The sequence below is a fragment of the Colius striatus genome, chromosome W, assembly GCF_028858725.1.
Source record: "Colius striatus isolate bColStr4 chromosome W, bColStr4.1.hap1, whole genome shotgun sequence".
Lineage (NCBI taxonomy): Eukaryota > Metazoa > Chordata > Aves > Coliiformes > Coliidae > Colius > Colius striatus.
In genome coordinates, this window is record NC_084789.1 from 14,998,323 (window position 1) to 15,059,270 (window position 60,948).

Here is a 60,948-nt window from a genome sequence, read left to right on the forward strand (position 1 = left end):
CAGCCACTGTATGTATGTGGTTTTTAAAGAGCTGTGGAAAAGCATCAATGAGAAGAGGGATTAGGCTGTCTTAACAATAGGAAATGCTATGCCACTTACTGCTATGGTGTTAATTGCTCCAATTAAGGAGTGTGTCTGGAGTACTGATATGTTGTCAGGACACAGCATTGAAACTTTAAATGGTCACTTTTTTTTTTTCTTTTTTCTTTGGGACTTCCCAAGCAGCATTTGCCATTTGATCTATAACTGTCCTGTGTGGATTCCCAAAGTGTGATCCGATTGTGCTGCCTGTGCCTACCAAGGTGGTAACTCTAAATCAATATCGCATTCCAGGGGCAGAGGAGGAAATTTCCCAAACCATTCAGGTACCTCAAGAATCAGGAATTGTTAGGGAAACTGTGACTGCATTTTACCACCCCATTTGGCCTGTCCAAAAAAAACAGATGGCACTTGGAGAATGACTGTAGGTTACACAAAATTGAATAAAGTTACGTCCTCCTCCCCCTTGCAGTTATGGTACCGGACACAGTAACTCTTAGAGAAAAAAAAAAATAGCAAAAAGTATACAGCCTTGGAAGGTGGTGATAGATCTTGCTAATCCTGTCTTTTCTATAACTGCTTCAGAAAGCCAAGACCAGTTTGCCTTTACCTAACAACAAAAGCAATATACGTTCCAGGTATTACCTAAGGGATATAAACACAGTCCCTCCATTTGCCACCAAATGATAGCAGCTGATGTAGCACTATGGTCTGGTACTGTCACTGTTTACCATTATATTGATGATCTATTGGTTATGTCAGACTCAATATCAAAAATTGAAACAGCTGCTGAAACAGTGACAGCCCGTTTACAAGACCAAGGCTGGACAATTAATCCAAAAAACATACAATTAATCCAAAGAAAATACAGAGCTCTAATACTGCTGTACAATTTTGGGGATTATTTTGGCATAGACAAATTAGATAAATACTAAATAAGGTACAGCAAACAGTCCAGAGATTTCCTGTACAAACTGCATTGAAACAGTTGCAAACCTTTTTGGAGATGTTTAGGGTATTGTAAAATTTTTATGCCTATACTAAGGGAGACTCACCCCCTTGGAGATATCCCTGTCTCTCCTGTGGAGGAGTCATTCCCTTATGACAAGTTAAAAGAAGAGCACAAAGAAGATGCCTGGTTTATTAATGGAAGCTGTAATGGGTCTGGGATGGTAGTGATTTTCCACAGCAGCTCTTGCAGTGCTGTGCTTACTGTTGGTATCAATATTATGACTACTGCTTGCACAGCATCAGGGCTGTCCCTCCAGCATTCCTTCCCCCACCTTCACCAATAGCTGTGGGTGGGCATGATCTTGGGAGGGACCACGGCCAGAACAGCTGACCCAGGCTGACCAAGGAGATATTCCATACCATATGACGTCAACTCGGTAATATAAACTGGGGGAGGGGAGCAGGAAGGGGGGACAAGATTAATTTTTGGCCTTCCAAAAGCAACAGTTACACGTACCGAAGCCCTGCTTCTCGGGAGGTCGCCGGACATCGCTGCTGATGGGAAGTAGAGAGTAACAACTTTATCTGCTTTTGCTTCACTTCCCGCGCGCGGCTTTTCTGTTTCTTTGTTAAACTGCTTTTATCTCAACCCACGAGACTCCCATCTTATTTTCTCCCCTTCCCTGGCTTGTTCAGGAGATGGATGATAGAGTGATGTGGTGGGCACCTGACATCCAGCCAGACTCAAACTACCACACTGCTGTTTATGTTGATTCTTATGATGATACATGCCACTGCAGCCTCTGGGGAAAAGGTTGTGTGTATAACAAGTCACCGTTTGAGCTGTTTTGCGAACATGAGGGTGCTGAAAGAAATTAAAACTGATAATGGCCCGGATTACACAGCTCAATACAACTGTTTTTTACAGCAATGGAGGATTGGACATAAGATGGGTATTCCATATAATCCCATAGCACAGGCAATAGTCAAACATGCACACGCTACATTTAAAGCCCTGATTTTAAAACAAAGAAGGAGGAATTCCTTGGACACACCACATAATCAACTAGCAATGGTGTAGTGGTTTTGCTTGGGCCAGTTTTTTTGGTAGCAGGGTGTGGAGGAATTTCTAACTGAAAGAGGCCACGGCCTGGTAACAGTGAACAATGTTTTGAGAACTAATGTGCAGATTGTCCTTGAGCAGTTCTCGACTGTGAGAAAAGAAGAAGAAAGAATGCCTACCTGATAACAACCTTGAGCAAGGAGGAGGCTGAAGCAGTATGTGAAACTGAAAGACTTATTGCAGAAAGCGCAGCTGACTTTTAGAGAATGGACCAATTAGAACTAGTGTAAGCATGCTAGCTTTGCTGCTGATTATAAAAGTCTGATGCTTGTTAGTAAAATTTGAGTTATGATCTAACCATATTGGTGTCTGTCATTTCTCCGGTGGTGCTCTCTCCAACAGCAGGGGGGCTACAGGGGTGACTTCTTTAGAATCATAGAATCATAGAATGGTAGGCATTGGAAGGGACCTTTAGAGATCATCTAGTCCAACCCCCCTGCAGAAGCAGAGTCACCTAGATCAGGTCGCATAGGAACATGTCCAAGCAGGTCCTGAAGACCTCCAAGGAGACTCCATAATCCCTCTGGGCAGCTTGTTCCACTGCTCCGTCACCCTCAGAGTGAAATAGTTTTTGTGTTCCAGCTTCATCCCATTACCCCTTGTCCTGTTACAAGCTACTATAGAAAAAAGGGATGTCCCAATCTTCTGACACCCACCCTTTAGATATTTAGAAATGTTAATAAGATCACCCGTCAATCTCCTCTTCTCCAGACTAAACAGTCCCAGTTCCCACAGTCTTTCCTCATATGAAAGATGTTCCATTCCCCTGATCATCTTGGTGGCCCTGCACTGGACTCTCTCCAGCACTTCCCTGTCCCTCTTGAGCTGAGGAGCCCAGAATTGGACACAGTACTCCAGATGAGGTCTCACCAGGGCAGAGTAAGTGGGAGGAGAACCTCCAATGACCTGCTGACCACACTCTTCTTGATGCATCCCAGGATGCCATTGGCCTTCTTGGAAATGAGGGCACATTGCTGGCTCATATTTAGCTTATTATCAATCAGGATTCCCAGGTCTCTCTCTGCAGAGCTGCTCTTCAGCACTTCGACCCCCAGTCTGTACTCGTGCATGGGATTGTTCCTTCCCAGATGCAGGACTCTGCACTTGTCCTTATTGAACCTCATGAGGTTCCTGTCTGCCCAACTCTCAAGCCAGTCAAGATCCCGCTGAATGGCAGCACAGCCTTCTGGGGAATCAGCCAGTCCTTCCAGTTTGGTGTCATCAGCGAACTTACTGAGGGTACACTCTGTGCCCTCATCCAGGTCGTTGATGAAGATATTGAACAAGATATTGAACATCGGCCCCAGAACCCATCCCTGTGGAACTCCACTGGCCACAGGCCTCCAACTCGACTCTGTGCCATTGATCACCACCCTCTGGACTCTGTCATTCAGCCAGCTCTCGATCCACCTCACTGTCCACTCATCCTAGCCACACTGCCTGAGCTTTCTGATGAGGATGTTATGGGAGACAGTGTCAAAAGCCTTGCTGAAGTCAAGGTAGATGACACCCGCTGCTCTCCCCTCATCTAGCCAGCCGGTTATGCACTCATAGAAGGATATCAGGTTAGTCAAACAGGATTTCCCCTTGGTGAAGCCATGTTGACTCCCCCTGATAACCATCTTATCCTTCATATGTTCAGTGATAACATTCAGGATGAGTTGTTCCATCACTTTTCCAGGGATGGAGATGAGACTGACCGGCCTGTAGTTTCCTGGGTTGTTCTTCTTGCCGTTTTTGAAGACTGGAGTGACATTGCCCTTTCTCCAGTCCTCAGGCACTTCACCTGTCCTCCATGATTGTTCAAAAATGATAGAGAGCGGCTTAGCAATGATGTCCGATGATGCCAGCTCTCTCAGCACTCTAGGATGCATCCCATCAGGACCCATTGACTTATGAGCCTTAAGCTTGGCCAAGTCTTTAACCTCTTCCACCCAGGGCAAGTCCTCTGCTGTCCTGGCCATCCTGTTATCCTTGCCTGACTGTGCTTCCCGAGGACCAACCTTGGCCGTAAAGACTGAAGCAAAGAAGGCATTCAGTACTTCAGCCTTCTCTGTATCCTCAGACACCAGGGCACCCACAGCGTTTAACAGCAGGCCCACATTCCCCCGGCCATTCTTCTGCTGCTGATGTACTTGAAAAATGCCTTATTACTGTCCTTAACATCCCTGGATAAATTTAATTCTAGAAGGGCTCTAGCCTTCCTAGTTGCACCCCTGCATGCCCTGGCAATTATTCCTGTACTCTTCCCAAGAAACCAACCCCTGTTTCCACCTCTCATAGGTGGCTGCTTTCTGTCTGAGTTGTCCCAGCAGATCCTTGCTCATCCATGGAGGCCTCCTACCTCCTTTTCCTCCTTTCTTGCACATTGGGACACACTGATCCTGGGCTTGGAAGAAGTGGTGCTTGAAGACTGACCAGCTCTCATTGGCACTTCTGTCTTCTAGAATGATATCCCATGAGATCCGTCCAAGTAGATCTTTGAAGAGGCCTAAGTCGGCTCGTCTGAAATCCAGGGTCACAGTCCTGCTTTGTTTTCTGCCTCATCCACACAGGATCTTGAAGTCTACCATCTCATGGTCACTGCAGTTGGATTTGCCTCCAACCTTCACATTCCCAATCAGACCCTCCTTATTCGTCAGTACCAGGTCCAGCAGCACACCCCTCTTTTTTGGTTCCTCGATCATCTGCAACAATCTGTAGGAACCTCCTGGACTGCGTGTGCTTTAAACAAAAAGAGTTACCAGAAGCTTCCCTTGTAGCTCACAGGGTTAGGGCCAGTTAATTCTAAGCTGGACCCTGCACTTGACCCAGGCCAAGCCAATTAATTATGGAGGTAACACCTCTGTGAATAACATATTTGAGAAGGAGAAGAAGTTGTTGCGCAGTTGCAAAACTGCAGCAGCAACAGGGAGGGAGAATGTGAAAACATCTCCACAGACACCAAGGTCAGTGGAGAAGTGAGGGGAGGAGGGTGCTTAGGCACTGAAAAGCCTCCCCTGTGATATGTGGTGAAGCAGGTTGTCCTCCTGCAGTCCATGGAGCTCCACTGGGAAGCAAAGACCCACTCGCAGCCAATGGAGGAGTCCATGTAAGATCAGGTGGATGCCTGAAGGAGGCAGTGACTCCATAAGAAGCTCACCCTGGATCAAGTTCCTGATAGGACCTAGGAGTTCGTGGGGGAGGTGCCCATGCCAGAGCTGGTTTGCTGTCAGGACTTGTGATCCTGTGAGGTATCCAGGCTGGAGCAGTCTGTCCCTGAAGGACTGTTCTCCAGGTGGATGATCCATGCTGGGGCAGTATGTAAGGAGCTGCCTCCGTGGGAGGCCCCATGACAGAGCAGTTTGTGAGGAGCTGCAGCCCATGGGAAGAACCCACTGTGGTAGTTTGAGTCTGGCTGGATGCCAGGTGCTCATCACACCGCTGTACCCCCCACCTCCTCAGCAAGCCAGGGAAGGGGAGAAAATAAGATGGGAGTCTCGTGGGCTGAGATAAAAGCAGTTTAATAAAGAAACAGCAAAGCTGCGTGCGGGAAGTGAAGCAAAAGCAGATAAAGTTGTTACTCTCTACTTCCCATCAGCAGCGATGTCCGGCGACCTCCCGAGAAGCAGGGCTTCGGTACGTGTAACTGTTGCTTTTGGAAGGCCAAAAATTAATCTTGTCCCCCCTTCCTGCTCCCCTCCCCCAGTTTATATTACCGAGTTGACGTCATATGGTATGGAATATCTCCTTGGTCAGCCTGGGTCAGCTGTTCTGGCCGTGGTCCCTCCCAAGATCATGCCCACCCACAGCTATTGGTGAAGGTGGGGGAAGGAATGCTGGAGGGACAGCCCTGATGCTGTGCAAGCAGTAGTCATAATATTGATACCAACAGTAAGCACAGCACTGCAAGAGCTGCTGTGGAAAATCACTACCATCCCAGACCCATTACAGCTTCCATTAATAAACCAGGCATCTTCTTTGTGCTCTACTTCCCATCAACAGCGATGTCCGGCGACCTCCCGAGAAGTAGGGTTTCGGTACACATAGTGGTTGCTTTTGGAAGGCCAGAAATGAATTTTGCCTTCTCTTCCTGCTCCTCTCCTTGGCCACACAAAAAGAGTCAGAGTTCATTTCGTGGTGTACCCCTACATCTGGGACTTCCTTTTCCCCTGATCGGGGCAGTTCTGACAGTCAGGCCATTATCCCACACTGGTGAGGAGGTGCAAAGGCTCTCTTCATAGTTTTGCAACCAAGAAGATATTCTCTCCACTGTTGATATATCCATGTCTGGGTGATACATCATTGCCAAGGTATTAGAATACGTAGCTGGGGCACTCTGAATCACTTTTCTCAACATGACCCGTGTACACTGGACATGATCTGGATCTGTGGAGACCTCAGCATTATCTAGATCACCATAGATTACTTCCAACACAGTTAATTCCCTTAGGTGATGGATGTCTTCATCTGCTCTAGTCCATTTTCCTCGGGCATTTACAAGGTCTTCCTTGAATGGGTATCTTGCCATTACACTTGAGAGGAGCTGTTTCCAGAGACTGCAAATTGAGGTCTCCTTTCAATGCCTCTATCAATTCCCCGGTCCCTAGCAAGATATCCCAGCTGTTGGGCTTCTCTACCTTCCAATTGCTGACTGTCAGCACCGTTATCCCAACATCGGAGCAGTCAGGCTCCAATCTGCTCAACTGGCTGGCGACTGTAATCTTTTTGCATATCTCGAAGTTCTGATGAGATCAGGGGCCGAGTAGTTTCCATTTCCTTTTCGATTTCTTTCACTTCTTCTCCTGATCTCCTTACTGAAGGACCAGCTTCTTCTTCTAACCTTTCCTCTTCCTGCTTCTTCTTAAAAAGTGATCGTGGAGGCGTCTAATTTACTCAGCCCCAGAAGTGGGTCTGGCTCAGAGCTGAGGAGAGTTGTGAGCAACTTCTTCCAGGAGCCATCTTTACAGTCCCTTCCCCCTTACCAGAAAAGGCTGTCATGTCAAATCACAACACCCACGCTGGAGAAGTTCATGGACTGTCTCCCGTGGGAAGGACCCCACACTGTAGCAGTAGGAAGTGTGAGGAGGCCTCCTCCTGAGAAGAAGCAGCAGCAAAGTCCATCTGTAACGAACTGACCTCAACCCCCATTCCCCATCCCCTGTGCCACTGGGGGGGAAGGAAAGGGAGTCCCTGGAAGAGGAGGGGTGGAAGGAGGTTTTTTTAAGATGATTTTATTTCTCATCTCCCTGCTCTTATTGTTTCTTTAATAAATCAAACCTTTTTCTCCCTAAATTGAGTCTGTTTTGCCTGTGATGCTAAATGTCGAGTGATCTCTCCGTCCTTATCTCAACTCACAAGCCGTTTGTTATATTTCTCTCTCTCTCCTGTCCAGTTTAGGAGGGAGAGTGATTTTATGACTTGATAGACATCGGACTAAACCACCACAAATGGCTTTATATATTCTTAATTTTTTAAACAGAAATCGGTTTACCCTGACAACTGTGGAGCACCATTTCAGTATAACAGACCTTACAGCTAAACCAGGGTTTCTGTACAAGGATCCTGAAGGAGACCCAGCCTGGAAAGGGATGATATCTCCTGGAAAGGGATGGTAGATCTGTTGGTGTGGAGGAAGAGTATGCTTGTGTTTTATCACCCACAGGTCCTCGATGGATATCAGCAAGAAAAGTTAAGCCATATCATCAGCTGGAAGAATCAACCTTTCAACCCAATATCCTAGACCTCCCCACTGACGATGCGGGAATCGACACAAAGGCAATGGATTCCTAGGAACTCAGCAACTGCAACTGTCTTATGAGGAAGTCTGAAACAACTACAACAGAAAGCAGAGAATATGATGGCATGAGTAGGAGCAATGTCAACACCAGAAAATACCTTTTTTTACCTATCTGGCCTTTATTTCAATCAACGCAGCAGTAAGTATAAGTTTGCTATTTTTATTTTGACCGGAAGCAAGTGGTCATGTATGTTGGGCACACGTCATCTACCCACCATTTTTGCCTTGGTAAGTTGGTGGTATCCTAAGATACCAGTAGTCAGTAATAACACACAGTAGACTGGCGGAACTTGGCTTCCTCCTCAGGATTTAATCAATCATATCATAATATAACATTGTATGTGGAACCACACAATTTATAGTCTTTGCTATGATAGCAGCATTGATCACAAGGTCACCATCTGTGCAATTCATCCTTACATTTTGTTGGCACAGTTAAACAATAGTGTCAGTCATTCTCAGATTACCATCACAAAAAGAAGTGCTGAGGCCTGAGCAACAGGCCCTGAACCAAAGTTGGCCTATAGATGAACCTCCTAATCAAACATTATATAAGTAGCTCATCATTAGTGAAATATGAATTATTGATGAGGATAAAGTTTCCAATTATTAGTGAAGGATGTAGCTAAAATGTTTATAAAAATGTATTATCTGATGTGTCTTTTTCTGTATGTACCAGAGTGTAGTAGGTCTGTGGTGGTGGTGATTTTCCACAGCAACTCTTGCAGTGTTGTGCTTACTGTTGGTATTGATAGCACATCAATGTTATGACTACTGCTCGCACAGCATCAGGGCTGTCCCTCCAGCATTCCTTCCCCCACCTTCACCAATAGCTGTGGGTGGGCATGATCTTGGGAGGGACCATGGCCAGGACAGTTGACCCAGGCTGACCAAGGAGATATTCCATACCATATGACGTCAGCTCAGCAATATGAACTGGGGGAGAGGAGCAGGAAGGAGGGGGACAAGATTCATTTTTGGCCTTCCAAAAAAACGACTGTTACTTGCTTCACTTCTCGCACATGCGACTTTGCTTTCCGCTTATTAAACTACTTTTATCTCAACTCACAAGACTCCCATCTTATTTTCTCCCCTCCCTGGCTTGCTGAGGAGTGGCGTGGTGGGCACCTAGCATCCAACCAGGATCAAACCACCACAAGAGATTGGTGTTTGAGGCAGAGAAATCACATGTTTAGCTTTGGTCGACAGCACATGAAAAAGAATCAAATAGATAAGGAAACTCCCTTGGTTCTTCCTGGGACCCTGGCCAAGCTTCAGGTGGCATCTCAACAGAGAATAAAACCAGTTGTTCCACCTGTAAAATTATGTGGGATTATTAAACAATATAAAAGGCTGAACCCTCTTACTGTGACTTTGGAGACCTCACCTATGAGTGGATACACTGTGTAGGGCCTCCCAATTTCCGGGACAGGTTCCCCGAATCCTCACTGTAACAGGGACTCCCCAGCGCCTGAGGCTCTGGATGATGGTAAAGTATTAGGACAATGGGTTATGTATCTTTCTTAACCACTATCACTCTCATGTAGTAATGATTAGGTGCACCGCCTTGCTTATGCTTTTCGCTGCTTAGAAATAAGAGATTGTTTTAACTAAATGCATTTTATTTATTCATTTGTTGTTACATTGTGAAAAAGAACACGCAGATATATATGGGAAAGCAATACTTTAAGAACTCAAGACATTTGCTTAGACACTGAACAGAGCATTTGTCATTTTGAAATATATTCTGATAATGATCCAGAGTCTGTCCTAGAGTGTGTTGAAAAAAGGTTGTGCATGTCTGAGAACCCTTTATGATAATTTGTTAATAGACAACCTGGAGGCATCACTTCAGAATTACTCAAATCTCGGCATTTGTAATTTTACTTGTATTTCAGGGTGTGACTAACTACTCAATACTGAGGACTGTGTACCAGAATATACAGTGATAATGCCTTGTCACCAACACCTATAAGAATGAACATCATATTGGTCAGGAAGCTACTAGAGCAACCTGGTCTATACAACTTAGTAGAAAGACTGAAGGAGAAAACACATAGACTCCCGATTACAGTTCATCATGACACACAGGACATATATATTGTGCTGAAACGAGTGAAAAAGGATGGAGAATATCACTGGTGGGATGTTTTGTTTGGATAACTGACTGCTACTGGAATCTTTAACGGAATACTACATCTTGAAATAGTGTTGTTGGTACTAAACATGTTATGCCTAGTCTTGATAATCATCATATATCTCAGAGTGTGTTACATGATTGAAAACTTAACACAATTAACACCATCTAGGCCTGTCACATGGAGAATGATGTTTCTTAACACGTTTGATGGTAATGTATAAAATGTGGGACACTTTTGTAGCATGGAGGCAAGAGGTACCTGCATTATCACTTCATGAGGTAAAGATGATTGACTGTAGTCTCGGGGTTGAGTGTAGCAGGACACTCTCCCTGATGAAAAGATACAAGCTGTTTTCTAGTGGCAAAGACCATTAAAGATCAGCCTGAATTAATCATCTCCAAGGGTAACTTGGGAGGATGAGAAGGTTCTTGAGCCAACGGGCAGTGAAACAAACATCTGTGATCATACTGCTGCAGGAAACTAGATGTTCCTGCTAGCCCTACAGAGATGTAAGTCCAATGATAATAATGTGGAGCTTTATACTGACATGTATTAATAAGTCTTATACTAATTTATTGCAGTAATATAAAGTTTAACTGTTAAAGCTTCTATCGCATACAGACAAAACTATCTGCACATACAGCTGTAAAAAGATCATGCTTATCTGCTTATACAATATCTCCAGGGTCCTCCAACTTCCTTGGAGGCAGAAAAGTGAGTGAAACCGGTTCTGCAAGGGGCCAAGTGATATCTGAAGTTGTGCAAAGATCAGGGGTGAGAAAGACTCAAGAATAATCAGCCTTCATCCCTCACTCCCATCACCACTATCACTGGGAGACATCATGCAAATGAAAGGAAGAGAAGATCTAATTTACAGGTGAAAGCAGGGACAGGTTGTGTCTTTGTATAGGCGGATAATGTAATCATATGATTTTGTAACTTTTTAACAAATATAAGTCAAGCAAGTTGTTGAGTCAGGTGTGCACGTTTGTGGTGGAGCGATCCCCCATGCGCCCGGCAGCGAATGAACATACCTTCTTTATAAGTCTTCGAGTTATAGAGTCTGTTTCCGCAAGTCATTTTGGCACTCCAGATGGGACACACTCTGTTGGACTGCAGGAACGACCGAGGAATGGACGTCCTAGCTGCGGCCCGAGTCTCTTTTTCTTGGAGGAACTCCGCTCCCAGCTGCTCACTGTGGAAGCAGACAGCGACAATCTATTCTGCGGACAAGGTATATAAAAGAGGGAAACGGGACCACAATTGGGGCAATCGGTAAGTCGTGCAGAGACGTCTGGTGCACTACAAATTCCCTGTATAGATATAAGTTGAGAAGAATCTCGTCATTGGAGGGGGGTTACTTGGTTTTCATAACTCAGAGGCCCCAGTCGAGATCTGGATGGTTAGAGGGTGAATTTGCATGACATCTTGGTTTTAGTTTGCAGCTGCGGAAGGGATAATAACTGGTATAATAATAATAATAGCATTGTGGTGTTGGAAGTACCTGGGCTTATTTTTGTTTGTAAGATTAACAGATATTGTTGATATTGTGGTTAAAGTTGTTATGTGTGTGTGAATTGAGTGTTTGAATGAATGAGACGCAGTCTGACTGCGAAGTGAGTGCGGAGTCCTTATCCGCGGTTCCGCATCTCTGCACGGAGACTGGCCGGAGATGGACGAAGCGTGTTAAGTAATTGTAGTGTTTGCTAACTTGTCTACATATGTTTTATGTGAACCAAGGGAGTCAAGAAATATATTTTAATAGCACTATTTTACACTATCAAGGTAGAGATAAGGAACGAGAATGGGAAGTTCAGCTTCCTGGTGTTAAAGCATTACCGAGAACTTTAAATTCCCCTTGGGGAGAGAATCCCACTCCAAACAGGAGGATTGGGACTATATAAATATCAGGGAATATACTTAACTTTTGTGTGTGAGCTATACAGTGAAGAAAAAAGAACTCCATCCATTGCCCCTTTAGAAATTCCCTGTTTAAAACACCTCATTTGGAATGCGCTGGGTAGGTAAAACTGAAGTGTATTTCTTGCCAATACATGTGCAGTTGTGGTAGCAGAGTGAGGAGTGGTGATTACTCTGAACATCTATATTGGTGTCTCCAGTGTGAGGAGAGCAAGGCAGAAATAAAAACTCTATTCTGCAGTTAGGAATTAGGATTATCAATTTTGTGGAGCATCTCAGAGAAAGAATTACAGAAGGAAATTCAGAAGCGCAGAAAAACATGTAGACAAAAGATTACCCAAAGAACCGGGCAAATGGTTAAAATAATGAGGCAAAATATTTGGTCCTAAACAAAGAACTAGTACCATTAAGCAATGATTATGTTATGGTGATGGGAGCCACTGGCCAATGTGAAAAGTCATACTTTTTTGAACCCTTAAAGTATAAATTGGGAAAGCAAGTAGGAATTCACAGGTTTTTGTATATGCCTAACTCCACAAAAGCCCTTTTGGGAAGAGATTTGCTGGAACAGTTACAAGCTACGATTAAATTTGAAAAAGGTCACATTAGCTTGGAGATGAATGATCAAAATTGTATACAAATTATGAGCCTGTTATTAACTAATATCGATACAGAAGGAAACATTAACGAGGACATCATGAACCAAGTATATCTGGGAGTATGGGCTATGGATGTACCCGGTAGGGCAAAAAATTTACCAGTGGAGGTAAAACTTAAAGAAGGACAACAGTCGGTAAGGATTAAACAGAATCCCTTGAGGAGGGAGGACAGGCATGGGATTAAACCGATAATAGAAAATTCTTGCAATTAGGATTGTTAAGGGAGTGTGAGCCTAGCTTTAACACTCCCATATTACCAGTCCGCAAGCCGAATGAGTCCTATTGGATAGTCCAAGATTTGCGGGCAGTCAATAGAATAACTGAGGACCTCTACCCCATGGTAGCAAGTCCTTATACCTTGTTAACTGTGCAACATCTGCAAAGGAATAAAGAAGCTGCACAGACCTTTGATCAGCTAAAGAAGGCTCTGTCTGCCCCAGTCCTAGGACTTCCAGATGTAAACCATTTTTCCTGTTCTCACATGAAAAACAGGGGATTGCCTCGGGAATATTGGCTCAGGATTTGAGTCCATATCGTCAGGCAGTTGCTTATTTTTCCAAATAGCTGGATGCAATGGCAAAAGTCTGGCCTGGACGTTTACGGGCAGTTGCAGTTGTTGTGATAAACATTCAAGAAGCCCAAAAATTTACTCTAGGTCAGAAGATGACAGTGCTGGTGTCTCAGTATCGTCAGTTTTAGAAGCAAAAGGGGGACATTGGCTTTCTCCCCAAAGATTCCTAAAATATCAAGCCATAATAGTGGAATAGGATGATGTGAAAATTATGGTCACTAACATTGTCAATCCAGCTTAATTTCTTAGCAGAAACTCAGGGGAACCAGTGCAGCATGATTGCTTAGAGACCATCGAAGCAGTATATTCAAGTCGCCTGGATCTGAAGGAGATCCCGCTGGACAATGTGGAAAACTGGTTTACAGATGAGAGCAGCTATGTTCTGCAAGGGAGAAGATATGCTGGGTATGCAGTTACAACCAGTCAAGAAGTAGTAGAATCAGGATCACTACCTACAGGAACCTCTGAACAAAAGGCAGAAATAATTGCCCTTACTCGTGCTTTGGAGTTAGCACGAGGCAGAGCTATTAACATTTATACAGACTCAAGGTATGCCTTTGGAGTTGTCCATGCTCACAGAGCAATTTGGAAAGAAAGAGGACTTTTGATCTCTCAAGGGAAGCACATTAAACACGCTGAAGAAATTTTAAAACTATTTCATGCCATTCAACTTCCTGAGAAGGTGGCTATTATGCATATCAGGGCACACCAAAAAGTAAGCTCAGAGTTGTAAAGAGGAAATGAGCTGGCCGACAGAGAGGCAAAACAAGCTGCAAAAGGAGAGGTAAGGTTTGAGGGAACCTTGTTTCTAGGTGGACAAATCTCCCTGGAAAGTAAGTCAAATTATAATAAAGAGAACAAGAAATTGATCACAGATCTAGAAGGAACATATAATGAGGAAGGATGGGCCGTTACCCCACAAGGAAAATTAGTCATTCCCACTTACTTACTATGGCCTTTAGCGAAGGAAGAACACAAAAAGGGACATTGCGGGCCAGGGGCAAAGCTGTGCACAGACATCTGATCAGGCAAATTATAGCCAGGAATTTATACAGTACTGTAAAACAAGTATAAAATAAGTATAAAACAAATAAATATAAAATAAGATGACTGACAATCAGTCACTTTATTCTATAAAAGCCTAGTCCTAGTTCTGTGGGGTGAGAGGATTTCTGCATATCCTCTTTTGGAGTGTGTCTGAAAACTTTCTCCCTTTTCAGCAGAGATACCTCTTAAGGGTACCCTCTGGATCTGAGAGATTCTCTTGTTCTCTTTTACATGGGTGAATAACATCATTCTCTATGAAATACAGGCCAAATCACAGCTCATTGTGATGATCTCCATGAAAATGAAGCTACAAAACAAAGAAAGGGGAAATGTGGGAATAAAGAACTGGTAATTGGATGGTTTAGGCCCATCAGGGAACAAAAGACCACGATTAGTCTCAAGTACCAAAGACCTGAGAATTGCCAAAGGGCAGGGAGAGCTTAATTGCCACTTATGGTCCAGGACAAAACAGACAAGGCTACTCGGCTTGGGGAAGAAAACAGAAAATAATTTATTCCAACACCAACTAAAACATAACCATAAAACCCCAAAATATAATCAACACAAAACAACACATAATGGTACAACAATGAAGAGTATAAACCAACCCTTTAAGACCACCTTCTCCTCTACCTCTTCCCGGGCTCAGAGCCCTAATCCCAGTGTCTTTATCTCCCCTCCCCCCCGAATGGCTCAGGGGGGCAGAGAATGGGGGTTTCAGTCAGTCTATTCCTGATAGCTTCTGCCGTTTGCCTTTCCTCAGGGCAGGCGTCCCCACACCAGTCCTCCCTGCACCTCCGCGTGGTACCTCACACACCCAGCACCCCTGCACGGGCAATTCCAATGTCTGTTCAACCCAAAGGCTGCAGCTCTTCTAAAACTGCCAGCACTGTCATCTTCTGACTCTCTTGTGTGGGTCTGCTCTGCGGCCCGCAGGCTCTCCTGCGCCACGGCCGCCTCCTCACACAGTCTCTCGCCCGTCCGGGCGCACTCACACGGAGCTGCTGGTGGCTCTCAGTCCTTACATTGCCCTCCATGGGTTGCAGGGGTACAGTCTGCGTTCTCACCATGGGTTGCAGAGGGGTCTCTGGTCTGGTGCTCCTCCTTCCTTCCACCTTCTCTGACTGTGGGGTCCGTGTGGTCGCCTCCATCTTGTACCACACTTACACCTCCTCCCAAGGAGGTGTTACCATCCCCAAAATTACCATCCCCAAAATAGTCATCACAGAGGCGCCAGATTGACTCAGTCAAGCCGGAGATGGATCTGAACCCAAGAGCTGGGGGAGTGTTCAAAAACTCTTTACCGGGTCTTCACTGCAACCCACTCCCCGTTACCAAGAAAAAGCAGCTCCTCAATAAACTATGACACTGGCAAAAAAAAATGTAAGGTGGTTTTGCCAGTAGGAAAGCTGAAAAGGCTGCAGAAACTGGGGTTGTTTGGTCTGGAGAAGAAGAGACTGAGAGGAGATCTTATTAATATTTATCAATATCTAAATAGTGGGTGTCGGAAGCTTGGGACATTCTTTTTTCTGTTGTAGCTGGCAGAAGTACAGGGGGTGGTGGGATGAAGCTGGAACACAGAGGGTTCCACTTAAATATAAAAAAAAAGCAAAAAACAAAACCAAACAAAAAAACTGTGAGGGTGACGGAGCAGAGGAGCAGGCTGCCCAGAGGGATTGTGGGGCCTCCTCCCTTGGATCAGCCTGGGCATGTTCCTATGTGACATGGTCTGGGTGAACCTGCTTCTGCGGGGTAGGGGGTTGGACTGGGTGATCTCTGGGGGTCCCTTCCGATCCCTAACATTCTAACATTCTATGATTCCATGATTCTATGATTCAATGATCGATGGGGGCAGATATGAATGGGCTCCCCTAGAAACAAAGGTTGTGAAGGAGCTACATGGGACTGTAAAGACACACGTTTACAGATGCCTCATCAAAGACCAACATAGCGGCAGTGGTATGGAAACAGGGAGACAGATGAGAGAAAATCTTGCATACTGACGCCACAAAATTGGTGCAATATCTGGAGGCCAAAGCTGTCGCCTTTGCCCTGGAGGCATGGCATTCAACACCACTCAATATCGTCACCGGCACAAGATTTGTTGCTGAACTAGTCTGACAATGTGCACGAGCCATTTGTGCCTCCACTGGTATAGCAGACCTCATATTGAATGCCTTACAAACTCATCCTGCCCCCTGCTCTATTGTACACATCAGCAGTCACACCAATATTCCGGGGGCTTTTACCAAAGGTAACAAAAAGGTGGATGAAGCAGCGACGCATGTATGGCCTATCTCTGCTCAAGAGGATTTCCCAGTGGCCAGACAGCTACACACCTTTTGCGTTGTGGAGTGCGGGCTCTACATCATCAGACCAAGATCCCTCTCCAAGTGGCAAAGCAGATAGTTGCTGCTTGCCCTCAATGTGCTTCAGCGCTAGCATGGGAAGCTGGAGTTAATCCCCAAGGGTTGCTCCCGAATCAGATCTGGCAAACGGATGTCACAATTTATGAGCCTTTTCATCCCAACCATCACTTCCACGTCACCATTGACACCTGCAGTGGCTACATACTAGCTACCCCCATACGCGGAGCCACAGCGTGCCACAGGATCAGGCACTGGCTACAGTGTATAGCCGTCCTAGGATGTCCTGAACAAATCAAAACTGACAATGGGCCTTGTTACACCTCCCATGTAACACGGGAATTCTGTCAAACCTGGCAGATTAAATTGGTGCACGGTATCCCTCACAATAGCTCAACCATCTTAGGGAGGGGGAGAGCATGGGACATAGAATTACCCCCGATAGGCAACACAATATTTTAGTGCGCTGTCTGTACGTCCTTAACCACTTTGTTCGAGGGTCAGGACCCATACCGGCGCAAGCACACTTTAGGGAACAAGAACCGGTAGCAGTAGATAAATTGCCAGCAGTCAAATTATGGCAAATCGACACCGGGGAGTGGGAATCAGGGTGGAAACTTAGATGCCTGGGCCGAGGGTATGCTTGTATAGAAAAAGAGGGAATCCAGCAGCAGCTCCCGGCAAAACAAATATGACCAGGGATATGAGTCTAATGGTCGAGTGAGTCTCTTTTGCAGGTTGACGTGTTCTTCGGAGTGCTCGTCATGAAGCAGATCCAGCTGGGGTCACTCAACTATTGGCGAGTTTGTGCAGTGAAGTGGAACACGACCAGCACCTGTTTATATCTTCCCACAATTGGCTCAGCTAGCACGTGTGCTGGGCAGACATGTCAAATATCAGCCCGTGCCACAGGATGCTGGAGCTTCGAGCTTTGGGAGGGGGAGATGTTGTAGGCATCCAGAAGATCTCGGGTTGTAACATGAGAGGTGGAGGGTACAGAAGAAGTGGGCACAGGGTGGAGTGAAAGGAGGTGCTTGTGTTAGCAGATAAAAGCACATGGTGTAAACAATTAGTGGGAATAAAGCATCATCCATACTGTGTATGTAGTGATCTTGTCCCCTCAGCGGGGTTGGGCTGAGTGATCCGTGTGGGCAGCCTGGTGATGTTGCTGGTAGCGGCAACATATTTCCCTGCTGCCTGGGGATCCAGCAGGTGGGTATTTCCTGAAGGAACTTTTTCATCCTCTTTTTGGTTTTTTTGTTGTTTCCCCCTGTCCTGTTGAGGAGGAGCAGTGAGAGAGCAGCTGGGTGGGCCCCGACAGCCGGCCAAGATCAATCTGTCCCAAAGCGTAAAAGGCACGTTCCTCCGTGTAGAAGTTGAAGGCAATCGGTGGTTTACAGAATGATAGTGACTGGGGTAGGAACGGGACATTTTGGAGATAGGAAAGTTGGGAAATATCTAGGGATTGAGTCACTTTAGGGGGTGGGGGAGAATGTCAAGAGAAAAAAGCCTTCTTTCTGAGCAAGGAGAGGTTTTTGTGAGAAAAAGGACCTAGACTCCATTCTTTTTCTCACTTGCTAATAAAAATGACACCTGGAACTCCTGTGTGCAGAGGAATGAAAATGTGCGGAGCCTGTTGGATGCTTTGTGTGTGCGCGTTGGAAACCCAGGAATGAATGGCTGTAAAGAGGTCACGGAGTAGATGTGAGCTTGGTTAACTGAGTCTTGGTAAAGTTGATTAAAACAGCCTTAGAGAAGGTAATGCCTTGAGATGTGAAGGGTAAAAGGACAATAAGTAAGGCTGGAGATGTAGTTCCCACCCCTTTTGTGAGGAAGGATGAGGACTGAATGTTGATTTGACTGAAGCACAGGTACCACTCCATCTTCTGTAACTGAAATTTCAGTAGCAAAGGAGCCCCAAAGCTGAGGATTGGGCCCCAGTGAGGCTTTTGATACTGTCCAGGTTTCCCCTAGCAATGACCCCAGAGCTCTGAGGGCGATAGTGAAGGGCATGGGGACCCAGCTGGTGTTCCTGCCAGGATGAGGGGAAAGGGTGGGAAGAGGGCATTAATAATGTGGGTCAATATTTGGCTGTGGAGCTGGTGCTGGCGACAGGCTTTTGGGTTCTGTGACCCTGTTTGTGGATCAGCATATGCTTGGGAGAGAGGGGATCCACCTCCCTAAGCGGGACAAAGGTGTTTTTGCCAGTAGGAAAGCTGACCTCATTAGGAGGGCTTTAAAGTAAGAAGAAGGATGGGGATGGAGGGAGTAACCAGCAGCCCTGAGAGGCAGTGACAAACAGGGTCACTGAGCAAAGGGCTGAAGGTCATGTGACAGGAAGTGATGGCAAAATCAACAAAACAGGACTTAAGCAGGCTCACCTCCAGCATTCACATGTAAGCAAAGGCAGGGCCTACGAGGCACCGTCGTCGTGGCAAAATCCCCCCAAAGCCTTTTCTGGGGTTCATCTCTGACGTGCCTGTACACTAATGATGTAGAGCTTTATACTAACATGTACTAATAAACCTTATACTAACTTATCACAATAGTATAAAGCTTGTTTTTCAGACAGGAAAAAATTCACACAAGCTGTAAAAAGGTCACGCTTATCTCCTCACACAATACCTCCAGGGTCCTCCAACTTCCTTGAGGGCAGAAACCGGTTCTTCGAGGGGCCAAGTGATATCTGAAGATCAGGGGTGAGAAAGGCTCAGGACTTATCAGCCTTCATCTCCCAAGGCCCCAGAGAGCATCACCTGCCATCACCGGAGACATCATGCAAATGAAAGGGAGAAAAGACCTAATTTACATGCGAAATCGGGGACAGGTTGTGTCTTTGTCTAGGCAGATAATGTCATCATATGATTTTGTAACTTTGTAACAAATATAAGTCAAGCAAGTTGCCGAGTCGGGTGCGCACTTTTGTGGTGGAACGATCCCCCGTGCGCCCGGCGCCGAATAAACATACCCTCTTTATAACTCTTTGAGTTATAGAGTTTGATTCCGCAAGTCATTTTGGCACCCCAGATGGGACGCGCTCTGCTCGGCTGCAGGAGCGACCGAGGAACGGACGTCCTAGCTGCGGCCCGAGTCTTTTTCTTGGGAGGAACTCCGCTCCCAGCCGCTCACTGCGGGAGCAGACAACGACCATCTATCCTGCGGACAAGGTATGTGAAAGAGGGAAAGGGACCGCGGTCGGGGCGATCGGTAAGTCGCGCAGAGACGTCTGGCGCACGACAGAGTCCCTGTGTAGGTGTAAGTTGGGAAGAATCTCGGCATTGGGGGGGGGGGTTACCTGGTTTTTCGTAACTCAGAGGCCCCAGTCGGCATTGGGGGAGGGTTACCTGGTTTTTCGTAACTCAGAGGCCCCAACTGGCATTGGGGAGGGGGTTACTTGGTATTCGTAACTCAGAGGCCCCAACTGACATTGGGGGGGGGGGTGTTACTTGGTATTCGTAACTCAGAGGCCCCAACTGGCATTCGGGGGGGGTTACTTGGTATTCGTAACTCAGAGGCCCCAGTCGAGATTCATATGGTTACAGGGCGAATTCACATGACATCTTGGTTTTAGTTTGCAGCTGCGGAAGGGATAACAACTGGTATAATAATAATAATAGTATTGTGGCGTTGGAAGTACCCGGGCTTATTTGTATTTAAGATAAACGGATATTGTAAAGTTGTGATGTTGTGAGAAACAAAACAAGCTTTCTCACGAAAGACTCAGGTCAGACTCTGCAGTGAAGCACTTTTATTAAGCGTTCTTGCAAGAGCGGGTGTCCTAGCTAGTAGGCACACCCGATGGATACAACATTTGGCCTTTTATTCCCTATCCCGGCCGCAAGGTCCCTCCCTTGTTTCCCCACTGATTAGGTACTCCAAGATTTACAACTTCTCGAGGCGCCTAAAATCCTCCTCAGAGGATGTCTGGTTTTTGTATCTTATCGTGGATTCCCCCACAATCCTAAGATTTAAACTCTAATTACAAACAAACTCATAACAGTCTATACAAACTATAACAGTCTCATGGTTAGTCCACTGATTTACACTACACAGAGGCAGATAACATTCATGGTTAATCCACTGATTTACACTACACAGAGGTAGATAACAGTCATGGTTAGACCACTGATTTCCATTATACAGAGGCAGACAGCCGTCAAAATTCCTTGTCTTAATTTCTTTTGGATTCTGCAAAAGCAACATCAATATTTCTCACAATGTGTGTGTGTGTATTGAGTGTTAAATGAATGAGACGCAGTCTGACTGCGAAGCGAGTGCGGAGTCCTTATCTGCGGTTCCGTATCTCCGCGAGGAGACTGGCCGGAGACGGACAAAGCGTGTCAAGTAATTGTAGTGTTTGTTAACTTGTCTACATATGTTTTATGTGAATTAAGGGAGCCAAGAAATATTTTAATAGTACTGTTTTACACTATCAAGGTAGAAGATAAGGAACGGGAATGAGTTTGCCGGTGGTTTCAGCTTCCCGGTGTTAATGCATTAATGAAAACTTTATAGTGCCCTGGGGGGGTGGGGAGAGGATCCCGCCCCAAACGGGAGGATCCGGAGTATATAAATATCAGGGAATATACTTAACTTTTGTGTGTAAGTTATACAGCGGAGAAGAAAGAACTCCATCCACTGCCCCCATTAGAAATTCCCTGTTTGAAACGTCCCGTTTGGAACATGCTGGGTCGGTAAAACTGAAGCGTACTTTTTGCTAGAATATATAACTGTAATAGCATTGGAAGGGGTGGTAACTACGATAAGCATTGGTGCTGGTGTCCTGAGTGTGAAGAACACATAGCTGAGATTACAGCCGTGTTTTGTGGTTGGGAGTTGGGATTACCTACTTTGAAAAACATTTCAGAGAAAGGGTTACAAAGAGTAATTCGAGAATATAGGAAAATAATGGGAAGCGCTCAGAGTGTGAGAGCCAAGAAAAGTCCATTAGGATGCATATTGGCACATTAGAAAGATCTTGTGGGGACTAGGGGTACAGAAAGTAAAAAAAACCCCACTTATAAAATACTGCAACCAATGGTGGCCGCTCTATAAATTAGACGATGGGAAGAAGTGGCCTCAAAATAGAACTCTGAATTATAATTTTCTCATACAGTTAATGTTGTTTTTAAGGAGGGAAGGAAAATGGGATGAGGCTTCTTATGTGGATATGTTTTTCACTCTGAGAAATTACCCAGAGTGGCAGCAGGCTTGTGGGTTAACTCCTCCCCAAAATCCCCTGGTACCGGCCCTAGAACAAGAAAACGGGAAAACTAAAAAGGTGCTGTTTGTCCTGTAGTGTTGGACAACGCTGCACCAATAGAGATAAGGTGTATCAGGCAAATGATTTAGAAAGCCTAGAAGGCTATATACCTCCTTCCATGCCCCCTCCTAATGAAAGAGGGGGAGCAAAGAGAAAATGAGAATGGAATATATGGGTCCTCAGGGGACAGTGAATATGGGCGTGCCTACAGGCAACCAGGGTCCTCCTCCAACAATGAGTATAAATATGAATGACAGAGGAACTTTACCTACCCTGTAATGGGTCCTGGTCCTTCTGTGGGACCAGACAGGACTGTAAATATGGGAACACCACCGATACCAGATAAAGGAACAGTGAAAAATGAGCCACAAGGCCCTGGATTCAGCCCCATTACATCAAGGACTCGGAGTAAAGTGGGTCCAATAATTCAAGCCCCACTGAGACAGGAGATGAGCCCAATGGGGCCCACAAAAATAAAGGTTCCTTTTACCATTAATGACTTAGATTCCTGGAAGGAAACAGTAAGAGATTACCGAGAGGACCCTATAGGCATCACTAAAAGGTTTGATATGATTCTTAAAACTTTAGATCCAGACTGGCGAGACATAGATGCTATGTTGGATGCACTGACCGAAACAGAAAGGCTGTTCGTATTGAAAACATAAGTACAGGCCCAAATTACGGAAGGGACATTAGTGGGATGGACAGTTGATCAGTGTATACCTTTGACAGACCCAGGGTGGGATCCAAATGATCGTGACAATTATCAGCAGTTGCAACAATAACAGTGGATAAAATATGGGTTGGAAAATTGGTCAATGTTATATGCCGTAAGACAAGGCCCTTTTGAAACCCCTTCAGAATTTTTAGACAGAATAAGTCTTGCTATGTGCAAATACACTCCTCTGGACCCATCGGCCGAAGTAGGCCAGCAACAGCTAATATCCTTGTTCATAGGGCAGTCATGTGACGATATCCAAAGAAAACTGCAAAAATTAAGAGGGGCAGACGTGCGGGATATAGAAAGGTTAATCGAAGAAGCATGGAAGGTCTTTGGGAATAGGGAAAGTGACAAGGACAGAAGAATGGAACAAAGAATAATAGCAACTGTGGCAGCTCTGGAACAGAGACCACAAAGAAGAGAGCCACTGAGACTGGATAGGGATCAGTGTGCGTACTAAAAAAAAAAAGGACACTGGAAAAAAGTGCCCTAAGGGGTCCAAGGGGAGCTACGATGGATGAAGAGGGAGATCTGCGATAGTCCACTTAAAGGAGGACGATTGACAGGGACCTGGGGAGTCTACCCTAGCAGATCCACTGGTTACACTAAAGCTAGGGGAAAATGAAAAACAAGTAGAATTTCTAATAGATACAGGGGCGACATTTTCGGTCTTAAATCAAGAACTGTTACCGCTAAGTAATGATTATGTTATGATGATGGGAGCCACTGGACAATGTGAAAAGTCATACTTTTTTGAGCCCTTAAAATACAAATTGGGAAAGCAAGTAAAATTCACAGGTTTTTGTATATGTCCAATGCCCCAAAAGCTCTTTTGGGAAGAGATTTGCTGGAGCAGTTACAAGCCACGATTAAATTTGAAAATGGTCACATTAGCTTGGAGGTGAATGATCAAAATGATATACAAATTATGAGCCTGTTACTAACTAATATCGATACAGAAGGAAACATTAACGAAGACATCATGAACCAAGTATATCCAGGAGTATGGGCCACAGATTTACCCAGAAGGGCAAAGAATGCCCTACCAGTGGAGGTAAAACTTAAAGGAAACAGCCGGTAAGGATTAAACAGTATCCCTTGAGGAGGGAGGACAGGGAGGGGATTAAACCGATAATAGAAAAATTCTTACAGTTAGGACTGTAAGAGAGTGTGAGTCCAGCTTTAACACTCCCATATTACCAGTCCGCAAGCTGCATGGGTCTTATCAGATAGTCCAAGGTTTGCGGACAGTCAATAGAATAACTGAGGACCTCTACCCCGTGGTAGCAAATCCTTACACCCTGTTAACTGTGCTAACACCTGACTTAACTTGGTTTACTGTTTTAGATTTAAAGGATGCCTTCTTTTGCCTCCCTCTCCATGAAGCCAGACAGAAAGTATTTGCATTTGAATGGGAAAGTCCTAAAAGTGGACGTAAAACTCAGCTTACTTGGATGGTGCTGCCTCAAGGATTCAAAAACAGCCCCACCATATTTGGCAACCAGCTAGCCAAAGATCCCGAATCATGGGAAGCCCCATCTGAAGAAGGAAAACTCCTGCAGTATGTGGACGATATATTGATCTCTACCAAAACAAAGGATGCCTGTCTAACCTGGACACCTTTTATGCGATGGTGAATCTACAATGGAATAAAGAAGCTGCATGGACCTTTGATCAGATAAAGAAGGCTCTGATGCCTGCCCCAGCCTTAGGACTTCCAGATGTGAGTAAACCATTTTTTTCTTCTCACACGAAAACCCAGGATCCTGAATGTTTGGGGGCAGTTGCAGCCGTTGTAATAAACATTCAAGAAGCCTGGAAATTTACTCTGGGCCGGAAGACGACAGTGCTGGTGTCTCACACAGTATCAGCAGTTTCAGAAGAGAAAAGGGGGACATTTGCTCTCTCTCCCCAAAGGTTCCTAAAATATCAAGCCATAATAGTGGAACAGGATGATGTGGAAATTGTGGTCACTAACATTATCAGTCCAGCTTCATTTCTTAGCAGAAACTCAGAAGAACCAGTGCAGCATGATTGCTTAGAGACCATTGAAGCAGTATATTCAAGTCGTCTGGACCTGAAGGAGACCCCTCTGGACAATATGGAAAGCTGGTTTACAGATGGAAGCAGCTATGAAGAAATTTTAAAACTACTTGATGCCATGCAACTCCCTGAGAAAGTGGCTATTATGCATATGAGGGCGCACCAAAAAGTAAGCTCAGAGTTGGAAAGAGAAAATGAGCTGGCGGACAGAGAGGCAAAACAGGCTGCAAAAGGAGAGGTAAGGTTTGAGGGAGCCTTGATTCCAGATGGACAAATCTCCCTGGAAGGTAAGCCTAATTATACTAAAAAGGATAAGAAATTGATCACAGATCTAGAGGGCACATATAATGACGAAGGATTGTGGGCTGTTACCCCACAAGGAAAATTCCCACTTACTTACTATGGTCTTTAGTGAGTGAAGAACAAAAAGGAACACTGGGTGGGGAGGGCAGAGGCTCTGCACAGACATCTAATCAGGCAAATTATAGCCAGGAATTTATATAGTACTGTAAAACAAGTAACTTGCCAATGTGATCTTTGCCTCCAAACTAATCCAAAGGACACTCCTAAACCAGAGATGGGTCAAATTGGCAGAGAAAAGGGACCTGTTAGTGCTAACTGACACCTTTTCAGGTTGGCCAAAGGCATTTCCCACAAGAACAGCAAAAGCGTGAGAAGTGACAAGAGTTATGGAGTAAATTAACTTCATGGTTACCTAACTTTGCTGGGTTGAAAGAACTTTTGTGGTAATAATTCTGATAATTGTTATCATTGTGCTATTTGTCATCTGTATCAGATGTTTCTTTTGTTGTCAGAGCACTGGAGAGGCATGCTCTTAAGTGGAAAGAACACCAGCTAAGACAAGCTTGATTCAAATAAGTACTTTAGTAAAATCCTTAATAAGGAATCACTGTATCAATAGTAAAAGAATGTACTAATTTTATAGAAAAAGGGGGGACTGATGTAGAGCTTTATACTAACATGTACTAATAAACCTTATACTAACTTATTGCAATAGTATAAAGCTTATTTTTCAGACAGGACAAAATTCACATAAGGTCACATTTATCTCCTCACACAATACCTCCAGGGTCCTCCAACTTCCTTGAGGGCAGAAACCCGGTTCTGCCAGGGGCCAAGTGATATCTGAAGATCAGGGGTGAGAAAGCCTCAGGACTTATCAGCCTTCATCTGATACATCACGCAAATGAAAGGAAGAAAAGACCTAATTTACATGCGAAATCGGGGACAGGTTGTGTCTTTGTCTAGGCGGATAATGTCATATGATTTTGTAACTTTGTAACAAATACAAATCAAGCAAGTTGCCGAGTCGGGTGCGCACTTTTGTGGTGGAGCGATCCACCGTGCGCCCGGCGCCGAATAAACATACCTTCTTTATAACTTCTTTATAACTCTGAGTTATAGAGTTTGATTCCGCAAGTCACTAACACGCGCAGTATACGGTATAAGCATGAGGAGTCAGAGATGTGTGTGCAGTTGCAGGGCTACGATCTTGTTGGGATCACGGAGACGTGGTGGGGTGGCTCTTGTGGCTCGTTAGGAAGGAGAGGCCGGGAAGATGAGGATTAAAGGGAAGACGGGTAAGGGTGGCCTTGTAGTGGGTGGCCGCCCGACCAGGAAGAACAAGCCGATGAGGCCCTCTACAGACAGACAGGAGCAGCCTCGCCTTTGCAGGCCCCGGTCCTTACCAGGGACTTCAACCACCCCAATCAATATCTGCTGGAAGGACAGCGCTGCAGGGCATAATGCAATCTAGGAGGTTCCTGGAGTGCATCTATGACAGCTTCCTCCCCCAAGTGATGGAGGAGCCAAGCAGGAGAGGTGTTCCTACTGACAATCAAGGAGGGGCTCGTTGGGGATGTGAAGGTCAAAGGCAGCCTTGGCTGCAGTGACCATGAGACAGCGGAGCTCAGGATCCCGAGAGGTGGGTAAAAAGTAAGCTCACAACTTTGGACGTTCAGGAGAGACGACTGTGGCCTCTTCAGGCATCTGCTCTGAAGCGTCCCAAGGGATCAGGCCCTGGAGGGAAGAGAGGCCCCAGAAAGCTGGTGAATATTGGAGGGGTCACCTCCTCCGAGCTCAAGAGCAGCCCGTCCCAACAAGCAGGATAACACACAACATTGGTGTGTTATCAAGCCCCTTCTAGCTACACCTACAAAGCACAGCACTTGTGGAAGCATATTTAAGAAAGTGCAAAAGGCTGTCGGGCAGGTATTTCCCTGCTGCCTGCACAGCCAGCAGGTGAGCTTTTTTTTTTTTTTTCTTTTGTTGTTTCCCCCTTTCCTGTTGAGAAGCATTGAGAGAGAAGCTGGGTTGACCCTGGCAGCCGGCCAAGATCAACCAGTCCCAAAAAAACCGGTCCCAAAGTGTAAAAGGCACATTCCTCTGTGTAGAAATTGAAGGGTCTCGGTGGTTTAAAGAATGATAGTGACTGGGGTAGGCACGTGTGGTAGTTTGAGCCTGGCTGTATGTCAGATGCCCACCACACTGCTCTATCCCCCACCTCCTCAGCAAGCCAGGGAAGGGGAGAAAAATGAGATGGGAGTCTCGTGGATTGAGATAAAAGCAATTTAATTACGAAGCAGCAAAGCCGCGCTCGCGGGAAGTGAAGCAAAAGCAGATAAAGCTGTTACTCTCTACTTAACCATCAGCAGTGATGTCCGGTCACCTCCCGAGAAGCAGGGCTTCAGTACGCGTAGCGATTGCTTTTAGAAGGCCAGAAATGAATCTTGTCTCCCCTTCCTGCTCCTCTCCCCCAGTTTATATTACTGAGCTGACGTCATATGGTATGGAATATCTCCTTGGTCAGCCTGGGTCAGCTGTCCTGGCCATGGTGCCTCCCAAGATCATGCCCACCCACAGCTATTGGTGAAGGTGGGGGAAGGAATGCTGGAGGGACAGCCCTGATGCTGTGCGAGCAGTAGTCATAATATTGATATCAACAGTGAGCAAAGGGCTGAAGGTCATGTGACAGGAAAGGATGGCAAAATCAACAAAACAGGACTTAAGCAGGCTCACCTCCAGCATTCACATGTAAGCAAAGGCAGTGCCTACAAGGCACCGTCGTCGTGGCAAAATCCCCCCAAAGCCTTTTCTAGGGAGTCAACACACTGGGGTGCCTCTCTGAAGTGCCTGTACACTAACACGCGCAGTATGGGGAATAAGCATGAGGAGTCAGAGATGTGTGTGCAGTTGCAGAGCTACGATCTTGATCTTGTTGGGATTACAGAGACGTGGTGGGGTGGCTCTTGTGACTTGTTAGGAAGGAGAGGCCGGGAAGATGAGGATTAAAGGGAAGACGGGTAAGGGTGGCCGCCCGACCAGGAAGAACAAGCTGATGAGGCCCTCTACAGACAGACAGGAGCAGTCTCACCTTCGCAGGCCCTGGTTCTTACAGGGGACTTCAACCATCCCAATCAATATCTGCTGGAAGGATAGTGTTGCAGGGCATAATGCAATCTAGGAGGTTCCTGGAGTGCATCAATGACAGCTTCCTCCCCCAAGTGATGGAGGAGCCAAGGAGGAGAGGTGTTCTGCTGAGCCTCCTACTGACCATCAAGGAGGGGCTCGTTGGGGATGTGAAGGTCAAAGGTAGCCTTGGCTGCAGTGACCATGAGACAGCGGAGCTCAGGATCCCAAGAGGTGGGTAAAAAGTAAGCTCACAACCGTGGACGTTCAGGAGAGACGACTGTGGCCTCTTCAGGCATCTGCTCTGAAGCGTCCCGAGGGATCAGGCCCTGGAGGGAAGAGAGGCCCCAGAAAGCTGGTGAATATTGGAGGGGTCACCTCCTCCAAGCTCAAGAGCAGCCCGTCCCAACGAGCAGGAAGTCGGGCAAAAATGCCAGGAGGTCTGCGTGGATGAGCAAGGAGCTCCTGGTCAGACTTGAGCATAAAAAAAGGAAGCCTGCCGAGGGTGGAAGCAAGGACGGGTCACCTGGGGAGAATACGGAGACATTGGTCCGAGCATGCAGGGCTGAGGTTAGGAGAGCTGGAATTCCCAACTGGATTTGAATCTGGCAAGGGATGTCAAAGACAACAAGAAGGGCTTCTATAAGTACATAGGTGACAAAAGGAAGGCAGAAGAAAATGTGGACCCTCTGCTGAATGAGGCAGGGGGACCTGGTGACACAGGACATGGAAAAGGCTGTGGGACTGCAGCGGCCGCTTCTCTCCCTTCCCCCCCTGTTGGTACGTGCCACCCTTTCTCATCTGTCCTGGGATTTCGAGGCGACCCGCTGAAGGAAAATGGTGTCCGCCTGCCCCAACTGCACGGCTGTGGCTGCAAATGAAATGGAAGCACCACGGCCTACCTAGGCAGACATCTTACTCCTAAACAGACCTCCAAAGGACTTATACAGCTGTCTAGACCTCGCGTTGCATGGAGCATCGGTACCTGGAAGCCCCCCTAGTGCCCAAAGGCAGCGGTGGATGTCATAGCTCCAAGCATACCCAACTGGAAGATCTCCTTGGAGAAGTAGCTACGTTACAAGAGGAGCTTGACAAGCATCACGGTATCCAGGAATGCAAGCAGGAGATCGCTGCGTCGTATTGTACGCTGTCCCAGGCTGAGCGGCAGCCTGCCTTAAGGCTGCGCAAGAGCCCGAAGCCAACCTCGAGGTGACTTAACACAAGTAACTCGGGAGATGAAGGAGGCTGGACGCTTGTTGTTGCTCTGGATGGAAGGAAGAACCCTCCCCCATGTCCTGAAGTGTCCATACACAAGAGACAGGATGCTCTGGGGTTGGAGACTGAAGAGCATGTGAGTAAGGGACAGGAGCCAGGACAAGTCGACCATGCAAAGCTGTCCCAGCCACCCACCCACATGAGAACCAGGGCCACCAGAGAAGCACGTAAGGATTTTAGCAATTGGCGATTCCCTACTGAGAGGCACCAAAGCGCCCATTTGCCATCCATATGACTTTCTGTAGAGAAGTCTGCTGCCTAGCAGCAGCTCGCATTCATGGTGTCACCGAGAGGCAGCCAAGTCTGGTGAATCCGACAGATTTTCTATCATCCTCTATTTTTCTGAAAGCCTCCTACCCAGCTTAGCACAAATCCTATCTTGACCTGCCCTCCAGCACTCAGGCTGTCAGTGCTGAACACAGGCTAAGTATTTTATTTTCTCCCAGGAAGCGTGGAGCTTAGAAATGTCTGCGTTCCCTGAAGCGGGGCTTTTGGGGACCAATTTAGAGCAACTTCTGTTGCTTCTGCGAAATGTTCTGAAAAGTTAAGGCCTGCCCTGCCCTGCACTGCGCTGCCCTGCCCTGGCAGAAGCGGTCGTTTGACTGGAGGGAGCAGCACCAAACAGCTACAAGCACGTTTGGTGTGGATTTGATGCGGTAATAAAGAACAAGAAACACAATTGCTGCAGCTTAAATTTTTTTATTTTTTCCTCTAATGTTTATAGTATACAACCTGAACTGAAGCCTTTTTGGCTACAATCTTGTCAGAGACCAGCTCTTTCCAGGACGATGAAGGACAGGCGGACCACTGCTCTTTGAGCAAGTGACAGTTTATTGCTTCTTCTTATGCTCTTTTTATAGTCAGTACATATCGCAAAGGTCATCAGTATAGGTTAACAAACAATATGAGTACGTATATTTTCTATATGCTACAAATCAATCAAATGTTATCTACAAAATTTATGGTACTGTTTACTACATTTTTGTGATATATGTTCCGTGGCTACAAGACATCTGGTGTCGTTATCATTGTTGTGTATACAGGATGTTTTTGCTTAAGTTAGGGGCTTTGTTTAAGGAGCCAACCCTTTCAGGCAGGCTTCCTTAGAAAAGATTAACCCTTACCAGGCAAATCCTTTCGAGGGCCATTCTACCCTTTCAGGCAGATTGGTCTCATCATTTCACCCTTTTTTCTTTTTATTCAGTATGTATTGTAGCGGGAACGTGTTGTGTAGCCATTAATTGTAATTTTTTTGTTTTTATACTCGTTTGTTTTATCATATCATACATTAAACGAAATATGCAAGGTAATACTACAACTAGGACAATTATGCATAAAGTTGCTCCTATAAGGCAATAGATTCCTTTATAAAATGAAGATAAGGATGGAAAAGAAGCTTTTAAAACACTAACAAAATCATGAGCACGTTGGGCGAGAGGCAACTGCAATTTTTCTGTATTTTGTAGAGAGAGAATTTCTCCATGCAATTGTTTTAAGTTAATTGAAGAGTTGGCATTATTCCATATTATGCTAAGCCAATAAGCAAAGATCTGTAATGATGACCAATAGTTAAAATCATGTTGTTGTGGTCGAGGTTGTTGTGGTATCAGCATCAGGCGTTGAAACCTCTTTCGGAGCTTGCCTATTTTCGTTTTTGGCATGTCGAACACAGCGTTCTGGAATCCAACGAGGTACAGGCTCATCTGTTGGGAAAATACAAACATACCCTCTACCCCATAATAGAACCGGGTCAGGGCCTCTCGTGGATCCATCAATAGGATCTTTCCATAATACTGCAGGTTTCTGCTGAGCTGGGGATTGCCAATGACGATCAGCAGCCGAAAGGCCAGCTGCATCGAGAGTAAAAAAGTTTAAAACAAAAAGAGCATGATTTAACAAAGACAAAGGAGTGTCCTTAATCCCCCATGTCCCCGTTTTTAATTTCTTTAATTGTGTCTTCAGAGTAAGGTTAAAGCGTTCAATCATGCCTTGACCCTGTGGATTATAAGGAATCCCTGTTTTATGTGTTATAGAAAAATGAGCACAAAATTTTGAAAATTTAGCACTAGTATATGCGGGGCCATTATCTGTCTTGATAGTCTTTGGTATACCTAAGACTGAAAAACAGTGTAACAAATGTGAAATTACTTGTGCGGTTGATTCTCCAGACAAAGGAGTGGCTACTGCAAAATGAGAAAAGGTATCAAGGGTTACATGGATATAAGAGAGGCGGCCAAAAGAAGGATAATGAGTAACATCCATCTGCCAGAGATCATTAGGTAAAAGACCTCGAGGATTAACTCCATAATGAGGAATTGGTAAAAAAGAAACACACGAAGAACATGTTCGAACAATTTCTCTAGCTTGTTCTCGAGAGATATGGCACATACGTTGTAGAGTAGCTGCAGGTAAGTGATGCAGAGAGTGCAAACGCTGGGCTTCTGCAACAGTAGCAACAGTAAAACGAGTTAACAAATCAGCCTGATTGTTGCCGTGACTCAAAGGTCCAGGTAATTTAGAGTGACTACGAATGTGTCCTACAAAAAGAGGTGCATCTCTTATTATTAAGAGAGATTGAATCAGACCAAAATATCGTTGTATAAAAGAAACTTTAGAAGCTATGACAGGAACTGTTTCTAAAAATTGTAATGAAGTGACAATGTAACGACTGTCAGAATAGATATTCAAAGGCTCAGAAAATTTCAACAGTGCTTGATAAATTGCATATAATTCAGTCATTTGTGCAGAAACATTCTCTAATTTCCAAACATATTGGTCTGTAGGAGTATACAAAACTGCTTGTCCATTAGATGATCCATCTGTAAAAACAGTCAATGCTCCTGTTATAGGAGCTCCTTTAACGACCCTAGGAAAAGCTAAAGAATGATAGGTAGCAAAACTAAGAATTTTATCAGAAGGGAACTTTTGTGTTATTTCTCCAGGAAAAGCAGCTAAGGCTACAGCAAAATCGTCTACAGTGGCCATCAGCCAAGTAATTTGAGCAGGTGTGTATGGAATTCCAATTACTGCCGGTTCTCTCCCAAGATGAGTAATACATAACTTTCGTCCTTGTTTAATTCGTTCTGCTATCTTTTGAGGATATGAAACAAGAACTCCTTTTGCAGAGTGAGATCCATGTATCCAACACAGAACACCGTCTTGATACAAGACTCCTGTAGGAGTCATTACTGTAGGCAAGATATATAAAAAGAAAGACTTTGTTATGTCTGCATATTGTAATTGAGCATTTTCTATGGCCTTTTCAACCAATCGAAGAGCTTGTTTTCCCTCTTCTGTTAACTTGCGAGGAGAGGTAGGATCAGGGTTTCCCTCAAGTATTTTAAAAAGAGGATGCAAATCGGCTGTTGTTAACTTAAGAAAAGATCTGAGCCAATTAATGTCTCCCAAAAGTTTTTGAAAATCATTCAAGGTTGTTAAAGAATTTGTTCGTGTGGCAGTTTTTTGTGGTATAAAAGATTTAGGATATAGTTGAAACCCCAAATATTGAAAAGGATATGATTTTTGTACCTTTTCTTGTGCTATTTTCAAACCACGTTTAGTTAACATCTGTTCAATATGAGCATAAGCATGTTGCAACTTATCGATAGATGAGGCTGCTAAAAGGATATCATCCATATAATGGATACAAAGAACATCAGGAAATTGTTGTCTAGTCGCTTTTATACTTTCATGAACAAATTTTTGACAAAGAGTAGGACTATTAGCCATTCCTTGAGGCAATACTTTCCATTGATAGCGTTCCATAGGTTCACTAAAATTTATGGATGGAATGCTAAAAGCAAATCGACATTTGTCATCTGGATGTAAGGGGATAGCGTAAAAACAATCTTTTAAGTCAATAATTATTTTTTCAAAATTTTGAGGAATGGCAATAGGACTGGGTAGACCAGGTTGTAACGCTCCCATGGTACACATTGTTTTATTGACTTCTCTCAAGTCTTGGAGAAGTCGCCATTTCCCCGATTTCTTTTTTATAACAAAAATAGGTGAGTTCCATGGTGATGTGGAAGGTTCTATATGACCTAATTGTAATTGTTCCACTACTAATTGACGAGCAGCTTGCAATTTTTCTTTAGTTAGAGGCCATTGATCAACCCAAACAGGTTGATCTGATTTCCAACAGATTTTATCTGCATACATAGTTACTGATAAATTTATCAGATTAACTGCTAGGCGTATAAAGGTATGCACCCATTTGTGTCAAGATATCTCGGCCCCAGAGGTTAAGAGGCAAACTTTCTAGTACATATGGTTGAATGGAACCAGAGTGTCCCTCTTTGTCTGTCCAACTTAACAACTTACAGCTTTGAAGAGGCAAATTTGCAACTCCAATTCCTTTTAGATCAGCTGAAGCATGCTGTAAAGGCCATTCTTTTGGCCATTGTTTTAAAGTCATTACCGATACATCTGCTCCGGTGTCCAAGAGTCCTGTAAAATTTTTACCATCAATTGTTAACTGAAGTTCAGGTCTCTGATGATTGATGGGCTGTAAAAGATAAACGTCAGTAGATCCAAAACCGCCTGTTCCCCGAATGGGGGAATCAGCTTTTCCTATAGATGAAACATAAGGAATTAAAAGCAACTGTGCAATCTTTGTTCCTGCAGGTAGATTAAAGACAGAAGTTTCAGATTGTAACATAACTTTTAACTCTCCTTCATAATCACAATCAATTAGTCCTGGTATAACTCGCAATCCTTTCATGCTCAGACTACTTCGTCCCAATACCAAACCGCATGTTCCCGCAGGTAATGGGCCATATATCCCTGTTGGGATAGCTTGTGCCCCCATTTCAGGTGTTAATACGAAGTGGGAGGAGGAACACAGGTCCAGTCCGGCACTATGACTGGTGGCTCGGTGGAGTTGTGAAATGGATTGTTTAGCTGGTGCTCTGAGGTTTGCACCTGCACAGGATACATCCCCTGTTTGTTTGGGTGGGCCCGGGGCAAGCCCATTGAGAAGTTTCCCGACTGTAAGGAATTGCCGTTCTTATCATATTTAGATCGGCATTCATTAGCCCAATGATTACCCTTTTTGCATTTTGGGCATAAACCTGGATTTTTTCCATTATTACTTGGAATCTTTTTATTAGGACATTGACGTACTTGATGCCCCATTTGTCCGCAATGAAAACAGCTACCAGGAGGGCCTGCAACCCTTCTGTTTTGCTTAAATTGCATTGCAGCTAAAACTTGCTCAACAGGTTTGCCCTGTTGTGCTGCGGCAGTGACTATGCCTTGAATATATCCAGAGCTAACATCAGAACATAATCTGATATAGTCATTTAATGTTGATTTATTTTTCCAAGGTCTTAATATGGATTGACAGATATTATTAGCATTTTCAAAAGCTAATTCCTTAACTAAAATCATAGCTGAATCGGTGTCTTGTATGAGCCTAGATGAAGTTTGTAACAAACGAGATACAAAATCATGATAAGGTTCATCTGGTCCCTGTCGGACTTTAGTTAATTCTTCCCTAGACGTTCCATGTCTAGGTAGCCCTTTCCAGGCTTTCAAACCAATTTCTCGAATGGCATCATATGTCGCAGCAGGGTAAGTTAATTGTTGTGCCAGATCAACATGCGGTCCTGTGCCAGCTAACATTTCATGAGTAATTCCTTGTTGGCGAAAGTGTGGTTTTTGAGAATAATCATAACAGGAATCCATAAAATCTGTAAGCCATAACAAATATTCTCCTCCCGTTAAGGTAGCTTTAGCTAAGCCTTTCCAGTCCCATGGGGGAAGAACTTCAGCTGCAATGGTCTCTAAAATAGCAATAGTATATGGTGCAGTTGCACCATATTGAGCAGCAGCTGTTTTCAATTCTTTAAGATTCTTAAATGTAATGGATGTATATGTAGCAATTCTAACATTGGCTTGAGTAGGGTGAGGAGCATATGTTATAGGATAAGCATGAAATATTTTTGAAAACCCACTCACATCTTCACCTTGTTGTTTAGCTTGTAGCAATGATAACTGTAAGGGTGAGTGAGGTGATATTTGATGGTATATGTCAGGAGGGGGCGGACGTCTACCAGCTTCTATTGCTGGTAAAATAACAGGTTCCTTTTTTAAAAGTGTTTGCTGTTTCTTCAATTTAAAAGGCGTATTAACAAACACTTGATCATCTTCATTATGATACTGAGCAGCTTCTTTTTCTAATTCAGCTTCCTCATCGGAGGATAATTCTTCAGATAATTCTATAGGTCTCAAGGCGCTCTTGCTTTGTTTTAACGGTCGGCATTTTTTACCTCCCGTATTTGAGTACATAAGAAAGGGATTTTTAAATTTAGATTCCTGAATATCTTTTTGTTCATTATTGATTATTGATGGATATTCAGGTGGAGCAGAGGGTTGTGAATCGGGATTAGTAAGAGCAGAAGGTTTTAAACCTGAATCCGCTGAACGAGATCGAGGACGTGTTTGTCGTTGCCATTTATCATATTCAGTATCACCTTGTAAACATTCTTTAATTAAAATCCATAAAGGAAAAGCATCTATAGGGATCTTATCAGGGCCGTTAGCAGCATAATAGCCTTTAATGTTTTCACCAACCTTATTCCAGGTTTCCAAGTTAATAGTGCCTTTATTCGGAAACCAAGGACACACAGTGTCTATAAATTCTAAAAATCCACCCACTTGCTTGGTGGTTACAAATATATTTCGACTTTTTAACAACGTCTTAACCATAGCTACAAACAGCTGTCTTTCCGTACTATGTACATGTCCCATATTTTAAATTGTAAATGCTGAATATGAGGGAGCCCTACCGTTGAGTCACGAGGTTCAGTTTGGACCCCCTTGCTTTCTAAGACACCTTATAGAAAGGGCTTAGGTGCGGCTGGATCCAGACTTAGTCTCAGACTTGGTCAACGGAAAATCTAAGACAAAAAAGGGATTTTTGTTTTTATTTTACTGAGATAAATTTCTACTTTCTTATATTTTACACCTTCCTAGTAGTTCTGCCCCCCTTTATTTCCCCTTTTCCTTACCGCGGTTCTGTTGATTCGGAGGCAGCTCACCCTGGTCAAAGGCAACCGAGTTTCCCGGGTTTCGGCACCATTTGTCAGAGACCAGCTCTTTCCAGGACGATGAAGGACAGGCGGACCACTGCTCTTTGAGCAAGTGACAGTTTATTGCTTCTTCTTATGCTCTTTTTATAGTCAGTACATATCGCAAAGGTCATCAGTATAGGTTAACAAACAATATGAGTACGTATATTTTCTATATGCTACAAATCAATCAAATGTTATCTACAAAATTTATGGTACTGTTTACTACATTTTTGTGATATATGTTCCGTGGTGTCGTTATCATTGTTGTGTATACAGGATGTTTTTGCTTAAGTTAGGGGCTTTGTTTAAGGAGCCAACCCTTTCAGGCAGGCTTCCTTAGAAAAGATTAACCCTTACCAGGCAAATCCTTTCGAGGGCCATTCTACCCTTTCAGGCAGATTGGTCTCATCACAATCTGATAAGTGTTGAACAATTAATGATATTTCTGCTACTACCACCTCATCAGTTAGTAATATTGAGTGTCCTTGTTTCCTTTGGATTCTTATTGCTTCTTTAGTTTAAGACACAAGGGGTTTGTAGTCTGAGATATATGCCACTGTCCATCCTCGAGTGGAGAGTCCAGTAGTCCTCTGAGTCTGATGTAATGAGTCCAGTCTTTTTTAGCTGTTCTTACTGCTGTCTCAGTGATCAGTAACACCTGGAACAGGTCTTCTCATTCGGGTGACAGTTTGGCTTCTTTTTAGGACTTGATCCAGATCTGCCCTTTAGGCTCGATGATGTGGGCTGCAAACTCGAGAGGTGGTGTTTGGGCCATAAGTCCTTTTTCCTGAGGAAAGACAAAATGACAACCCCAGTATCTAATTCTTTTAATAAATATCTTTGGTTTAAAGGGCCTTAGGCCAGGTTCTCTTCTTCCTGGGGGTTATTTCCTCAGGATCCTTTGTTTGTTTGTTTTTTTACAAATCACACATCATTCACAAATCTGTTTGGCCACTGTGTACATTCCTACACATACATATTTTCTTAAAGCTAAATCGCATATTGCTTGCATTCCCCAGCGACTTCCTTGATATAAAATAGCCATTATTTGCCTCATAGCTTGTTCATTTAACATTTCTTTTCCATCTGGGAGGATCCACCTCCCCTCTGTCTCAATGTCTTTCAACTCTCTTTTTCTGTAAACAAAGGAGTTGCCTTTGGTGCAGGTACCTGGGGGTGAGATTATACATACTCACAATCTCATGGCTTAATGTCGCCTCTTTGGCTGCTTCATTGGCCAATCTGTTTCCTCTGGCCCTAAAAGAATTCCGTTTTTAATGCCCATTCACATGGACCACGGCAATCTCATTTGGAAGTGATAAATTCCCTAATACCTGTTTAATTACTTCTCCATGTACTAATACTTTTCCCTTGCTATTGAGTAAACCTCTTCTCATGCTTTTCCAAAAGTTTATACCACTTCAGAGACATACCTTGAATCAGCATAAAATGTTCATCTTTTCCTTCTCACAGTTGTAAGGTTCTGTTTAAAGCATATAATTCGTATGTCTGGGCTGACCAGGTATTTGGTAATCGCCCTGCTTCTTTTGGCTCTTGACTCATTCCTTCAATAATTGCATAGCCATTATGCCTTTTGCCTTGAATTACTCTCAAGGCCTGTATGTAAAGGTATTTCTTTCAATTCAGGTCACACTGATACTCTATTATATCTTAACAATTGTGTTCAAAGTTTTCACATGTCATGACTCCCTTCCATAGAGAAGTGGATTGATTAAGGCATGGGCTGGTAGTCAAGATTAAAGTTGAGAACATTGTCTTTTATATCAATATTCTAGAATGGGTTAGCCACCTTTCAGCTTTTCGAGTTAAAATAGTTTTCACTTATTGGGAGGTATTTATTACTAATATCACTCCAAACTTTAGTTTTCTGCTTTCCTCTACTAAGAGGGCAGTGGCAGCTTTTGCCTGTACACATTCTGGTCATCCCCTCAATATGGGATCCAGAAGTTTGGATATATATGTGCTATTGGTTGTCATTCACCCCCCCATTCTTGAGTTAACACTCCCTTATCTACTGTGACAAACAAAACAAGCGGTTTAGCTAAGGATGACAGTGTTAATACAAGAGTGGTGATTACACTTTGTTTTGATTCCTGGATTAGCTTTTCTAATCCTTCTGTACAAGTTAAAACATTTGGCTCTTCATTTAGCAATTTTGAATCTAACTCATTTGTTTTCTGTGCATAAAAGTTTACCCACAGAGGGCCATAGTCAGTTAATCACAAACATTTTCTTAATTCCTTTTTGTTTGTTTGCAAGAAGGGCAATTTCACAATTCCCTTTATTCTCTCTGGATTCATTCTGTGTTTCCCTTCACAAATAAAATGTTCAAAATATCTAACTTCCTTTTTGACAGATTGCAATTTGGATTTTGATACTTCTTGCTCTCCTAAAAAGTTTAATAATCAACAAAAAAAATCTGTGGCTTCTTTTACCACACTGTTTTCTTTGCCTGAAATTAAAAAGTCATCAATATACTGAAGTAAAATAACATCAGAAGAAGGACTATCAGATTTATTTGTTCTTATATTCTTTCTTAATCTTAATAACATCAGTTTAAACATAAGGAAAGAAAATCTCTCTCCTTTAACTCCCGAGAGTTTTATTTGTTGATAACTTTGCCCCTCGGGGTATAAAGTTTAATGACATTCTGGCAGCTCCCGTGCCAACCAAGAGGACCACCTCTTCTTCCTGGGATCCCACCTTTAGATTTATCAAGGGCTCCCAATGGGACTTCTAATTACGAAACTCCAGACCTCTCCATTCAGTATTGTCAAAAGCCAGTAATGACACCACCTTTTCTTTTTCCTTCGACTTGGAGCATTCTCTCTCAAACTGCCCCACTTCCCCACACTTAAAACATCCCGCTGGGGAGGAAACAATCTACATTGCCTGCCCAAGCTGTTCTTTACCTTCCCCCAACACTCCTTCCCCTGGCTCCTTTCATGCCTCTTTCTTTGTTCCATGCAATACACTCCTATCTTCCTTCACATTCCAATCACACACATCAAATTTCCAATCATTATCCAACAAACTCTATCCATTTGCTCAACTTCCATAATCCCAGTCTAAAGTCATTCTGAGGCTAAATTAAAATTTCATCTCACATTCCTGTGAATTATCTTTTCTTTCACTTCAAACAAAATAAGTTTCACATACATTTTAACATCAACTTTAGATTATATCCTGAACATCCAAAAAAAATAACACACACTGACTTCCTCACACATACATAGCATATCAAGGAGTTAAAACCTTCCACAAAAACTCACTCACTGATTGCAAAACATTTTACACAAACACACTCCTCATACATATAGTGCAGAGACTGGCTCTGCAGGTGTCTTTAGTTAAGAGCACACACAATTGCTGCAGCTTATTTTTTTTTATTTTTTCCTCTAATATTTATAGTATACAACCTGAACTGCAGCCTTTTTGGCTACAGTCTGATAAGTGTTGAACTTATCAGCAAATGATTTGTTTTGATATTGCAATATTACAATTTGACTTTACAAATCTCATTGTCATTCTATATGAGTGTTTTAATAACACCTTCTCCTTTTGTTGGAGCTGGTTTCACTATGCTGTTAACAAAATCAATTCCTGTCTTCCCCAGCCCACAAGTTCCTTTTCTTTTTCAATAGACAATTTTAATTTTTCTCTTTTTTCCTTATTCAAGAATGTTAATTTGAACTGATACGTTTAGTTTATAAAACAATCCTCTCTGTGACACTACATTTATTTTGTCAAATGACAGGGACAATGAGAAAGACACAGACATTAACAAAAAGACCAGTCCCACTTTACTCTCTACATCAAAATGTCACAGAAAACAAGACAATGCATTCAGTCACCACAAAAAGCCCACTACACTCTGGACGACAACAACAACAACAAAAACCAAAACAAAATGACACACATAATCATTTATATATTATGCAGGTTTTCAGGTGAGCTCACTCGATGTCAATAAATGGATGCTTGGAGGCATCAAAATCTAAGGTCCACAAACACACATGCTGCCAAAACTTGTTTCCTCATCTCTTTAGACCACATAAAACAACAGTACTGTATCCTGAGTACCTGACATGTCTTCTCAGCTTCCAACATCCTCCCAACGGACTATCTGGAGGAATGCTCCCGGGACCCTTTTCCTCATCCCTTTTATTTTCCTCAGGCCTGACACTTCTATTTCCCATTCTGACTTCCCAAGACTTTTACTGTCACTCTGTGCTTTCACTTTGTCCTTCTCCAGCTGTTTTCCTCGCGGAACAACAGAACCACGGATCCGGACTCCACACTCACTTCGTACCTGTTGTACGTCTCAAAAACACACACGCACAAAGAAAGTCTCTCAGAATGCCTTAACCATCCAGGTAATACTTAATAGTCAATTTTCTTACCTTGGTCCGTACACAGAGTTTCCTGGTCGATATGATCGTGCCTACTATTCCTATAATTCCCCCCTGTGGTTCACTGGGTCTGCCTTCAAAACTTGGTCTGAGGATCCGACAGTCTCCTCTGGAATCCCTGTCAATGATCCACGAGACCGTTGAAATCATCGGGACGCGTCTTCCCGTCCTTCAGTGACAGAGGTCCCCCAGGAAGACGACTTCATATCCCGGACGAACCCCCATCTGTGAGAAACAAAACAAGCTTTCTCGCGAAAGACTCAGGACTGACTCTGCAGTGAAGCACTTTTATTAAGCGTTCTTGCAAGAGCGAGTGTCCTAGCTAGTAGGCACACCTGATAGATACAATATTCGGCTTTTTATTCCCTATCCCGGTTGCAAGGTCCCTTCCTTGTTTCCCCATTGATTAGGTACTCAAAGATTTAAAACTTCTCGAGGCGCCTAAAAATCTTCCCCAGAGGATGTCTGCTTTTGTATCCTATCATAGAATCCCCCCACAGTCCTAAGATTTAAACTCTAATTAACACTTCAAACAAACAGATGTTAGTTGCTACACAGAAACAGATAACAGTCCCAGGGTCAATTCACTGATTTACACTACACAGAAAGAGACAAGGCCAGTTCGCTGATTAATACTATATAGAAATGGATAATAGAATAAAAAATGCAATTGTTTGTCTTCATTTCTTTTCTAATTCTGCAAAAACAACATCAGCATTTCTCACAACCACCCCAAACAAAATCTGCTGGAAGGACAACGCTGCAAGGCATAATGCAATCTATGAAACCGAAGCACCACGGCCTACCTAGGCCAACGTCTTACCCCTAAACAGACTTGAATTGATATAGCTGTCTAGACCTACGCCCAAAGGCAGCGGTGGATGCCATAGCTGGAAGCATGCCTAGCTGGAAGATCTCCTTGGACAAGTAGTTATGTTACAAGAGGAGCTCTCTATCCAGGAACGTATTGTATGCTGTCCCAGGCTGAGCGGAAGCCTACTTTAAGGCTGTGCAAGAGTCCAAAGCCAACCTCGAGGTGACTTGACACAAGTAACTTTGGAGATGAAGGAGACTGGACGCTTGTCTGTGTGGAAGGAAGAACCCTCCCCCATGTCCTGAAGTGTCTGTACATAACAGACAGGAGGCAGCCGAGCCTGGTGAACCCGACAGATTATCTATCATCCTCTATTTTTCTGAAAGCCTCCTACCCAGCTTAGCGCAAATCCTATCTTGACCTGCCCTCCAGCACTCAGGCCACCAGTGGTGAACGCAGGCTAAGTATTTTATTTTCTCCCAGGAAGCGTGGAGCTTAGAAATGTCTGCGTTCCCTGAAGCGGGACATTTGGAGAACAATTTTGAGCAACTTCTGTTGCTTCTGGGAAATGTTCTGAAAAGTTAAGGCCTGCGCTGCGCTGCCCTGGCAAAAGCGGTCGATTGACTAGAGGGAGCAGCACCAAACAGTTACAAGCACGTTTGGGATGGACTTGATGCGGTAATAAAGAACAAGAAACGGTACTTCTAGCTACGGTGGCCTCTTCTGAGACCTCGTGTCCTGGCCAGGGGTTCGCGGCACTACACAGCGCAGATCCTTCCGCGGACTCGCCGAATGTGTTCTCTCCCCGCCTCCAGGTTGGATCCCTCCGCGCGCCGGGGACACGCAAACTCCCTGCGCGCCGGTAGGCACCGGGCCGACGAGGGGCGGGGACAAGCGAAAACGACAGGCGAGACAGCCAATGGAGACGCAAAATCGGCCGGCGGCCATCTGGCAGCCCAATGGACGCCGCGGAGGGCCTGGCCGAGTGGAGGAAGCGCAGGGGCGACAAAAGGACTTGGGGTTGACGAGATCATCGGGGTGCGAGCCGCGCGGCCCGGTGGCGCCGGTACCGTCTTCGGAACGATCATCGTCCAGGCGCTTCCCCGCCAACGTCATCTACGAGGACGAGGAGGTAGCCGCGACTTTGCTCTGCGCGCCCCATTGCCCCCGCGCTCGCAGGCACTCTGAGCCGAGGACCCGTTGCGCGGTGCCCAGCAGCGCGGCGTTTCTGCGGGTGACCTTGTGGAGGGACGGACGGACGGGGCCTCTCTGGGTTGCGGCGCTCTCTGCTGCACCATCCCTAAACATCGCGCTTTTTCCGTGTGCCCCGCCCCACTCCCGCCACATTTTCCACGGCTGCCGCGGCGCGTACTGGGTTGCTGGTGCTGCCCGGCTCGCCTCGGTTCCCAGCTCCACCGTGCCGTGTGTGCGCGCGCGCGGGCGTAGAGGAGGGCCTCTGAAGGTAAGGCACTTGGCAGCAGCCGCAGACGTTTTCCGCGTGATATCCCTTTGGCACTGCAAGTCGCGCCAAGTTTGCTGCCGAGGGACGGGAGCGGTCTTAAGTCGTGTAGGATGAAAGTCCTGAAACGTTAGATTAAGCACTCGCAGGCGATCTCCTAGGGGATTCCAAGTGTGTGGATGGATGGATTGGAAACAGTGAACGTCCGATTAGTGACCGTCATGAGTTAGTTCTGCATAGGAGAAATGCAAGTCTTGGTGCACCTCGTAATAACATTATAGAGTTTTCACCGCTCTGCTGTGCTAGGCTTTTGTTCTGAACCCCTAAACTGGATTATCAAGGCAAAGAATTACAGCTTTTCTTTGTTTTCTCGAGGGGCAGAAGTAGAAACCGATCATCCTGCAGGCTGCAAAAACTTCCCAGATGCTGTTTCTGTGGTGAAGTGGGACTGTGATAACATGCATGCTTGCAAGGTTCACGGATGCTGGTGCACCAGAACTGGAGCAAGCTGCTTAGACGGTTGGGGAAAAAAATGCAGCTGTTTCCCAACTGGTGTTAACTTTAAGTTCGTATCCTGTATAATTTTGTTATTAAAACGCTGAAGGTTAACAGTTAGGGCTATCTTCTGCTTTTGAAGGTGGGGTTTGTGTGCAGTATAGAAGATGGCCTCGTACTATGCACTTGCAGGCTTGCTGTGACTATGCTATTGTTCAATACTTGATCTCCCTCCGTACCATGGAAAATGAGTGGCTGCTGATCTTCCGCTTCACTAAGCTGTTGGCTGATTCAGTTAAGCTATTTGTTTCCTGCCTCTGTGTGGACCACGTCAAATAGAAAAACTGCTTAGGAAATGATCACCCCAAATTCAAACGTACTGGAGGTCACTAATCTGAAAGCACTGGCCTGTCTCCTTGCCCCCATCATCTTGCACGCTGAGTCTCACTTCCAAAGGGGGCTCTGTGAATATGTTGTACTTTGTGTACAGAAAGTATTCTTATTGCGTAAGAAAAAGCAACGTTTTGGCTTGCGTTTGGGATCTCTGGTAACCTGCTTCCATACGAGTTCAGTGGGACATGTTGAATTGCTGAAGCTATTACCTTTCTCTGAAGCCAATTGCGTTTTAACGGTTTACTCTCCCTCCAGTGCCTTGTGTTCCTCGATCTTTCACCCCAAGCTCCGACACGTTTCCTAGTCATGCCGAAGGAGCCAATTATTAGGTGGCCTGAAGCAGAAGATTGTGGTGAATCTGTAAGTACTGCCGAAGCTGTCTGTACGCTAAACCGTATCTGTAACTAGTCCCTAATTTCCCAGACTCTTTCCCATCCCCCCTTTCCCTCTTCATAGGGCACAGTAGGCTATTTTGGGGGATGGATAGTTGGGTGTGTGGTTGCCTCTAGCTTGTAATGGAGTAGAGCTTTTTCACTAAAAGTAGTGATATAAAGCAATGCTCATCCCTGGGTATGTACTTCTGGTGCAAAACACGGTGGTTTTTTGCAGCGCAGTCTGATGCCCATTTTCATGGTTTGGAGGAAAAGTAGTAGTACTTCTCCTGACATGGAGAAGAGGGCTTGGGGTTTTCGGCAGGTCAGGGGTAAGGAAGGGCAAAGCTGGTTGAGAGGTGCCGGACGCTTCACTGTTAGCCGTGAAAGCGGAGTTCAGAGACTCTGTATAACCAACGCAAAAGGCAGCCTAAAGGTTCTTTTCCACTAGAATTGCCTATGTTGCCTGAAGATATAATGGGGGCTTTAACCTGGAGACAAACTTAGCTTCTGTGGCTGTTTTATAGTTCCTTACTGTCTGTCTTTAAAACAATTGCGTAGCTCCCTTCGCCCCCATTTCACCTCCCCCCTTCCCCGACATAGTGTGCCCAGTCGCACTTTGCAGCCTTGCTTGGAAAAGGACATTTGCAGGCAGCAGCACAGACAGTAATTTGAAGCACAATGTTTGAATTGCTAGGAACTGGCTACTCGGTTTTTCTAGGTGGTTCTCTGCTCTCGTTCCATCCCTTCCTGCCTTCTCCCCTCTTTGTGCGTGGCTTTTTGTTTTATTTTATTTATGGTTTTGTACTTCTTTCTCCAGCTTCTTGGGCATTTAATGATTGTTGGCAAGGAGTGTGCTGCTCACCTGGGCCTGACCAATGGATTACGAAGGGTTATGGATGAAGGACCCAAGGATGGGCAGTCTATATATCGCATACGTCTACATATTCTGGGTGGCCGTCAGTTGGACTGGCCGCCTGGCTAAGAGTTTTTCACCGCAGGAGTTGCTACACGTGTACACGTCGCCACTGCATGGATTTCGACTGTTGCCCGTCAATCTAGCCTCTGTCGATGTCTGATTTTCTGTGACGTGTGTCTGTGGAAGGTAATAAAAGCTTTGAGCAGCAGTTGCACAATAAAGATCGAGCATGGGGATATCATCTCTGTCTCGTGTGTCTTACTGAGGGAAATAGTTCTGCAAGTTACAGTGGAGTCTCCTGGGAGCGTAAGTATGCTGAATGTTTCGTTCTGTTAACAGCATTCTATAGATAGATAATGATTTGCCCAGTCATCTGAAGCGTGACACTGGAACCGCTTAGCAGTCTCCCGCGTCTTGTAGGGAGCAAACCCTTAGCTTTTTGGAAGTGGCACGCAAATGTACATAAATCCAGTGGTGGGTGTTGCTAAAACTTGAGGAAATTCCGTACGTGACGCTACAGGCACGCCATGCAAGGATGGTTTCGGCAAAGTGCAACATGTTGGAAGTGTCCAAGACCTGTTGGAGCATTTTATCGATGTCTGTGTGATCAGGCCCCATTGATGTCCCTTTTCTGGTGAGGAGGGATATGGTGGGAGAAAAGGATGGGTCTGAAGTGCAGCTGGGGTGCTTCTGTAATAGAGCGGACCCTCTCTTTCGTCCATTTGAGTCGACTGTCCTGGCTCTGTCCCCTCCCACCTCTTGCACACCACCAGCTTACTTTGGAGGTGGGGATGGTTGGAGAGACAGCCTCCACACTGGGGGAGCACTGCTCAACAGTAGCCAAAATATTGGTGTGTTATCAAGCCCCTTCTGTCTATAACTACAAAGCACAGCACCTGTGCAAGCATATTTAAGAAAGGGCAAAAAGCTGTCGGGCAGGTATTTCCCATTTTGGAGATAGGAAAGTTGGGAAATATCTAGGAATCGAGTCACTTTAGGGGTTGGGGGGGAATATCAAGAGAAAATAGTCTTCTTTGTGAGCAAGGAGAGGTTCTTGTGAGAAAAAGGACCTAGACTCCATTCTTTTTCGCACTTGGTAATAAAAATGACACCTGGAACTCCTTTGTGCAGAGGGATGAAAATGTGCAGAACCTGTTGGATGCTCTGTGTGTGCGTGTTGGAAATCCAGGAAGGAATGGCTGTAAAGACATGGACAGGTTGTGTCTTTGTATAGGCGGATAATGTAATCATATGATTTTGTAACTTTTTAACAAATATAAGTCAAGCAAGTTGTTGAGTCAGGTGTGCACGTTTGTGGTGGAGCGATCCCCCATGCGCCCGGCAGCGAATGAACATACCTTCTTTATAAGTCTTCGAGTTATAGAGTCTGTTTCCGCAAGTCATTTTGGCACTCCAGATGGGACACACTCTGTTGGACTGCAGGAACGACCGAGGAATGGACGTCCTAGCTGCGGCCCGAGTCTCTTTTTCTTGGAGGAACTCCGCTCCCAGCTGCTCACTGTGGAAGCAGACAGCGACAATCTATTCTGCGGACAAGGTATATAAAAGAGGGAAACGGGACCACAATTGGGGCAATCGGTAAGTCGTGCAGAGACGTCTGGTGCACTACAAATTCCCTGTATAGATATAAGTTGAGAAGAATCTCGTCATTGGAGGGGGGTTACTTGGTTTTCATAACTCAGAGGCCCCAGTCGAGATCTGGATGGTTAGAGGGTGAATTTGCATGACATCTTGGTTTTAGTTTGCAGCTGCGGAAGGGATAATAACTGGTATAATAATAATAATAGCATTGTGGTGTTGGAAGTACCTGGGCTTATTTTTGTTTGTAAGATTAACAGATATTGTTGATATTGTGGTTAAAGTTGTTATGTGTGTGTGAATTGAGTGTTTGAATGAATGAGACGCAGTCTGACTGCGAAGTGAGTGCGGAGTCCTTATCCGCGGTTCCGCATCTCTGCACGGAGACTGGCCGGAGATGGACGAAGCGTGTTAAGTAATTGTAGTGTTTGCTAACTTGTCTACATATGTTTTATGTGAACCAAGGGAGTCAAGAAATATATTTTAATAGCACTATTTTACACTATCAAGGTAGAGATAAGGAACGAGAATGGGAAGTTCAGCTTCCTGGTGTTAAAGCATTACCGAGAACTTTAAATTCCCCTTGGGGAGAGAATCCCACTCCAAACAGGAGGATTGGGACTATATAAATATCAGGGAATATACTTAACTTTTGTGTGTGAGCTATACAGTGAAGAAAAAAGAACTCCATCCATTGCCCCTTTAGAAATTCCCTGTTTAAAACACCTCATTTGGAATGCGCTGGGTAGGTAAAACTGAAGTGTATTTCTTGCCAATACATGTGCAGTTGTGGTAGCAGAGTGAGGAGTGGTGATTACTCTGAACATCTATATTGGTGTCTCCAGTGTGAGGAGAGCAAGGCAGAAATAAAAACTCTATTCTGCAGTTAGGAATTAGGATTATCAATTTTGTGGAGCATCTCAGAGAAAGAATTACAGAAGGAAATTCAGAAGCGCAGAAAAACATGTAGACAAAAGATTACCCAAAGAACCGGGCAAATGGTTAAAATAATGAGGCAAAATATTTGGTCCTAAACAAAGAACTAGTACCATTAAGCAATGATTATGTTATGGTGATGGGAGCCACTGGCCAATGTGAAAAGTCATACTTTTTTGAACCCTTAAAGTATAAATTGGGAAAGCAAGTAGGAATTCACAGGTTTTTGTATATGCCTAACTCCACAAAAGCCCTTTTGGGAAGAGATTTGCTGGAACAGTTACAAGCTACGATTAAATTTGAAAAAGGTCACATTAGCTTGGAGATGAATGATCAAAATTGTATACAAATTATGAGCCTGTTATTAACTAATATCGATACAGAAGGAAACATTAACGAGGACATCATGAACCAAGTATATCTGGGAGTATGGGCTATGGATGTACCCGGTAGGGCAAAAAATTTACCAGTGGAGGTAAAACTTAAAGAAGGACAACAGTCGGTAAGGATTAAACAGAATCCCTTGAGGAGGGAGGACAGGCATGGGATTAAACCGATAATAGAAAATTCTTGCAATTAGGATTGTTAAGGGAGTGTGAGCCTAGCTTTAACACTCCCATATTACCAGTCCGCAAGCCGAATGAGTCCTATTGGATAGTCCAAGATTTGCGGGCAGTCAATAGAATAACTGAGGACCTCTACCCCATGGTAGCAAGTCCTTATACCTTGTTAACTGTGCAACATCTGCAAAGGAATAAAGAAGCTGCACAGACCTTTGATCAGCTAAAGAAGGCTCTGTCTGCCCCAGTCCTAGGACTTCCAGATGTAAACCATTTTTCCTGTTCTCACATGAAAAACAGGGGATTGCCTCGGGAATATTGGCTCAGGATTTGAGTCCATATCGTCAGGCAGTTGCTTATTTTTCCAAATAGCTGGATGCAATGGCAAAAGTCTGGCCTGGACGTTTACGGGCAGTTGCAGTTGTTGTGATAAACATTCAAGAAGCCCAAAAATTTACTCTAGGTCAGAAGATGACAGTGCTGGTGTCTCAGTATCGTCAGTTTTAGAAGCAAAAGGGGGACATTGGCTTTCTCCCCAAAGATTCCTAAAATATCAAGCCATAATAGTGGAATAGGATGATGTGAAAATTATGGTCACTAACATTGTCAATCCAGCTTAATTTCTTAGCAGAAACTCAGGGGAACCAGTGCAGCATGATTGCTTAGAGACCATCGAAGCAGTATATTCAAGTCGCCTGGATCTGAAGGAGATCCCGCTGGACAATGTGGAAAACTGGTTTACAGATGAGAGCAGCTATGTTCTGCAAGGGAGAAGATATGCTGGGTATGCAGTTACAACCAGTCAAGAAGTAGTAGAATCAGGATCACTACCTACAGGAACCTCTGAACAAAAGGCAGAAATAATTGCCCTTACTCGTGCTTTGGAGTTAGCACGAGGCAGAGCTATTAACATTTATACAGACTCAAGGTATGCCTTTGGAGTTGTCCATGCTCACAGAGCAATTTGGAAAGAAAGAGGACTTTTGATCTCTCAAGGGAAGCACATTAAACACGCTGAAGAAATTTTAAAACTATTTCATGCCATTCAACTTCCTGAGAAGGTGGCTATTATGCATATCAGGGCACACCAAAAAGTAAGCTCAGAGTTGTAAAGAGGAAATGAGCTGGCCGACAGAGAGGCAAAACAAGCTGCAAAAGGAGAGGTAAGGTTTGAGGGAACCTTGTTTCTAGGTGGACAAATCTCCCTGGAAAGTAAGTCAAATTATAATAAAGAGAACAAGAAATTGATCACAGATCTAGAAGGAACATATAATGAGGAAGGATGGGCCGTTACCCCACAAGGAAAATTAGTCATTCCCACTTACTTACTATGGCCTTTAGCGAAGGAAGAACACAAAAAGGGACATTGCGGGCCAGGGGCAAAGCTGTGCACAGACATCTGATCAGGCAAATTATAGCCAGGAATTTATACAGTACTGTAAAACAAGTATAAAATAAGTATAAAACAAATAAATATAAAATAAGATGACTGACAATCAGTCACTTTATTCTATAAAAGCCTAGTCCTAGTTCTGTGGGGTGAGAGGATTTCTGCATATCCTCTTTTGGAGTGTGTCTGAAAACTTTCTCCCTTTTCAGCAGAGATACCTCTTAAGGGTACCCTCTGGATCTGAGAGATTCTCTTGTTCTCTTTTACATGGGTGAATAACATCATTCTCTATGAAATACAGGCCAAATCACAGCTCATTGTGATGATCTCCATGAAAATGAAGCTACAAAACAAAGAAAGGGGAAATGTGGGAATAAAGAACTGGTAATTGGATGGTTTAGGCCCATCAGGGAACAAAAGACCACGATTAGTCTCAAGTACCAAAGACCTGAGAATTGCCAAAGGGCAGGGAGAGCTTAATTGCCACTTATGGTCCAGGACAAAACAGACAAGGCTACTCGGCTTGGGGAAGAAAACAGAAAATAATTTATTCCAACACCAACTAAAACATAACCATAAAACCCCAAAATATAATCAACACAAAACAACACATAATGGTACAACAATGAAGAGTATAAACCAACCCTTTAAGACCACCTTCTCCTCTACCTCTTCCCGGGCTCAGAGCCCTAATCCCAGTGTCTTTATCTCCCCTCCCCCCCGAATGGCTCAGGGGGGCAGAGAATGGGGGTTTCAGTCAGTCTATTCCTGATAGCTTCTGCCGTTTGCCTTTCCTCAGGGCAGGCGTCCCCACACCAGTCCTCCCTGCACCTCCGCGTGGTACCTCACACACCCAGCACCCCTGCACGGGCAATTCCAATGTCTGTTCAACCCAAAGGCTGCAGCTCTTCTAAAACTGCCAGCACTGTCATCTTCTGACTCTCTTGTGTGGGTCTGCTCTGCGGCCCGCAGGCTCTCCTGCGCCACGGCCGCCTCCTCACACAGTCTCTCGCCCGTCCGGGCGCACTCACACGGAGCTGCTGGTGGCTCTCAGTCCTTACATTGCCCTCCATGGGTTGCAGGGGTACAGTCTGCGTTCTCACCATGGGTTGCAGAGGGGTCTCTGGTCTGGTGCTCCTCCTTCCTTCCACCTTCTCTGACTGTGGGGTCCGTGTGGTCGCCTCCATCTTGTACCACACTTACACCTCCTCCCAAGGAGGTGTTACCATCCCCAAAATTACCATCCCCAAAATAGTCATCACAGAGGCGCCAGATTGACTCAGTCAAGCCGGAGATGGATCTGAACCCAAGAGCTGGGGGAGTGTTCAAAAACTCTTTACCGGGTCTTCACTGCAACCCACTCCCCGTTACCAAGAAAAAGCAGCTCCTCAATAAACTATGACACTGGCAAAAAAAAATGTAAGGTGGTTTTGCCAGTAGGAAAGCTGAAAAGGCTGCAGAAACTGGGGTTGTTTGGTCTGGAGAAGAAGAGACTGAGAGGAGATCTTATTAATATTTATCAATATCTAAATAGTGGGTGTCGGAAGCTTGGGACATTCTTTTTTCTGTTGTAGCTGGCAGAAGTACAGGGGGTGGTGGGATGAAGCTGGAACACAGAGGGTTCCACTTAAATATAAAAAAAAAGCAAAAAACAAAACCAAACAAAAAAACTGTGAGGGTGACGGAGCAGAGGAGCAGGCTGCCCAGAGGGATTGTGGGGCCTCCTCCCTTGGATCAGCCTGGGCATGTTCCTATGTGACATGGTCTGGGTGAACCTGCTTCTGCGGGGTAGGGGGTTGGACTGGGTGATCTCTGGGGGTCCCTTCCGATCCCTAACATTCTAACATTCTATGATTCCATGATTCTATGATTCAATGATCGATGGGGGCAGATATGAATGGGCTCCCCTAGAAACAAAGGTTGTGAAGGAGCTACATGGGACTGTAAAGACACACGTTTACAGATGCCTCATCAAAGACCAACATAGCGGCAGTGGTATGGAAACAGGGAGACAGATGAGAGAAAATCTTGCATACTGACGCCACAAAATTGGTGCAATATCTGGAGGCCAAAGCTGTCGCCTTTGCCCTGGAGGCATGGCATTCAACACCACTCAATATCGTCACCGGCACAAGATTTGTTGCTGAACTAGTCTGACAATGTGCACGAGCCATTTGTGCCTCCACTGGTATAGCAGACCTCATATTGAATGCCTTACAAACTCATCCTGCCCCCTGCTCTATTGTACACATCAGCAGTCACACCAATATTCCGGGGGCTTTTACCGAAGGTAACAAAAAGGTGGATGAAGCAGCGACGCATGTATGGCCTATCTCTGCTCAAGAGGATTTCCCAGTGGCCAGACAGCTACACACCTTTTGCGTTGTGGAGTGCGGGCTCTACATCATCAGACCAAGATCCCTCTCCAAGTGGCAAAGCAGATAGTTGCTGCTTGCCCTCAATGTGCTTCAGCGCTAGCATGGGAAGCTGGAGTTAATCCCCAAGGGTTGCTCCCGAATCAGATCTGGCAAACGGATGTCACAATTTATGAGCCTTTTCATCCCAACCATCACTTCCACGTCACCATTGACACCTGCAGTGGCTACATACTAGCTACCCCCATACGCGGAGCCACAGCGTGCCACAGGATCAGGCACTGGCTACAGTGTATAGCCGTCCTAGGATGTCCTGAACAAATCAAAACTGACAATGGGCCTTGTTACACCTCCCATGTAACACGGGAATTCTGTCAAACCTGGCAGATTAAATTGGTGCACGGTATCCCTCACAATAGCTCAACCATCTTAGGGAGGGGGAGAGCATGGGACATAGAATTACCCCCGATAGGCAACACAATATTTTAGTGCGCTGTCTGTACGTCCTTAACCACTTTGTTCGAGGGTCAGGACCCATACCGGCGCAAGCACACTTTAGGGAACAAGAACCGGTAGCAGTAGATAAATTGCCAGCAGTCAAATTATGGCAAATCGACACCGGGGAGTGGGAATCAGGGTGGAAACTTAGATGCCTGGGCCGAGGGTATGCTTGTATAGAAAAAGAGGGAATCCAGCAGCAGCTCCCGGCAAAACAAATATGACCAGGGATATGAGTCTAATGGTCGAGTGAGTCTCTTTTGCAGGTTGACGTGTTCTTCGGAGTGCTCGTCATGAAGCAGATCCAGCTGGGGTCACTCAACTATTGGCGAGTTTGTGCAGTGAAGTGGAACACGACCAGCACCTGTTTATATCTTCCCACAATTGGCTCAGCTAGCACGTGTGCTGGGCAGACATGTCAAATATCAGCCCGTGCCACAGGATGCTGGAGCTTCGAGCTTTGGGAGGGGGAGATGTTGTAGGCATCCAGAAGATCTCGGGTTGTAACATGAGAGGTGGAGGGTACAGAAGAAGTGGGCACAGGGTGGAGTGAAAGGAGGTGCTTGTGTTAGCAGATAAAAGCACATGGTGTAAACAATTAGTGGGAATAAAGCATCATCCATACTGTGTATGTAGTGATCTTGTCCCCTCAGCGGGGTTGGGCTGAGTGATCCGTGTGGGCAGCCTGGTGATGTTGCTGGTAGCGGCAACATATTTCCCTGCTGCCTGGGGATCCAGCAGGTGGGTATTTCCTGAAGGAACTTTTTCATCCTCTTTTTGGTTTTTTTGTTGTTTCCCCCTGTCCTGTTGAGGAGGAGCAGTGAGAGAGCAGCTGGGTGGGCCCCGACAGCCGGCCAAGATCAATCTGTCCCAAAGCGTAAAAGGCACGTTCCTCCGTGTAGAAGTTGAAGGCAATCGGTGGTTTACAGAATGATAGTGACTGGGGTAGGAACGGGACATTTTGGAGATAGGAAAGTTGGGAAATATCTAGGGATTGAGTCACTTTAGGGGGTGGGGGAGAATGTCAAGAGAAAAAAGCCTTCTTTCTGAGCAAGGAGAGGTTTTTGTGAGAAAAAGGACCTAGACTCCATTCTTTTTCTCACTTGCTAATAAAAATGACACCTGGAACTCCTGTGTGCAGAGGAATGAAAATGTGCGGAGCCTGTTGGATGCTTTGTGTGTGCGCGTTGGAAACCCAGGAATGAATGGCTGTAAAGAGGTCACGGAGTAGATGTGAGCTTGGTTAACTGAGTCTTGGTAAAGTTGATTAAAACAGCCTTAGAGAAGGTAATGCCTTGAGATGTGAAGGGTAAAAGGACAATAAGTAAGGCTGGAGATGTAGTTCCCACCCCTTTTGTGAGGAAGGATGAGGACTGAATGTTGATTTGACTGAAGCACAGGTACCACTCCATCTTCTGTAACTGAAATTTCAGTAGCAAAGGAGCCCCAAGGCTGAGAATTGGGCCCCAGTGAGGCTTTTGATACTGTCCAGGTTTCCCCTAGCAATGACCCCAGAGCTCTGAGGGCGATAGTGAAGGGCATGGGGACCCAGCTGGTGTTCTCCTCAATCCTGCCAGGGTGAGGGGAAAGGGTGGGAAGAGGGCATTAATAATGGGGGACATCTGCCCCCAAATAGACCTCCCCAGGATTGATATAGCTGTCTAGACGTAGTGCCCGAAGGCAGCGGTTGGTGTCATAGCTGCAACCATGCTGAGCTGGAAGATCTCCTTGGACAAGTAGCTACGTTACTAGAGGAGCTCGAAAGGCAGCTTGCAAGCCAGGAACGTGAGCGTAAGGTCACTGCATCATATTGTACGCTGTCCCAGACTGAGCAGCAGCCTGCCTTAAGGCTGCGCAAGAGCCTGAAGCCAACCTCGAGGTGACTTGATACAAGTAACTCAGGAGATGAAGGACACTGGACGCTTGTCGTTGCTCGGGGTGGAAGGAAGAACCCTCCCCCATCTCCTGAAGTGTTCCTACATAACAAACAGGACGCCATGGGGTAGGAGACTGAAGCGCATGTGAGTAAGGGACAGGAGTCAGAATAAGCCGACCATGCAAAACTGTCCCAACCACCCACTCGCATGAGAACCAGGGCCACCAGAGAAGCACGTAAGGATTTTAGTAATTGGCGATTCCCTACTGAGAGGCAGCAAAGTGCCCATTTGTCATCCAGATGACTTTCTGTAGAGAAGTCCGCTGCCTATCAGCAGCTCGCATTCATGGCGTCACCGAGAGGCAGCTGAGCCTGGTGAACCCGACAGATTATCTATCATCCTCTATTTTTCTGAAAGCCTCCTACCCAGCTTAGCGCAAATCCTATCTTGACCTGCCCTCCAGCATTCACGACGCCAGTGGTGAACGCAGGCTAAATATTTTATTTTCTCCCAGGAAATGTGGAGCTTAGAAATGTCTGCGTTCCCTGAAGCAGGGCTTTTGGGGAACAATTTTGAGCAACTTCTGTTGCTTCTGCAAAATGTTATGAAAAGTTAAGGCCTGCGCTGCCCTGCCCTGCCCTGGCAAAAGCAGTCGTTTGACTGGAGGGAGCAGCACCAAAGAGCTACAAGCACGTTTGGGATGGACTTGATGCGGTAATAAAGAACAAGAAACGGTACTTCTAGCTACGGTGGCCTCTTCTGAGACCTCGTGTCCTGGCCAGGTGTTCATGGCGCTACACAGAGCGGATCCGTCCGCGGACTCGCCGAATGTGTTCTCTCCCCGCCTCCAGGTTGGATCCCTCCGCGCGCCGGGGACACGCAAACTCCCTGCGCGCCGGTAGGCACCGGGCCGACGAGAGGCGGGGACAAGCGAAAACGACAGGCGAGACAGCCAATGGAGACGCAGGATCGGCCGGTGGTCATCTTGCGGCCCAATGGACGCCGCGGAGGGCCTGGCCGAATGGAGAAAGCGCAGGGGCGACAAAGGGGCTTGTCTTAGTTGACGAGATCATCGGGGTGCGAGCCGCGCGGCCCGGTGGCGCCGGTACCGTCTTCGGAACGATCATCGTCCAGGCGCTTCCCCGCCAACGTCACCTACGAGGACGAGGAGGTAGCCGCGGCTTTACTCTGCGCGCTCTTCCTCTTCCCTTGTCCCCGTCCCCCTTGCTCCCGCGCTCGCAGGCACTCTGATCCGAGGACCCCTTGCGCGGTGCCCGGCAGCGCGGCGTTGCAGCGGGTGACCTTATGGAGGGACGGACGGTCGGGGCCTCTCTGGGTTGCGGCTCTCTCTGCTGCACCATCGCGCTTTTTCCATGTGCCCCGCCCCATTCCCGCCACCTTCTCCACGGCTGCCGTGGCGCGTCTTGGGTTGCTGGTTCTGCCCGGCTCGCCTCGGTTCCCAGCCCCACCGTTTCGTGTGTGCACGCCCGCGTGCGTAGAGCAGGGCCTCTGAAGGTAAGGCACTTTGCGGCAGCCGCAGACGTTTTCCGCGTGATTTCCCTTTGGCACTGCAAGTCGCGCCACGTTTGCTGCCGAGGGACGGGAGCGGTCTTACCTCGTGTAGGATGAAAGTCCTGTAATGTTAGATTAAGCACCCGCAGACGGTCTGCTGGGGGATTCCACGTGTGTGGATGGATGGATTTGAAACAGTGAACGTCCGATTAGTGACCGTCATGAGTTAGTTCTGCATAGGAGAAATGCAAGTCTTGGTGCGCCTCGTAATAGCATTATAGAGTTTTCACCGCTCTGCTGTGCCAGGCTTTTGTTCGGAACCCCTAAACTAGATTACCAAGGCAAAGAATTACAGCTTTTCTTTGTCTTCTCGGGGGGCGGAAGTAGAAACCGATCATCCTGCAGGCTGCAAAAACTTCCCAGATGCTGTTTCTGTGGTGAAGTGGGACCGTGATAACATGCATGCTTGCAAGGTTCACGGATGCTGGTCCACCAGAACTGGAGCGAGCTGCTTATACGGTTGGGGAAAAAAATGTAGCTGTTTCCCAACCGGTGTTTACTTTGAGTTAGTATCCCGTATAATTTTGTTATTAAAACACTGAAGATTAACAGTTAGGGCTGTCTTCTGCTTTTGAAGGTGGGGTTTGTGTGCAATATAGAAGACGGCCTCGTACTATGCACTTGCAGGCTTGCTGTGATTATGCTTTTGTTCAATACTTGATCTCCTGCCATACCATGGAAAATGAGTGGCTGCTGATCTTCCGCTTCACTAAGTTGTTGGCTGATTCAGTTAAGCTATTTGTTTCCTGCCTCTGTGTGGACCACGTCAAATAGAAAAACTGCTTAGGAAATGATCACCCCAAATTCAAACGTACTGGAGGTCACTAATCTGAAAGTACTGGCCTGTCTCCTTGCCCCCATCATCTTGCACGCTGAGTCTCACTTCCAAAGGGGGCTCTGTGAATATGTTGTACTTTGTGTACAGAAAGTATTCTTATTGCGTAAGAAAAAGCAACGTTTTGGCTTGAGTTTGGGATCTCTGGTAACCTGCTTCCGTACGAGTTCAGTGGGACATGTTGAATTGCTGAAGCTATTACCTTTCTCTGAAGCCAATTGTGTTTTAACGGTTTACTCTCCCTCCAGTGCCTTGTGTTCCTCGATCTTTCACCGACACGTTTCCTAGTCATGCCGAAGGAGCCAATTATTAGGTGGCCTGAAGCAGAAGATTGTGGTGAATCTGTAAGTACTGCCGAAGCTGTCTGTACGCTAAACCGTATCTGTAACTAGTCCCTAATTTCCCAGACTCTTTCCCATCCCCCCTTTCCCTCTTTATAGGGCACAGTAGGCAATTTTGGGGGATGGATAGTTGGGTGTGTGGTTGCCTCTAGCTTGTAATGGAGTAGAGCTTTTTGACTAAAAGTAGTGATATAAAGCAATGCTCATCCCTGGGTATGTATTTCTGGTGCAAAACGCGGTGGTGTTTTGCAGCACAGTCTGATGCCCATCGTCATGGTTTAGAGGAGAGTAGTAGTACTTCTCCTGACATGGAGAAGAGGGCTTGGGGTTTTCGGCAGGTCAGGGGTAAGGAAGGGCAAAGCTGGTTGAGAGGTGCCGGACGCTTCGCTTAGCCGTGAAAGCGGAGTTCAAAGACTCTGTATAACCAACGCAAAAGGCAGCCTAAATGTTCTTTTCCACCAGATTTGCCTATGTTGCCTGAAGATATGATGGGGGCTTTAACCTGGAGACAAACTTAACTTCTGTGGCTGTTTTGTAGTTCCTTACTGTCTGGCTTGAAAAAAATTGCATAGCTCCCACCCCCTCCCCCCCATTTCACCTCCCCCCTTCCCCACCATAGTGTGCCCAGTCGCACTTTGTAGCCTCCTTGGAAAAGGACATTTGCAGGCAGCAGCACAGACAGTGATTTGAAGCACAATGTTTGAATTGCTAGGAATTGGCTACCCGGTTTCTCTGGGTGGTTCTCTGATCTCGTTCCTTCCCTTCCTGCCCTCTCCCCTCTTTGTGTTTGGCATTTTATTTTATTTTATTTCATTTATGGTTTTGTACTTCTTTCTCCAGCTTCTTGGGCATTTAATGATTGTTGGCAAGGAGCGTGCTGCTCACCTGGGCCTGACCAATGGATTCCGGAGGGTTGTGAATGAAGGGCCGGAGGATGGCCAGTCTGTGTATCACATACGTCTACGTCAGTTGGGCTGGCCACCTGGCTAAGAGTTTTTCACCGCTGGAGTTGCTGCACATGTACACGTCGCCACTGCATGGATTTCGACTGTTGCCCATCAATCTAGCCTCTGTCGATGTCTGATTTTTCTGTGACGCGTGTCTGTGGAAGGTAATAAAAGCTTTGAGCAGCAGTTGCACAATAAAGATCGAGCATGGGGATATCATCTCTGTCTCGTGTGTCTTACTGAGGGAAATAGTTCTGCAAGTTACAGTGGAGTCTCCTGGGAGCGTAAGTATGCAGAATGTTTTGTTCTATTAACAGCGTTCTATAGATAGATAATGATTTGCCCAGTCATCTGAAGCGTGACGCTGGAACCGCTTAGCAGTCTCCCGCGTCTTGTAGGGAGCAAACCCTTAGCTTTTTGGAAGTGGCACGCAAATGTACATAAATCCAGTGGGGGCTGTTGCTAAAACTTGAGGAAATTCCGTACGTGACGCTACAGGCATGCCATGCTGGGTGGTTTTGACAGAGTGCAACGTGTTGGAAGTGTCCAAGACCTGTTGGAGCATTTTATCGATGTCTGTGTGATCAGGCCCCCTTAATGTCCCTTTTCTGGTGAGGAGGGATATGGTGGGAGAAAAGGATGGGTCTGAAGTGCAGCTGGGGTGCTTCTGTAGTAGAGCGGACTGTCTCTTTCGTCAATTTGGGTCGACTGTCCTGGCTCTATCCTGTCCCACCTCTTGCCCAGCACCAGCTTACTTGGGGGGTGGGGGAGGTTGGAGGGACAGCCAACAGTGATGGGGGAGCACTGCTAAACAGTAGTCAAAACCTTGGTGTGATATCAAGCCCCTTCTAGATACACCTACAAAGCACAGCACCTGTGCAAGCATATTTAAGAAAGGGCAAAAGGCTGTTGGGCAGGTATTTCCCTGCTGCCCGCGCAGCCGGCAGGTGAGTATTTCCTGAAGGAACTTTTTCATCCTCTTTTTTTTCTTTTGTTGTTTCCCCCTGTCCTGTTGAGGAGGAGCATTGAGAGAGCAGCTGGGTGGGCCCTGGCAGCCGGCCAAGATCAACCCCTCCCAAAGAGGAAAAAGCACGTTCGTCCATGTAGAAGTTGAAGGGGGTCGGTGGTTTAAAGAATGATAGTGACTGGGGTAGACACGGGACATTTTGGAGATAGGAAAGTTGGGAAATATCTGGGGATTGAGTCACTTTAGGGAGTGGGGGGGGAAATGTCAAGAGAAAAAAACGCCTCTTTCTGAGCAAGGAGAGGTTCTGGTGAGAAAAGGGACCTAGACTCCATTCTTTTTTTCACTTGGTAATAAAAATGACACCTGGAACTCCTGTGTGCAGAGGGATGAAAATGTGCGGAGCCTGTTGGATGCTTTGTGTGTGCGTGTTGGAAACCCAGGAATCTGTAAAGAGGTCACAGAGTAGATGTGAGCTTGGTTAACTGAGTCTTGGTAAATTGATTAAAACAACCTTAGAGAAGGCAATGCCTTGAGATGTGAAGGGTAAAAGGACAATAAGTAAGGCTGGAGATGTAGTTCCCACCCCTTTCGTTGGGAAGGATGGGGACCGAATGTTGATTTGACTGAAGCACAGGTACCAATCCGTCTTCTGTAACTGAAATTTCAGTAGCAAAGGAGCCCCAAAGCTGAGGATTGGGCCCCAGTGAGGCTTTTGATACTGTCCAGGTTTCCCCTAGCAATGACCCCAGAGCTCTGAGGGCAATAGTGAAGGGCATGGGGGTCCAGGTGGTGTTCTCCTCAATCCTGCCAGGGTGAGGGGAAAGGGTGGGAGGAGGGCATTGATAATGGGGGTCAATAATTGGCTGTGGAGCTGGTGCTGACGAGAGGGTTTTGGGTTCTGTGACCCTGTTTGTGGATCAGCATATGCTTGGGAGAGAGGGGATCCGCCTCCCTAAGCGGGACAAAGGTGTTTTTGCCAGTAGGAAAGCTGACCTCATTAGGAGGGCTTTAAAGTAAGAAGGAGGAGCGGGAGGGAGAGAATAACCAGCAGCCCTGAGAGGAAGTGACAAACAGGGTCGCAGAGCAAAGGGCGGGCGATCGGTCATGTGACAGGAAGGGATGGCAAAATCAACAAAACAGGACTTAAGCAGGCTCACCTCCAGCATTCACATGTAAGCAAAGGCAGGGCCTACGAGGCACCGTCGTCGTGGCAAAATCCCCCAAAGCCTTTTCTGGGGAGTCAACACGATGGGGTGCCTCTCTGAAGTGCCTGTACAGTAACACGTGCAGTATGGGGAATAAGCATGAGCAGTCAGAGATGCGTGTGCAGTTGCAGGGCTACGATCTTGTTGGGATCACGGAGACGTGGTGGGGTGGGGTGGCTCCTGTGACTCATTAGGAAGGAGAGGCTGGGAAGATGAGGATTAAAGGGAAGACGGGTAAGGTGGCCTTGTAGTGGGTTGCCACCCGACCAGGAAGAACAAGCGGATGAGGCCCTCTACAGACAGACAGGAGCAGCCTCGCCTTCGCAGGCCCTGGTCCTTACGGGGGACTTCACCCCAATCAATATCTGCTGGAAGGATAGCGCTGCAGGGCATAATGCAATCTAGGAGGTTCCTGGAGTGCATCAATGACAGCTTCCTCCCCCAAGTGATGGAGGAGCCAAGGAGGAGAGGTGTTCTGCTGAGCCTCCTACTGACCATCAAGGAAGGGCTCGTTGGGGATGTGAAGGTCAAAGGCAGCCTTGGCTGCAGTGACCATGAG

The 60,948-nt window shown here is 45.6% G+C and overlaps 3 protein-coding genes across 4 annotated transcripts; 2 read left to right on the forward strand and 1 right to left on the reverse strand.

Moving 5' to 3' along the window:
* Positions 1 to 33,744: 33,744 nt before the first annotated feature.
* Positions 33,745 to 37,182, reverse strand: LOC133628487 (endogenous retrovirus group K member 5 Gag polyprotein-like). Of its 2 annotated transcripts, none has more exons than XR_009820720.1 (2): positions 36,341 to 37,179; positions 33,745 to 33,834 (listed from the first exon to the last, which is right to left on the reverse strand). XR_009820720.1 is itself a non-coding variant. In XM_062016711.1 (2 exons), exon 2 carries the CDS (start codon positions 36,078 to 36,080, stop codon positions 34,146 to 34,148), a length of 1,935 nt encoding a protein of 644 aa, XP_061872695.1. In that variant the 5' UTR covers positions 36,081 to 36,229; positions 36,341 to 37,182; the 3' UTR covers positions 34,061 to 34,145. The 2 variants fall into 2 exon arrangements, 1 of the variants encoding a protein (XP_061872695.1); XM_062016711.1 differs by lacking the exon at positions 33,745 to 33,834 and adding an exon at positions 34,061 to 36,229 and having other exon boundaries at positions 36,341 to 37,182.
* A 5,365-nt stretch (positions 37,183 to 42,547) lies between these two features.
* Positions 42,548 to 45,528, forward strand: LOC133628514 (adenosine 5'-monophosphoramidase HINT1-like). The gene is made up of 3 exons (XM_062016776.1): positions 42,548 to 42,782; positions 44,253 to 44,357; positions 45,189 to 45,528. The coding sequence occupies exons 1-3, from the start codon at positions 42,570 to 42,572 to the stop codon at positions 45,351 to 45,353; spliced, it is 483 nt and encodes a 160-aa protein (XP_061872760.1). The 5' UTR covers positions 42,548 to 42,569; the 3' UTR covers positions 45,354 to 45,528.
* Positions 45,529 to 54,642: 9,114 nt separating this feature from the next.
* On the forward strand, positions 54,643 to 58,436 carry LOC133628621 (adenosine 5'-monophosphoramidase HINT1-like). Its single transcript, XM_062017037.1, is given in 5 exon segments — positions 54,643 to 54,647; positions 55,374 to 55,650; positions 55,652 to 55,693; positions 57,178 to 57,273; positions 58,111 to 58,436. Coding segments are annotated over 5 exon segments (570 nt in total). The 3' UTR covers positions 58,261 to 58,436.
* Positions 58,437 to 60,948: the final 2,512 nt, after the last annotated feature.

What these genes read in the sequence shown, in the direction of transcription:
- LOC133628487 (XM_062016711.1), bottom strand. Translation starts at nt 36,080, where the DNA reads ATGGGACATGTACATAGTACGGAAAGACAGCTGTTTGTAGCTATGGTT.
- LOC133628514 (XM_062016776.1), top strand. Translation starts at nt 42,570, where the DNA reads ATGGAGACGCAAAATCGGCCGGCGGCCATCTGGCAGCCCAATGGACGC. An exon ending in TCATCTACGAGGACGAGGAG is followed by an intron (nt 42,783 to 44,252) that starts GTAGCCGCGACT and finishes CTCTCCCTCCAG; the next exon opens with TGCCTTGTGTTCCTCGATCT. An exon ending in CAGAAGATTGTGGTGAATCT is followed by an intron (nt 44,358 to 45,188) that starts GTAAGTACTGCC and finishes TTCTTTCTCCAG; the next exon opens with CTTCTTGGGCATTTAATGAT.